The following is a 72,089-nucleotide window of genomic DNA, read 5'->3' on the forward strand; positions in this document are numbered from 1 at the left end:
AAAAACGTACAAATAATATTCTTGTTAGATCAGGATTAATATACAAGAAAAGTTTAATGATAATAGATTCTTACAAATCACTTTCAGTTCAGTTCAGTTCAGTCACTCAGTCATGTCCGACTCTTTGCGACCCCATGAATCACAGCACGCCAGGCCTCCCTGTCCATCACCAACTCCCGGAGTTCACCCAGACTCACGTCCATCAAGTCAGTGATGCCATCCAGCCATCTCATCCTCTGTTGTCCCTTTCTCCTCCTACCCCCAATCCCTCCCAGCATCAGAGTCTTTTCCAATGAGTCAACTCTTCGCATGAGGTGGCCAAAGTACTGGAGTTTCAGCTTTAGCATCATTCCTTCCAAAGAAATCCCAGGGCTGATCTCCTTCAGAATGGACTGGTTGGATCTCCTTGCAGTCCAGGGGACTCTCATGAGTCTTCTCCAACACCACAGTTCAAAAGCATCAATTCTTCGGCGCTCAGCCTTCTTCACAGTCCAACTCTCACATCCATACATGACCACAGGAAAAACCATAGCCTTGGCTAGATGAACCTTTGTTGGCAAAGTAATGTCTCTGCTTTTGAATATGCTATCTAGGTTGCTCATAACTTTCCTTCCAAGGAGTAAGCGTCTTTTAATTTCATGGCTTTAGGTTGACATAAAATGGATACAAGGAGAATTTTTCTGTAAAAGTATAGCATACAAAAATTGACAGAGAAGAAAACAGAAAATCTGACTACGTCAATAATTATTTTTTAATTGCGTCATTTTTCAAAATTCTTCTCCCCCTCAAAAATATACGAGGCCCAGACAGTTTTCTTAAATCTTTATTTGGCTTCCTTGGGTCTCAGCTGCAACATGCTGGATCTTCACTGTGGCGCACGGGCTCAGTGGTTGCAGCGGGGGCTCCGGTTTAGTTGCCCCATGGCATGTGGGATCTTAGTTCCCTGAAGGGATCGAACCTACATCCCCTGAGTGGCAAGACAGATTCTTAATCACTGGATAACCAGGGAAGTCCCCCAGACAGCTTTATAATCAAATTTTACCACACGTTCAAGGAACAGACTATTTCTGCATTATATAAATTCTTTCAGAGAAAAGAAAGGTACTGGACCATTTTATGAGACTATATTAACCTTGATTCTAAAACCAGATATGGATAATTAATTAGCTCTACTGCAGTGAAAACCCCAAAATCTCCATGGCTTACATATACAAAGATTATTCCTCATTCATATTACATGTGGACTACAGGTCAGCTGAGGTCACAGCCCAGGCTGCATCTGTGTTCCATCTGTTCTTGCATTCAGGGATCCAGGCTAAAGGAGCAATCCCTTTGTGGAACATGCTCATTTGTGGGGCAGAGAAAAAGTCACGAAGCTAGTAAAGAATTGTAACGCCTCTTAAAATCTCTTAGTTTAAGTTGGGGACTGACAGTCACTTCCACACACAGGTTCAAGGTCAAACTTGACAAAAGGGAAATGTAGCATTAAATCATTGTTAACAATGATGCAATCCTCCACAGATAGTATAAGGAAAAAGTTACAGACCAATTTCACTTATAAATATTAATATGAATACCCTAAACAAAACAATCCATTGAATCCAACTTTTTAAATATCCTAATATCTGGTCAAATACAGTTTAGGCCAGGAATTTATACAAGAATGGGTAAAAGTTAGAAAATTGGACAATGTGATGCATCACACTGGCATGCTGAGAGATAAAAACCTATATATTATCTCAACACTTGCAGAAAACTATCCAATAAAATTCAACAGGCATTCCTACAATTTTAGCAAATGAGAAATAGGTTTTTTAACCTAAATATATATGTACATATATATATAATAGTAATAAAAGCTATATTAAACATTTTTATTCATGGCTAAATGTCAAGGGAATTTCCATTAAAATTAGAAATAACACACAAATGTCTGTTATTTCCCCTCCTGTTTTTCTGCCAATCCTGGTCAATTTCATAGGCAAAAGAAGAAGAAATATTTGCTATAAGGATTGGAAAAATAAAAGGTAAAAATGTCATTATCTGCCTACAATTTGATTGCCACCAAAAAATCTCAGAGAATCTAAAAATTACTAGAACAAATGAAATATTTTAGTTCAGTTGGTTTACTGAAGCGTGAATTTTTTTAAATTCCATCGGTAATTTTTATATACCAAATATAACCCAACCAGAAAATGTATGAAGATTTTTTTTAATGGTATTCACATAGTCAAAAATCAAGGTACCTGGGAATAAATGTAACCCAAAAAAGTGAGATTTTATGAAAAAAATTACAAAGCATATTGAAACATTTTGGGGAGACTTGAATAAATGGCAAGCTATATTATGGATGAGAAGGGAGACATATCATGAGGATGCCAATTCTACATAAATTAATTTGTAAACTCCATAGGATTCTAATCCAAATCCAAATGAGGTTTTTCATGGAACTTGTGCTCATTCCAAATTTCCACATAAGAGCAAAAAATCTAAGAATAGCCAAGGCAATTCTGAAAAAATAACAAGAAAAGATGTGGTTAAAAGATAGAGAAGAGGACTTCCCTGGTGGCACAGTGGATAAGAACCTGCCTGCCACATGTAGGGGACACGCGTTCTCTCCCTGGTCCAGAAAGACTCCACAGGCCTTGGAGCAACCAAGCTCAAGCACCACAACTACTGAGCCTGAGCACCACAGCTACTGAAGACTGTGCACCAAAAGCCTGTGCTCTGCAGCAAGAGAAAGCACCACAGTGAGAAGCCCGTGTACAGCAAGAGTCACCCCAGCTCGCCATAACTAGAGGAGGACTGTGCACAGCAGTGAAGACCCAGAACGACCAACTAAATTAAGCAATTAATTAAAAATGGAACCATATAGACATGTACTTTCTTTAAAAAAAAAAAAAAAGATAGGAAAGATATGGCTAAACTGTAGTAACTGGAGCACATGGTATTGATGCAGGATTAAAAACCCGTGTTCCCCTAGGACAGAATAGAGACGATAAAAGCAGATTCATCTATGTAGATGAATGAAGTAATGACAGCATTGTGCATCTATACCACCTTTCAACTGTTTAGGAACAATTTGCCTTCTGTATGAAAAAAAAATTGTAGTTTTGTTTCAGGCCACACATAATTTTTAAAATTGTGGGGGATTAAGATCTAAATGTGAAAAATAATTTACACTTTCTTTCTGACCTCATAACCGGAAAGAATTTCTTAAGAGATAAAAAAAATCATAAAGGAAAGATTGACAAACTAAAATGAAAACCTTCTCTTTGAAAAAAAGATACTATAGGAGAAGGCAATGGCAACCCACTCCAGTACTCTTGCCTGGAAAATCCCATGGACGGAGGAACCTGGTAGGCTGCAGTCCATGCGGTCGCACAGAGTCGGACACGACTGAAGCGACTTAGCAGCAGCAGCACGCAGTTATAAGCATAATGTATGTAGATGGATCCTAAACTACATATCATGTATAATTCATAAATGAGATTGTGCTTACATAAAGAAATGATCCTCTTAAGTGTAGAATTAGTAGAGTTTTAGATATGCAGATGACATCACCCTTAAGGCAGAAAGGGAGAGGAACTAGAAAGCCTCTTGATGAAAGTGAAAGAGGAGAGTGAAAAAGTTGGCTGAAAGCTCACCATTCAGAAAACTAAGATCATGGTATCTGGTCCCATCACTTCATGGGAAATAGATGGGGAAACAGTGTCAGACTTTATTTTGGGGGGCTCCAAAATCACTGCAGATGGTGACTGCAGCCATGAAATTAAAAGGCGCTTACTCCTTGGAAGCAAAGTTATGACCAACGTAGATAGCGTATTCAAAAGCAGAGACATTACTTTGCCAACAAAGGTCCATCTAGTCAAGGCTATGGTTCTTCCAGTTGTCATGTATGGATATGAAAGTTGGACTGTGAAGAAAGCTGAGCATCAAAGAATTGATGCTTTTGAGCTGTGGTGTTGGAGAAGACTCTTGAGAGTGAGTCCCTTGGACTGCAAGGAGATGCAACCAGTCCATTCTAAAGGAGATCAGTCCTGGATGTTGATTGGAAGGACCGATGCTAAAGCTGAAACTCCAGCACTTTGGCCACCTCAAGTGAAGAGTTGACTTATTGGAAAAGACTCTGATGCTGGGAGGAATTGGGGGCAGGAGGAGAAGGGGACGACAGAGGATGAGATGGCTGGATGGCATCGCCAACTCAATGGACATGAGTTTGGGTGAACGCCAGGAGTTGGTGATGGACAGGGGGTCCTGGCATGCTGCGATTCATGGGGTCACAAAGAGTCGGACACGACTGAGCGACTGAACTGAACTGAACTGACACAATATCCTTTCTGTGTTGGTGCTTGTATTTAAGACTGTAAATCTCATCAGCTTTTGCACAGTTAATGTCTCTATTAGACTCGTTAAAAAAGTATCTTCTATGGTTAATAAAATGTAAAGACTGCAAAAAAAAAAAAAAAAGAAAAAAAGATACTATAAACAAAGTGATAAGAGTAAACCAAGTGATTTAAACTGTTTGAGATATACAGCATCAACTCACAAATTAATTCCCAGAGTATGTAAAGGACATCTACAAATCAATAAGAAAATACAGAGTCTTCAAATACTGAAATCAAAAGTTACAATAGCAGATGCCCGAAATTGCAGGTGCTAATTTTTGACCAAGCTATTTCATACTCCGGCACCTTTAGACTCCAGCACAATGAAGCTCAATTTGCTAGAAGCGATAAATGCCTGCATCAATCAGAAGCAGGCAGAAGTTTGCGATAAGATTTGAAATGGAGTAATTTGGTGTTGCTGGAGGACAGGGTGAGATAGAAAAAGCAGATATGAGAAATGAGAAAGTGGGGAGGAAAGCATGGCTCAAATAAACAAGTAAACTCGGACTCCAAGGAGAGATGAGAGTGGGCTTATTGACAGAGGCACATGAGGATCAATAAGTTCATCAGAGACATCTCTGTCCAAATCTGGGATGGAAGATTGGCTTAGCAGTAGTGCCATAAAGAGAAATTCCAGAGTTTGAGTCAATAGTGAGGTCAACAAGAACCAACCATGGGATGTGGGACTATTAATAGACTAAGGCCACCTTGAGCTACACATCAGAAACAGGTGTTCACAGGAAAGCAGGTGAGAGCTACTCTCTTCCCTTCACTAATCAGACAAACACTTGGAAATGGTGATTCATTCTAGGCCTCCCACTATGGGAAAGGCACCTAGGAAAATTGACTTTCCCATCAACAAAAGGTTGAAAGCCATTCCCATTGAGTGAGTATGTATTATAAACCTACTGTTGGTTCATCCAAGTACTAGGTACTGCTGGGTTCACAGTGATGGTCAAGACATGCATAGTCTCCACCTTTAGAGACTGGGCCGTGGCAGGAAGGGGCCAATGGAGAAAGTTCAACAATGCTTCGTTGGAATGTGTACCATTTTATGGTGCCAATATACAAGGCACAAGGGGCTTCACAGGCAATGCGGTGGTAAAGAATCCACCTGCCAATGCAGGAGACCCAGGAAACGGGTTCGATCCATTGGTCAGGAGGATCCCCTAGAGTAGGAAATGGCAACTCTCTCTAGTATTCTCGCCTGGAAAATCCCATGGACAGAGGAGCCTGGCAGGCTACAGTCCATGGGGTCACCAAGAGTTGGACACAACTAAGCAACCGAGCACACTCATATAAGGCACAAAGGGAGCCGAGGAGAGGCATTGCATCAGTCAACTTAGATTAGGTTTTGCCGTCGTAACAAGCAATGCCTAGGCTTCAACTGTTTGTAACCATAAATGTTGAATTCTCAGTCTAATGATATCACTTGTGAGTCGATTGTGGCTCTCTTCTTTCCTGCTCTTTATGCTAGGATCCATAATGGAGAACCAAGCTCTATGTCAATCTCATATCAGACAGAAAAGCACAATGGCAGTGGCACTTGTTCTTAAAGCTTCTGATCAGAAATTTTATACTTTTTTCTATCATATTCTAGTGGATAAAATGTTAGTTACAAGGACAGCCCTTGTGGCAGTTTGGTGGAAATAAAATCCTCTTGCAAGGATGGGTCCAATGGGGAAGAGTTTGAATGAAAAAGTGAGCAAATATTTTGAAAAAATAAAATCTATCAGTAGAAAAATATGGTTGATTTACAATGTTGTGTTAAGTTTCTGCTGTACAGGAAAGTAAGTCAGTTATACATATATCCACTCTTTCCTAGATTCTTTTCCCATATAGATCATTACAGAGTATTGAATAGAGTTCCCTATGTCATACAGTAGGTTCTTATTAGTTATCTATTTTACATATAGTTCAGTTCAGTTCAGTTCAGTTGCTCAGTCATGTCCAACTCTTTGCGACCCCATGAATCGCAGCACGCCAGACCTTCCTGTCCATCACCAACTCCCGGAGTTCACTCAAACTCATGTCCATTGAGTCAGTGATGCCATCCAGCCATCTCATCCTCTGTTGCCCCCTTCTCCTCCTGCCCTCAATCCCTCCCAGCATCAGAGACTTTTCCAATGAGTCAACTCTTCACATGAGGTGGCCAAAGTATTGGAGTTTCAGCTTTAGCATCATTCCTTCCAAAGAACACCCAGGACTGATCTGCTTTAGAATGGACTGGTTGGCTCTCCTTGCAGTCCAAGGGACACTTAAGAGTCTTCTCCAACACCACAATTCAAAAGCATCAATTCTTCGGCGCTCAGCCTTCTTCACAGTCCAACTCTCACATCCATACATGACCACAGGGAAAACCATAGCCTTGACTAGACGACCCTTTGTTGGCAAAGTAATGTCTCTGCTTTTGAATATGCTACCTAGGTTGGTCATAACTTTCCTTCCAAGGAGTAAGCGTCTTTTAATTTCATGGCTAAGAAAAAAATGAATGCATATGTCCAGAAAAAAACACTAATGTTCATGTCAACAATATTCATAGTAGACAAAATGGAAAATAACTGAAATGCCCACCAAGAATAGAATGGATCAAAAAATTATGGTACATTCATACAACAGGTAACACACAGGAAGGAGAGAGTGAGCTGCTGCCCTGTGCCACAACATAGATGAATGTAAAGAGGCAGATGCAAAAAGTGAACACAGTGTGATTCCATTTACATCAAGTTGAAAAGGAGGCAACATGGATATATGGGGATAGAGGTCTGAACAGCAGTTACTTTTGAAAAGTATCTGCTAAAGGAAATATGAGGGAGTCTTAGGAATGTTGAAGCTGTTTTATATCTTGATTTGAGCTTCTGTATACCGAAAATGGGTTCACTTAAGTGTACATAAGTTATCTTAATTATTAAAGAAGAGGAAAAAAAGGACTTCCCTAGCAGTCCAGTAGCTTAGACTCTGAGCTCCCAGCACAGGGGGCCCAGGTTTGATCCCTGGTCCGGGAACTAGTTCCCACATGCCAAAACTAAGAGTTCACATGCCACAACTAAAAAAGATCCCGCATGCCTCAACAAATACTGAAGATTCCACATCCAGCAATGAAGACCTGGCACCACCAAATAAATAAATTTTTTTTTTAAAGAAAAAGAAAAAAGAATCTGTACCATAGACCCCTAACCTGAAGAGATGGGACCTCTCAGGGAAGGCTTGTTAGAGGAAGTTACTTATAAACTCAAACCTGGGACTTCCCTGGTGGTCCAGTGGTTAAGACTACCACTGCAGGGGGCACAGGTTTGATCCCTGGTAAGGGAACTAAGATCTCATATGCTGCATGGCACAAGCAAAATAAATGAACAAATAAAAAAAAAACTCAGACCAAAAAGATGAGCAGAAGTTATCAGGTGGCTCAGAGGAACTTGCTGCAGGCAGAGGGATGCATCTATGTAAGACCTGGAGCATTGGAAAAGTCGTGGCACAATCAAGATGCTAAAACACTTTTGAAAAAGGCCAGCAAGTCAGCTGCCAAGGGAAGTGCTGAGAGCCTTGATTGGAAAGGGCCAGATGTTGCAAAACTTGAGGGGAATATTAAGGATTTTGGTCTTTGAGTGAAGAGCATGGGGCATCCACTGAATGGTTGGTTTTCAATAGGGAAATGGCACAGTGGTGTTTTTATTTTTGAACGAATCTCTGCCTACCATAAAAGGGAGCTGAAAAGGCAAACTGGAAGCCAGCTAGGAGACTGCTGCATTTGTTTAAGCAGAAAAGGGGGGCGTCTGAAATAGAATAACTGACAGTAATGGCCATATGGGATTTTTGTCCTATTTTTCTGTGCTGACTGACTATGGAGGTGAAAAGAAGGAGCCAGAGTCACAAGATATTTAGAAGGAAGAATGAACAGTACTACCAGATGTCTTTTGGAGAATAGCAAACAGCAAAAAAAAAAAAAAAAAAAAAACAGAGTTTGTCCTTTCTGCAAGGGAGTATGCAAAGCGCTGGCCCAGTAGGAAGGGTTGCTGTGTGGAAGCAGCAGAAATACTTGGGTAAAACCAGACTCGACGAGCAGAGTCACAAGGAATGGCCTCCTCGTGTCTGTGCTGTCCAGTCAGGCTGCAGATCATCACCAGATGAAGGGCCAGGAGCTGCCAAGTGAGGCTGGATGAATCCCTTGCAGGGATTCTGTAGAGGAGCCAATTGAAGGTTAGACTGGCTGACATCTTAAAATGCAAAAAGCCTTGTGAACAATGGGCAGTTTATTTGTCTCCTCTGAGGCTAAGTCTTTAAGTCTGGTCAAAATGGACATGAGTTTGAGAAAACTCTGGGAGACAGTGAAGGACAGGGAAGCCTGGCGTGCTGCAGTTCGTGGGGTCACAAAGAATCAGACATGACTTAGCAACTGAACAACAACGGCTGATGATATTTGCCACAATTTACAACCTGGGATATGGGGTCTCTGCCCAAAATATACCCGTCACGCCAACCTTCCTTAATTCCTATATTTCCATGAAGTTTCCAGAGTATATTTTAATTACCTTTTTCCCTCTTCATCAGCTCCCATGGGCCTCGTGGAGGTAGTCTCATAAACTGTACTGGATCAGGGGTCACGTCTGACATTTTTATTTCCAAGAACCCATCCCATGGCCAGGTGCTACTGAGTGGATGAGTAGACCTACCCATGACTTTTTAAGCTGCCTAGTATTCCACTGTCCAGGTGTATCAACATGGAACCTTCTACCCCACAGGTTCTGAAATCAAATAGGCTGGCTGGGGGGACTAGCACAGAACATCACAAGCAGCTGCTACATTTATCATGTCTATGACTTTGGGGGCAGAGGTGTCAACTGAAAAGGACCATCGTGTGTCTTTTGAACAACTCCTAGAAATCACACTGATGAAAAAAAACTCAGGACCTTAAAAAAAAAAAAAAAAAAACAACTGAAGTAGGACTCAGCTCTTGGTTGGAAATGCAGATTTTTAGTATTGAACACCTCGGAGGGCAACGCCAGTCTCAGCTCCTCTGACTGACAGCTCCTAATGGCAGCAATAAAGCAAGGTGCCCCCGCTGGCCAAGCAGATGTTCTGAGTTGACAAGGGGCCCAAACGCTGCCCCAGTTGCTATAGCATCTGTGTTTTCTAATTGCTGAATCCTGTTTAAGGGCCTGAGCTATAACATATATGTGCTTTATCACCAAAGAAATGGAGGTACATACAACAAGAATAGGTAGCCTCATAAAATCAGAAAGAGGATACTATCAACGTTCAAATGAAGGTAGGCGGGACTTCCGGCTGCTTCACTAAAATACTTCAAAGCCAGTTCAGAAGGAACTGGAGTGGAGGGAGGTGGTGAGGAAAAAAAAAAGAGAGAGAGAAAGAGATGTAGTAACTAAAATTAATTACTCTCGTTACTATGGCAACAACCCAGAAGAAGCAACATTAGACATACATTCAAGGTGAATCCTAAACAGGGCCATGTGCTTGCTTTCCTTCCCCAAGTAGCTGGAAGCAGTTATTTAACAGGATTAAATCCCACTGATAACCCACTGAACTCCAAAGACAGTCTTCTTTGATTGGTTCAGGGCTGTAATGGCACAAGTGCTGTTTAAATCCTAACATCTCTTAGGCACGTTTACGCTGACCATTCTTTTAAGATGGCCAATTAGGTGGTGTCTTGGTTGGGGTCCCCCAGAAGCGGGCCCTCCGATAAGGATTCCAGAGCAAGTAGTTTAGTTAAAGCCCAGTAAGAAATGGAACTGGAATTCCCTGGTGGTCCAGTGGTTGAGAGTCTGCCTGCCAGTGTGGGGGGGTTGATCCCCGGTCTAGGAAGATTCCACATGATGCCAGGCAACTAAGCCCGTGCACCATACCTAAGCAGCCCACATGTCTAGAGACCCTGCTCTGCAACAAGAGAAGCAACCTCTGCAGTAAGTCCACACACTGCAACTAGAGAAAGCCCACACACAGCAATGAAGACCCGGCACAGCCAAAAATACAATAAGTACGTTTTTTAAGTTAAAACTATTTAGGAAGAAAGAGAAAGAAATAGAACCATGGAAGAGGAATGACCCCATAATCAGGAGATGTGGAAGGGGGCTAAAGTCGGAGACATTGTATCTCCACAGAATGGGTACGAATCAAGACCCTCATTGCTTCTCTCCCACCTTCACCATGATGTCCTCTCACTGGCCAGACTCAAGCAGAAGCCAGAAGATGAGGGAGCCCAGGTAGCGCAATCCACAGGTTCCACAGCCTCACCTGGCACAGAGCAGAAGGGTAAGGTGCAGATTGAATTGGGGGAGGGTACACGGTGAGCAAAACAGAATAATCAGTGCACCCAGACCGACTGATGGGGCTGGGACAGTCTAGCCAAATTTTAGCTGCTGCTGCTGCTAAGTCACTTCAGTCGTGTCCAACTCTATGCGACCCCATAGATGGCAGCCCACCAGGCTCCCCCGTCCCTGGGATTCTCCAGGCAAGAACACTGGAGTGGGTTGCCATTTCCTTCTCCAATGCATGAAAGTGAAAAGTGAAAGTGAAGTCGCTCAGTCGTGTCCGACTCTTAGCGACCCCATGGACGTAGCCCACCAGGCTCCTCCATCCATGGGATTTTCCAGGCAAGAGTACTGGAGTGGGGTGCCATTGCCTCTCCAATCAAATATTACCTAGTTCCCTCAAAAGCCAATAGATCCCTCTCCCTTTTAAAAGTATTCACTTCTGTATTTGACTGTGCTGGAACTCTGTTGCTGTACATGGGCTTTCTCTAGCTGTGGAGAGCAGGGGCTACTCTCCAACTAAAACTGCACGGGCTTCTCAATGCAGTGGCTTCTCTTGCTGTGGAGCACGGGCTCTAGACACATGGGCTTCAGTAGGTGTGGCTCCCAGGTTCCAGGGCACAGGCTCAGTAATTATTGGTGCTGCATGGGCTTAGCTGCTCCAAGGCATTTGGGATCTTCCCAGAGCAGGGTTCAAACCCATGTCCCCTGCATTGGCAGGTGTATTCTTAACCACTGGACCACTGGAGAAGTCCTAGTAGATCTCCCTTTTAAAGTTTAAAGGAAGATATGCTAAGAAGGAAACATTTCTGAAACCTGGCCAAGACTGAGAGTCCTAACAAGCTAGAAGACAGAATTCTTGAAGCTGACCTCTTAGCTGCCGCAACGAAGCAGAGAGAGCTTTAATTACAGGCCATTCATTCTTCCTGAGCTGCTGCCCGGCTTTAAGTGGTGCTTTGGTCTCCAGCTGCCTCCCTGAGTCACAGAATATTTTCCACCCACAGAGAAACAAAGCATAGCTGGTGCTCCTGGTACCTGGAGGCCTCCTGTGACCCATCCTCCTGGCCCCTTTTGGAAGGAGAAAAAGAAATATCCATGAGCCACTGGAGATTGTACACATCACCCTTTAAGAGTCCCCTGATGCACTGATTGCTTTCTCATTGCCCTGACCTTCTGATTTCACCCCAAGAGGCATCATTAAAATAGGACCCTTTACACACATGCTTATAAAATCACCACCAGTTTGGCCCAGAAAAGTCTTGGTCTCTCTGGTCTACAACCCTGACAGCACACAGCCTCCCAGGGTGTAGAAAGGGGCTGGTGGAGCAGATGGCCGAGAGGCACATGAAAAGATGCTCAACATCACTGATTAACTGTTAGAGAAATGCACATCAAAACTAGAGTGAGGCATCACCTCGCACCAGTCAGAATGGCCATCATCAAAAAATCTACAAACAAATGCTGGAGAGAGTGCGGAGAAAAGGGAAACCTCCTACATTGTTTACAAAGGTAAATTGATACAGCCACGGTGGAGAACAATATGGAGTTTCCTCAACTGAAAATAGAATTATCACATGATCCAGCAATCCCACTCCTGGGCACATACCCAGAGTAAACAACAATTTGAAAGAATACATGCACCCCAATGTTCATTACAGCACTATTTACAATAGTGAGGACATGGAAGCAGCCTAAATGTCCACTGGTGGAAGAATGGATAAAGAAGATGTGGTACGTACATACAATGGGATATTACTTGGCCATAAAAATAATGAAATAATGCCATTCACAGCAACGTAGATGGACCTAGAGATCGTCATGCTGAGGGTAAAATCAGACAAAGACAAATATCATACTATATTGTTTACATGTAGAATCTAAAAAGTGGTACAAATGAACCTACCAAACAGAAGTTGAGTCATAGATGTAGAAGACAACCATGTGGTTAGAGTGGGGAGGGAGGGATAAACTGGGAGACTGGGATTAACATATACACACTGCTGCTGCTGCTGCTGCTGCTAAGTCGCTTCAGTCGTGTCCAACTCTGTGCGACCCCATAGACGGCAGCCCACCAGACTCCCCCATCCCTGGGATTCTCCAGGCAAGAACACTGGAGTGGGTTGCCATTTCCTTCTCCAATGCATGAAAGTGAAAAGTGAAAGTGAAGTCGCTCAGTCGTGTCCGACTCCTAGTGACCCCATGGACTGCAGCTTACCAGGCTCCTCCGTCCATGGGATTTTCCAGGCAAGAGTACTGGAGTGGGGTGCCATTGCCTTCTCCGACACACACTACTATATATAAAATAGATAATAGGACCTACTGAATAGTGCAGAAAACTGTTTTCGATATTCTGTAATGTGGGAAATTCTATATGGGAAAAGAATCTGAAAAAGAGTGGATGTATGTGTATGTATAACCGACTCACTTTGCTGCACAGGAGAAACTAACACAACATTGTCAGTCAGTGATACTCCAGTAAAAAAAAAAAAAAAATTAATTTAAAAAAGGAAAGGTGCTGGTGGAAGTGATATTGAGCTGCTGTGACTGCCACTGCTGTGGGCGTTTAAAAGCACCCTCCCCGGGTGCCTCCCATAATTAACCGTTCTGCTCTGCTGAGGGCCCTATCAAAAGGAACTGCAGGAGGTGGTTACCAGGATCATTGTTTCTCATTGGTTCTGAGTTACCAGGAAAACACAGAAAAATCACATTAATCAAGGGAAGGGAACTTTGGACTGCAACGTGGCAGGAGTCACAGCAAAGCAGGCCCCGGGGTAAAGGCCCCCCCCAGCCCCCAGCAAATGAAGTGGAATGGTATATAACCCAATACTCTACTACTGTCTCTTTAGATGGGTTTTCAATCCCAGGTTTAAAAGATGTGATTTATTAAAGTTTTAAAACTAACCTCATAGATGAATTTCTCAGCCAACACTGATAAATTTCTCTCATCCATTATCATGCTATAACACGACGTAGCTCTTGCAAAGCACTTATGCCTCCAAGTTTGTCCAAAAATAGGTGGAAAGAAAGGGGAAATCCTCAGAATTTTGTTTATCTTGAAAAAGACTACAGGGTTTCCCAGGTGGTGCCGGTGGTAAAGAACCTGCCGCCCAATGTAAGAAAAAGACTAGAAACACACATACACACACATTTACTATCCTCTAAGGCCAGGCTCCTCTTATGAGGGGTGAGTAGAGAGAAATTCTAACAAAATTATAGAAATATGCTATCTTTCTCTGCTTGTTTCCCTTGGAAGAGCTCATTTATCCTTCAAAACCCTATTTCAGTTCAGGTCAGTTGCTCAATCATATCCAATTCTTTGCGACCCCATGAACTGCAGCCCACCAGGATTTCTGTCCATCACCAACTCCCAGAGCTTGCTCAAACTCATGTCCATCCAGTTGCTGATGCCATCCAACCATCTCATCCTCTGTCATCCCCTTCTCCTCCTGCCTTCAGTCTTTCCCAGCATCAGGGTCTTTTCCAATGAATCTGCTCTTCGCATCATGTGGCCAAAGTATTGTATCTTCAGCTTCAGCATCAGTCCTTCCAATGAACATTCAGGACTGATTTCCTTTAGGATTGACTGGTTTGATTTCCTTGCTGTCCAAGGGACTCTCAAGAGTCTTCTCCAACACCACGGTTCAAAAGCATCAATTCTTCAGTGATCAGCCTTCTTTATGGTTCAACTCTCACATCTATACATGATTACTGGAAAAACCATAGCTTTGACCATACAGGCCTTTGTTTGCAAAGTGATGTCTCTGCTTTTTAATATGCTATCTAGGTTTGTCATAGCTTTTCTTCCAAGGAGCAAGAATCTTTTAATTTCATGGCTGCAGTCACCATCTGCAGTGATTTTGGAGCCCAAGAAAATAAAGTCTGTCACTGTTTCCATTGTTTTCCCATCTGTTGGCCATGAAGTGATGGGACTGGATGCCATGATCTTGGTTTTTTGAGCGTTGAGTTTTAAGCCAGCTTTTTCACTCTCCTCTTCCACCTTCATCAAGAGGCTCTTCAGTTCCTCTTCACTTTCTGCTATAAGGGTGGTGTCACCTGCGTATCTGAGGTTATTGACATGTCAATGAGTTGTATAGCTCAACTTCTCAGGAACAAGACAAGCCATTTTCAGAGCTCGAACGTAAGGTCAAGACCAGCTCAGCCATGAGAGGATGTGGAGCTAAGACCTACAAGGGAGACTGAAGCCGCCTCTGTCTTCTTCCATCCTTGTTGGTCTCAGGGAGACCTTGTTGAAGGACTGCACTGAAGCTGAGCCCCCTGCTGGAGTCAAGTGAACAGTAGCGGGTGCATGAAGTGTCAGAAACCAAGGGGAAACTGAAAGCTGACTCACGCCTTTATGGTCTACAGTACATACCCTTAACTGGCTTTAAAATGTGGCAGTCTCTCCCCAGCAGTAATCTCCCCTTACTCTGTTGTACTTAGATGGACTTCATTCTCTGTGCATTATAGCTGTGAGAACTTGGGATCAAGTTTATGCATAAATTGGTGATAGTTAATTTTGAGTCAGGACCTAGATATGATGACTTTGACAGTCCAGATCAGAAAATTCGAAAGGCATTAAGCATTGGGATGGAGCTTTAGACACTAAAAGAAAATGCCTCTGAATATGCTTATCATTTTCAATAGAGCGAAACATATCTACGTGCAGTCCATCAAAACCATTGGGAAAGATAGTATAGAAAATTTCAAGAGAGCTACAGTCAGTGGGAGTTAAATGATACAGTACCTATTTTTGCTGTTTTACTAATTAAAGATGTAGGGAAAAAAAGTCATTGATGTCATCTTTATTCAGGACTCTGTTATTGCCTTAATTTTGTAGGGGTAAATTGTACAGGAGACAGGGATCAAGACCATCTCCATAGAAAAGAAATGCAAAAAAGCAAAATGGCTGTCTGGGGAGGCCTTACAAATAGCTGTGAAAAGAAGAGAAGGGAAAAGCAAAGGAGAAAAGGAAAGATATAAACATCTGAATGCAGAGTTCCAAAGAATAGCAAGAAGAGATAAGAAAGCCTTCTTCAACAATCAATGCAAAGAAATAGAGGAAAACAACAGAATGGGAAAGACTAGGGATCTCTTCAAGAAAATCAGAGATACCAAAGGAACATTTCAAGCAAAGATGAGCTTGATAAAGGACAGAAATGGTATGGATCTAACAGAAGAAGATATTAAGAAGAGATGGCAAGAATACACAGAAGAACTGTACAAAAAAGATCTTCACGACCCAGATAATTATGATGGTGTGATCACTGACCTAGAGCCAGACATCCTGGAATGTGAAGTCAAGTGGGCCTTAGAAAGCATCACTACGAACAAAGCTAGTGGAGGTGATGGAATTCCAGTTGAGCTATTTCAAATCCTGAAAGATGATGCTGTGAAAGTGCTGCACTCAATATGCCAGCCAATTTGGAAAACTCAGCAGTTGCCACAGGACTGGAGAAGGTCAGTTTCATTCCAATCCCAAAGAAAGGCAATGCCAAAGAATGCTCAAACTACCGCACAATTGCACTCATCTCACACGCTAGTAAAGTAATGCTCAAAATTCTCCAAGCCAGGCTTCAGCAATACGTGAACCGTGAACTTCCTGATGTTCAAGCTGGTTTTAGAAAAGGCAGAGGAACCAGAGATCAAATTGCCAACATCCGCTGGATCATGGAAAGAGCAAAAGAGTTCCAGAAAAACATCTATTTCTGCTTTATTGACTATGCCAAAGCTTTTGACTTTGTGGATCACAATAAACTGTGGAAAATTCTGAAAGAGATGGGAATACCAGACCACCCCTTGATCTGCCTCTTGAGAAATTTGTATGCAGGTCAGGAAGCAACAGTTAGAACTGGACATGGAACAACAGACTGGTTCCAAATAGGAAAAGGAGTTCGTCAAGGCTGTATATTGTCACCCTGCCTATTTAACTTCTATGCAGAGTACATCATGAGAAACGCTGGACTGAAAGAAACACAAGCTGGAATCAAAATTGCCAGGAGAAATATCAATAACCTCAGATATGCAGATGACACCACCCTTATGGCAAAAAGTGAAGAGGAACTCAAAAGCCTCTTGATGAAAGTGAAAGTGGAGAGTGAAAAAGTTGGCTTAAAGCTCAACATTCAGAAAACGAAGATCATGGCATCTGGTCCCACCACTTCATGGGAAATAGATGGGGAAACAATGGAAACAGTATCAGACTTTATTTTGGGGGGCTCCAAAATCACTACAGATGGTGACTGCAGCCATGAAATTAAAAGACGCTTACTCCTTGGAAGGAAAGTTATGAGCAACCTAGATAGCATATTCAAAAGCAGAGACATTACTTTGCCAACAAAGGTTCGTCTAGTCAAGGCTATGGTTTTTCCTGTGGTCATGTATGGATGTGAGAGTTGGACTGTGAAGAAGGCTGAGCGCCAAATAATTGATGCTTTTGAACTGTGGTGTTGGAGAAGACTCTTGGGAGTCCCTTGGACTGCAAGGAGATCCAACCAGTCCATTCTGAAGGAGATCAGCCCTGGGATTTCTTTGGAAGGAATGATGCTAAAGCTGAAACTCCAGTACTTTGGCCACCTCATGCAAAGAGTTGAGTCATTGGAAAAGACTCTGATGCTGGGAGGGATTGGGGGCAGGAGGAGAAGGGGACGACAGAGGATGAGATGGCTGGATGGCATCACTGACTCGATGGACGTGAGTCTGGGTGAACTCCAGGAGTTGGTGATGGACAGGGAGGCCTGGCATGCTGCGATTCATGGGGTCACAAAGAGTCGGACACAACTGAGCGACTGATCTGATCTGATCTGATCTGAAAATTGTGTTAATAGGGACTTTCATAAGTTTGTAACTACCCTGGTCATCGGATTCTATTTTTCCCACATATTTATCTCTTTTTTTTAATATCTATTTGGCTGCACTGAGTCTTAGTTGGAGCACGAGGAATCTTCGGTCTTCGTTGCAGAATCTTTAGCTGTGGCACATGGGATCTTCTCAGTTGCAGCAGGTGAGAACTTTAGTTATGGCTTGTGAACTCTTAGTTGCAGCACGTGGGATCTAGCTCCCTGATCAGGAACCAAACCCAGGGCCCCTGTGTTGGGAGCACAGAGGCTCAGCCACTAGACCACCAGGGAAGCTCCTCCCACATATTTCTCAGTTGTATAGTCTCCTATGATGAAGATGTTTGGAACCATGATTTTTTGCAGTTGGAGACAAACTAGTTAAACCTTTCTTCACGAATGGAACCATCATCAAACCAATCATCCACACCATAAACCGGGGTCCTTCTAGGAATTGTCCTGTAATTCTGTCCCTCTCTCATCCCCACATTCAATCAGAACTAAAGGTTTACCTCCTTGACACCTGTTGACTCTGTCCCCAGGCTGCCATTTGCATCACAAAGGTGTTAGTTTATCACCCCCTTAGATCTTTTCTCCAGGTCCCAGCTGATCTCCTGCCCCCAGAGCAGATTTCTCAAAAGGCAAACCTGACCGTGACACTCTCATGCTTAAACCCATCAGGGCTCCCCTTACCCTGCAAAAGCCTATTTTTGTGTCCCACATAACTGGCCCCTGCTTGTTCCTTCCACTGCATCTCCCACCGCTCCCACACACACTCTACATCTCCACTTGATGGAAGTTCTTATAGCTGCATTTCCTTTAAGTACCTGCTGCCCCCTCTTTCTAAGCCCCATTACCCTCCCCACATGTCCTAGGTGCGATCTCCTTAAAAATCTAACTCATTAGCATCTAGGAGAAGGCAATGGCAACCCACTCCAGTACTCTTGCCTGGAAAATCCCATGGACGGAGGAGCCTGGTAAGCTGCAGTCCATGGGGTCGCTAGGAGTCGGACACGACTGAGCAACTTCACTTTCACTTTTCACTTTCATGCATTGGAGAAGGAAATGGCAACCCACTCCAGTGTTCTTGCCTGGAGAATCCCAGGGACGGGGAAGCCTGGTGGGCTGCCGTCTCTGGGGTCGCACAGAGTCGGACACGACTGAAGCAACTTAGCAGCAGCAGCAGCACCTCTTCTAGAACTCAGTCAGCTGTGTGGCTTTGAGACAGTCACTTAGCCTCTCTGATCCACTAGTCTCCCATTAGTAAATGAATATAAGACCTATTTCAAGGGATTGGCATGAATAACTGAAGCTTCATTAGGCACTCAACACCTCACTAAGTTCTCCCTGAACCTGAATTTCTGTCTGACCCCAAGACAATCAGGATTCTGGAGAAAGGAAGGAGTTAGTTGGGCCTGCTTCCTTATTACATGGTTGAGAGGTAAAACTAGACAACTCCAAGGAGAAAACTCATTTTCCTTCATAATATCCATGATTTCAAGCCCTTTGGTCTCCCTTTATCAGAAACTGTTAGTTAAGCCCCCAATATCCATTTTTCTCCTTTTTCTGTAGTAATGGAAACCCTGGACTCAGTTGGGCATTTTACTAATCAAAATAAACATTACATTTCCTAACCTCCCTTGTAGCTAGATGTTGTCCTATGGTTAGGATGGTTAAGTTCTGGCTAATAGGATGTGAGCTGAAGTGATGCATGCAACTCCCAGTTCCTGCCCGTAGAAGGAAGAGGCGGTCTCTGCTTTCCTCACCCCTACCCCTACCCCAACCCCAGCAGATACACTGCTGAAGGTCATGGTGGGCCACATCTGACAACAAGGAGAAAGGAAATAGCCTAGGAATGGAAGAGCATCAAGTATCGAGCAAGCTCGATCCTCGAGCACTAGTGAAGGGCAGAGTGGCTGCATCATCCTGAGACAGAAGCCAGCTTCTCATGTATTAATGAGACAGAAGCCAGCTTCTCATTTATTAAGCCACACGCATTTTGAGCTTCTCCAAGAGCAGCTACCTTCTATCTCAACTCACACAATTTCTAATACATTCCCATTTGGCTTTTGTGTACATAGCCCCACCTGTGCAGGGAACAAAGAGGGAGGGCCCTTCCTGCCCTGTTTACCTCTCCCAAACCACTGCAGGTCAGTACCAGTAAGGTCAGCCCTGGCTTTCCATCAGTAAAGCTAAAAATGCTTACAATGTCTGCAAAATGATATGCCAAAGACTTCTATTATTACTGTCTCACTATGTCAAAGTTGAAAGGCATGTAAGATTTCTCCAGAGAGGCGATTCATAATGCACTGCAGAACTGTGTAGGTGTTTTATGAAATGTGTTTTATTCAAGCCAGGATATATAACACTAACATTATTGGAAAAAATTGAGGGTCTGGTTGTTTCCTTCTAATATAGTCTTTTAACAAAAGAGTAACATTGTATACATATTCAATTAAATTTAAATTTTTATTTTGCCTGCTATTCATCTTGGGTGTTCAATGAAGAAGAAATATTCCCTTATTATTCTTATATTAGTTTCTGACAGTTCAATTTCTCTGACTGCTATGCCATAAACAACCTCCACTGAAAAAGCATAGAGATAATTGCTTTGATCAAAATTTCATGCCAGATCTTTTAGATTCCATGTAGATCACAGCCTCTGAACAAAGACGCATGGTACCAGAGCCCATGCAGCCAGGCTCGAGAAAAGTTTCTCTGTACAGATCATGGTGCACATTGGGAATTACCTGGGAGCTTTAGAATCTACTGTTTCCCAGACCCCACTCCAGACCTTCTAACATAACTGATTGGGAATGCTGGGCAGCGGGATGTCGGGGAACAGCCTGGGGTGGGAGCCATGACTGAACAGGGTGCAGTGAGTAGAATGGATACAGGACTGGACAGAGAACCCCTTGCTTCCACTGTTGACTCTGCTGCATAGTTGTTTTGATTTCAGTTTGGATTTTTCGGGGGTTTTTTTTTTTACAGTTTTATTAAGATATCCACTTGCCATAAACTCACTCATTCAAAGTATAGGAAGTGAGAGGGAGGTTCAAGAGGGAGGGAACATATGTATATCTATGGCTGACTCATGTTGATACATGGCGTAACCAAGACAATAATGCAAAGCAATTATCCTCCAATTAAAAATATATAAAATATAATAATTTTTAAATATATATAATTCAATAGCTTTTAATATATTCATGGAATCCTGCAACCATCACCACAATCAATTTCAGAACATTGCAGTGTCCAAAAAAACCCTTCATTCCATTAGCTTTCACCCTCTTCACTCTCCCCATCACTCCTCAAGCTCTAAACATCTACTAATCTACTTTCTGTGTCAATGCACTCGCCTGTTCTGGGAACTTCCCATAAATGGAATCATATAATACATGGTCCTTGGTGGTTGGCTTCTTTCACTTCTCTCACATAATGCTTGCAAGTTTCATCTAGGTTGTAGCATGAATCTGTAGCTTATTCCTTTTATGGCTGAGTAACATTCCTTTATATGGATATACCACTATTTACCTAGTCTTCTGTTGATAGATATTTCAATTGTTTCCCTCTTTTTGGCTATCATGAATAATCCTACTGTGAGCACTTGTATACAAGTGTTTGTGTGGATGTATGTTTTAATTTCCTGGGGTATATACCTAGGATTGGAATTGCTGGCAATGGATGTGAACTTGGGCAAATTCCAGGAGGTTGTGGGGGAGACAGGGAGGCCTGGCATGCTGCAGTCTATGGGGCCATGAAGAGTCGGACACGACTTGGCAACTGAACAACAACATGGTAACTCGACGTGTAACCATTTTAGGAAATTATACTGTTTTCCATTTCTGACACTCACTACTCCCCATCTGTAAAATGGAGTTATAAAAGCAGTGGTGCAGGGTTCCCGTGAAGATTAAATGAAATGTAGAAAGTATTTCTATTTTTAAGATTGTTTTATGTGAACCATTTTTTTAAAGTCTTTATTTAAGTTGATACGATATTGCTCCTGTTTTTATGCTTTGGCTTTTTGTGCATGAAGCTTGTGAGATCTTAGCTTCCTGATCAAACCTCCAACCCAGCAGTAGAAGGCCAAGTCTTAACCTCCGGACTGCCAGGGGAGTCTCAAACTGTAAACAGTATTTAGAAATATGCCCAAGCATTGTGGGCATGGACCAGATCACTCATGAAATTCCAGTAGCTATAATCAGGTGGGAAGTCTAAAAAAAATGAAAATAAAAAAAGCCAAGACCAGAGGAAGGAAATGCTATTTGAGTCATTTATTTCTATCTAGTGGAGGAGAATTTTTCAAGGTCTACCATTCAAACAATTCCTATCTTCTCATTTAAGAACGATCTTTGGCCACTTAATTTTTTAATATTTATTTGTTTATTTAGCTGCATTGGATCTTAGTTGAAGCATGCAGGAGCTTTCCTGTGGACTTCTCTAGTGGTAGCTGAGGGTTTCTATCTATTTGCAGCACATGGGCTCAGTAGTCATAGCATATAAGCTTAGTTGCCCCCCAACTTGTGGGATTTTAGTTCCTCAACCAAGGATCAACCCCACATTTTCTACATTGGAAGGACGATTCTTAACCACTGGACCACCAGGGAAGTCCCTAGTTACTTAATTTTTGAGCCTTGGGTTTTTTTTCAAGTATGCAAAAGGAGTGTGATGAGGTGTACTTTACATAGTGGGAGGTAAAGCTTAAATGAGATCACATAAACTAAGCATCTGGTACTTAACACAAAACAGGTAACCATCAAAGGTCTATCCTTTTCTTAAGAAAAGGCTTAAGCCTTAGAAAAGGGAAGGTTCAAACATGACAACTTGATCAAGTCATGAATGACAAGGCAAATTGAGGACAGTTTCTCCAGACTCTAAAGTCATATGAAAGGGAAAACTGTCCCAGGCTATTGGGATCCATGCCTTCAATTATCCATTCAAAGACTAACTCTGGGGTTAGTGGCACAAGGATGGGTCCCAAAGGGGGAATCCTTTAGAGGGAAGAGAGAGCTCAGACGGTAATCTATGTCTACTGACCCTATGCCTTACTTCCTAAGACTGGTCACAGCTCCTTGCAGCAAGGAGGTGTTTAGTGTAGGTATAGACATCAGGCTTATTTATTTTTGGCTGCACTATGTGGCATGCAGGACCTTAGCTCCCCGATCAGGGATGCAACCTGTGCCCCTTGCATTGGAAGCATGGAGTCTTAACCACTGGACTGCCAGGGAAGTCCATGGAAATGCTTAGAATTACAGGTAGATCTCCTTAGTGAGGCCCAGGGGACAGCCGTATCTGGCCTAGAGACTGTCCAGTAACCTTTTGCACCAGAACTTCTCAAGCTTTAGAGGGCATACAGATCACCCAGGAAGCTTGTTACAATGCACATTCTGACTCAGTAGGTCTGGGCAGAACTCAAGATTCTGCTTTTTAGACAAGCTTTCTGGGGATGCCCATGTCACTGGTTCAAAACCACATTTTTGAGGAACAAGATATTAAACACTCCTTGCTTTTTTCATTCTGCTCAAACAAGACTTAGCTGTGGAAGTGCTAGGAAGGGAAAAGTAAAAGTGAAAGTGAAGTCACAGATTGCAACAAGTCTTAAAGAGAAGCAGGAAGCTGGCCAGAGTTCTGGTATCTGCTCTGGGCCCAATAATAGTGGAAGGCATACCCCTTCCCTTCATATCCCAAACCATGCCATGGAATCTTAAATATTTGATTGAAAATTTTTTAACATACTCAGTTCAGTTCAGTCACTCAGTCATGTCCGACTCTTTGCGACCCCATGAATCACAGCACACCAGGCCTCCCTGTCCATCACCAACTCCCAGAGTTCACTCAAACTCACGTCCATCGAGTCAGTGATGCCATCCAGCCATCTCATCCTCTGTCATCCCCTTTTCCTCCTGCCCCCAATCCCTCCCAGCATCAGAGTCTTTTCCAACGAGTCAACTCTTCACATGAGGTGGCCAAAGTATTGGAGTTTCAGCCTCAGTATCAGTCCCTTCAATGAACACCCAGGACTGATCTCCTTTAGGATAGACTGGCTGGATCTCCTTGCAGTCCAAGGGATCAAGAGTCTTCTCCAACACCACAGTTCAAAAGCATCAATTCTTCGGCACTCAGCCTTCTTCACAGTCCAACTCTCACATCCATACATGACCACTGGAAAAACCATAGCCTTGACTAGATGGACCTTTGTTGGCAAAGTAATGTCTCTGCTTTTCAATATGCTATCTAGGTTAGTCATAACTTTCCTTCCAAGGAATAAGCGTCTTTAATTTCATGGCTGCAGTCACCATCTGCAGTGATTTTGGAGCCCAAAAAAACAAAGTCTGACAATGTTTGCACTGTTTCCCCATCTATTTCCCATGAAGTGATGGGACCAGATGCCATAATCTTCATTTTCTGAATGTTGAGCTTTAAGCCAACTTTTTCACTCTCCTCTTTCACTTTCATCAAGAGGCTTTTTAGTTCCTCTTCACTTTCTGACATAAAGGTGGTGTCATCTGCATATCTGAAGTTATTGATATTTCTCCTGACAATCTTGATTCCAGCTTGTGTTTCTTCCAGTCCAGCGCTTCTCATGATGTACTCTGCATGGAAGTTAAATAAGCAGGATGACAATATACAGCCTTGATGTACTCCTTTTCCTATTTGGAACCAGTCTGTTGTTCCATGTCCAGTTCTAACTGTTGCTTCCTGACCTACATACAGGTTTCTCAAGAGGCAGGTCAGGTGGTCTGGTATTCCCATCTCTTTCAGAATTTTCCACAGTTTATTGTGATCCACAAAGTCAAAAGCTTTGGCATAGTCAATAAAGCAGAAATAGATGTTTTTCTGGAACTCTCTTGCTTTTTCCATGATCCAGTGGATGTTGGCAATTTGATCTCTGGTTCCTCTGCCTTTTCTAAAACCAGCTTGAACATCTGGAAGTTCACGGTTCACGTAGTGCTGAAGCCTGGCTTGGAGGATTTTGAGCATTACTTTACTAGCATGTGAGATGAGTGCAACTGTGCAGTAGTTTGAGCATTCTTTGGCACTGCCTTTCTTTGGGATTGGAATGAAACTGACCTTTTCCAGTCCTGTGGCCACTGCTGAGTTTTCCAAATTGGCTTGCATATTGAGTGCAGCACTTTCACAGCATCATCTTTCAGGATTTGAAATAGCTCAACTGGAATTCCATCACCTCCACTAGCTTTGTTCGTAGTGATGCTTTCTAAGGCCCACTTGACTTCACATTCCAGGATGTCTGGCTCTAGGTCAGTGATCACACCATCGTGATTATCTGGGTCGTGAAGATCTTTTTTGTACAGTTCTGTGTATTCTTGCCACCTCTTCTTAATATCTTCTGCTTCTGTTAGGTCCATATCATTTCTGTCCTTTATCGAGCCCATTTTTGCATGAGATGTTCCTTTGGTATCTCTAATTTTCTGGAAGAGATCTCTAGTCTTTCCCATTCTGTTGTTTTCCTCTATTTCTTTGCATTGATTGCTGAGGGAGGCTTTCTTATCTCTTCTTGCTAGTCTTTGGAACTCCGCATTCAGATGCTTATATCTTTCCTTTTCTCCTTTGCTTTTTGTTTCTCTTCTTTTCACAGCTATTTGTAAGGCCTCCTCAGACAGCCATTTTGCTTTTTTGCATTTCTTTTCCATGGGAATGGTCTTGATCCCTGTCTCCTGTACAATGTCACGAACCTCAGTCCATAGTTCATCAGGCACTCTATCTATCAGATCTAGGCCCTTAAATCTATTTCTCACTTCCACTGTATAATCATAAGGGATTTGATTTAGATCATACCAGAATGGTCTAGTGGTTTTCCCTACTTTCTTCAATTTAAGTCTGAATTTGGTAATAAGGAGTTCATGATCTGAGCCACAGTCAGCTCCTGGTCTTGTTTTTGTTGACTGTATAGAGCTTCTCCATCTTTAGCTGCAAAGAATATAATCAGTCTGACCATCCGGTGATGTCCATGTGTACAGTCTTCTCTTGTGTTGTTGGAAGAAGGTGTTTGCTATGACCAATGCATTTTCTTGGCAAAACTCTATTAGTCTTTGCCCTGCTTCATTCCGTAGTCCAAGGCCAAATTTGTCTGTTACTCCAGGTGTTTCTTGACTTCCTACTTTTGCATTCCAGTCCCCTATAATGAAAAGGACATCTTTTTTGGGTGTTAGTTCTAAAAGGTCTTGTAGGTCTTCATAGAACCATTCAACTTCAGCTTCTTCAGTGTTACTTTTGGGGGCATAGACTTGGATTACTGTGATATTGAATGGTTTGCCTTGGAAACGAACAGAGATTATTCTGTCGTTTTTGAGATTGCATCCAAGTACTGCATTTCGGACTCTTTTGTTGACCATGATGGCCACTCCATTTCTTCTGAGGGATTCCTGCCCGCAGTAGTAGATATAATGGTCATCTGAGTTAAATTCACCCATTCCGGTCCATTTTAGGTCGCTGATTCCTAGAATGTCGACATTCACTCTTGCCATCTCTTGTTTGACCACTTCCGATTTGCCTTGATTCATGGACCTGACATTGCAGGTTCCTATGCAATATCGCTCTTTACAGCATCGGACCTTGCTTCTATCACCAGCATTGGCCAATTTCCATAGTGTAAATATCACCATCACCCCCAGGGCCAAATTCAGACCACAACATCAGTGATTACAGATTGAGAAGACACACTCCACTCTCATAAGTCAGTATGAACCAGCCCCGGACACTGATGCCCTCAGGCATCATTTTATCCAACCTCTTCACTTCAGAGATGATGCAACTAAAGCCAAAAAGGAAATATGCCTGTCCGCATTTGCAGAGTCTACAAGTAGTACAGCTGAAATTATAATCCTGGAAATTAAAAGTTCTAGTCTTCAGGCTAATGCTTTTCCAACACATTCTCCTCCTTCATTTTTATTAATAACCTTGATTTGAAAAAGACACATATTCACACTTTCAGTCTCCCTTGCAGCAAGGGGGTGGCCATGTAGACTCTGAAGCGATAAACTAGAAACAAATCTGTATTTTTCTAATAAAAAGAACATAACTAGCTTGTGTACAGCTTTAGCCCTTCCCCATCTTCTGGGCCGGAGAAGGCAATGGCACCCCACTCCAGTACTCTTGCCTGGAGAGTCCCATGGATGGAGGAGCCTGGTGGGCTGCAGTCCATGGGGTCGCTAGGAGTCAGACACAACTGAGCAACCTTGCTTTCACTTTTCATTTTCATGCATTGGAGAAGGAAATGGCAACCCACTCCAGTGTTCTTGCCTGGAGAACCTCAGGGACGGGGGAGCCTGGTGGCTGCCATCTATGGGGTCACACAGAGTCGAACACAACTGAAGTGACTTAGCATAGCATAGCATCTTCTGGGCATCCTGCCACCCAGAGGATAAAAATCTTGTCACAAAGATGGTAGACCAAGAAGTTAGATGGTATTTAGATTCCTGGCAACCTCTGTACCAGCTCTGGACTTCTTGTTATGTGAAAGAAATGAACCCTAGCTTGGTTAAAGCTCTGTAGTCAGGTTTCTGTTAGTTGTAACCAACTGCAATCCCAGCTGCTCTACAACCTCCCTGTGGTCAGATGGACAACAGATTAGAAACATCTTCTGAGTTTTATGGCTAAAATAAAGATTTGCTTCTGTGTGGAATTCTGTAGTTTTGTATATGTATAAGAAAGTGATTTATATCTTAACAATTTAGAATCTTAGAAGCATCAGTTCCTTTGATAGTCAGCAGCTGTGTGATTGCCTTATATTCATCCGTTCCTAGAGAGACTGGACCTACTATATTTACTTGGTATCCGTGTATTCCGTATCTTTTGAAAAAAACAATAAAATAATCAGATTCCAGTTTGAAGGATCCATTTAACTATGCCACATCTCAAAAATCCAGAAACTAATTCTACTACAGTTTCGAAATTTCTGCAATCCAAACTGATTCCACTACAATACAACCAGAAATTAGGGCATGTTTTGAGTAAGACTGACTGGATAGTTCAGTCAGGGTTTTAGACAAGGTGAATCTTCCAGGTTACTTCCTCAAAGCCCCTGAGATCTGGGGGATCTGAAGTCTGAAACATTCATCATTACCAACTATTATCCCATGGTCTGAATGAGAAATGATACCAAGTTCAGTTTCCGAAGGTCCCACAATCTTTTTTTTATTTTATTTTATTTTAAAGAAATAAACTTTCTTAACAGGGAAGCCTAAAATAATAAGGGTATTCTATAACAAAGTTTTTAAAAAAAAGAAACACATATTTAAAGCAAGGATTTTAAATTGGGCATCTAGTTCTGCTCCTACTTTTTGGGATATAAAACTGTATGTTTAAAATCTCACAATCTTTCTGAAGTGCAACAAATATCCAAAGTTTTGTCTACCCACTGCCCTCAGCAAATGTGTTTCTAGGAATTTATCATGGATGAGTGTAAGAACCTAGCAGCACAGTTCACAAGACAGAAAAATTAGAAACCCAGATGCCCAGCAATAGGGGATTAATTAAATTATATATAGTATGCCCATATAATGGGAAGCATTAAAAATGGTCTTGTAGAAGATTACTTAACATGGAAAATGTTCATAGTAAGTAAAACAGCAAAAACATATGAACCCCTCGGATAAATGTTTATGAACAGACACGCACAAAAATGGTTTAGATCATTGTTATCTCCTTTGTGTTTATGTTTTAAATAAATATATATATGACTTTTAGAAGATGGGTTTTGTTTTTTTTTAAACTGCTGCTGTTGTTGCCACCTCTTGTTACCAAGTAAATTATCCTTAATGGCCTTTCTTATCTCATCAGAAAGACTGGCAGGAAGACAGCTCATCAAATGTGAGGATGGCAAGTGGCTAAAAGGAGTAGCAAACGCATGGGATGGCAGAGAATGATGACCAGAACAGACCAAACCAAATGTAACAGGTCGAAGGACACACTCCTGCCTGGGAGACTGTCAAAGCCTATCCACACAGCTCCAGGATGGGCAGGCTCAGCTTCAAAGCTTCGTGAATGAGTGATAATCTCCCTCCAAAACCAGACTACATTTAGAAAACTTACATTAACTGCATTTTAAGAAGGACATGGGGTCTGCCCTGGTAGTCCAGTGGTTGAAGCTCTGCACTTCACTTCCAGTCCAGGGAGGCATGTATTTGAGCCCTGGTCAAAGAACTAAGATCCCACATGCCATACAATGCACCCAAAAAAAAACAAAAAAAAAAAGGAAAGATGTGAATAAACTGGAACATGTCCAAAGAAAAAAATGGCAGGACCCAGAGACAGCTGGAAGACTCATACTGAGAGACAACAGAAGGAATGATGGCTGTTTAACCCAGAAAACAGATGACAAATGAGGGATGAAATAGGGGACTTGGGAGTCACCCTCAAACATCTGAAGGACTGTCATTCAAAAGACACTTGATCTAGAATGCAGAGCTATATCTCACGGGTGAAAGTTTCAGGAAGACCAATTTTAGTGGAAAATAAGATGGAATTGTTTTAAATTAAAACTACTCAACAATGGGATGGGCTGCCTTATAATGTGGTGAGTTTTCCATCACTGATAACATTCAAGCCAAGCATGGGCAACTATTAAAGTATTTTGTAATGGAATTTCTTCATTCTGTGAAAATGCAGACTAGACTAGAAAAATCTCTATGTTTCTTCCCAGCTCAAAAAATGTTAAAATTCTTAAGTAGGCAGTCTCCTGGGGAATGGCAGCAAGTCTCTACTCACCAGTTCATGCTTCAAATTCCCTAATTAGAGATGCGTTCCTTTGGCTTTATCTTCTTTTGACATTAAAATGTCATATGAGATTAAAAACTATAAATTGTTATCCCATTATGATCACCTCCATGTGAAAAAGTCTGTGTGGTCCTTTCATAACATGGTCCTGAACTATGAAAGCATTCATATTTGGGAACCACTGGGAAGAAAAGAAAAAAAGATGCTCCAAGAACCAAGTTCACAGTCTTGTATATCAACAAACTGACTTGAGTCTTGAAACTCTGTTTTAATTTTCACCCCATGGTCCAGTGCATGTTCCGCTTACTCTCACTGTTTCTTAATCCAAGGGTGGTTAATGAGCGCCAGGCCAGGCCCTCTCCAACGACAGGCAAGTTGGATAGCGCCTACTCCACAATCGCCAACCAGCTGTGCCGCTGAAATTAACTTGCTCAGCTGGCCCTCCAAATAAAGCCATTTAAAGAGTGCAATGTACCATAGAAAGCAATTTGTTTCCTTAAGATTTAGTACCCCACGTGAAGATTGATTCTGATTTGAAAGACAGAAGCTTCTGCAAGGTGAATAATTTTAAGTTTAACATATTCCTTTTCTCAAGGAGCCAAATGCATTAAAATTAGGTGCAAAGTGCTTCTAATTTGTCAATCACTCCTTGGATAATTCTGTTCCTACATTACCAGGGAAATTGCCCAAGAGACCTGGCTTTTGGCTCCTTTCATCTCCACTATGCTTTCAGCTTGATCATGGCTGCAGTATGCAAATGTGACTCTACAGCTGAGGGACTGAGAAGTGGGGAGTGCAGGATAAAGAGAGCCCCAAACCTACATTAAATTTGTCAGGAGGTCAGAGGTGCGACAGGCCACCCAAGTTCTTTGACACATCAGGTTGTAGGACAGGGCGCTCAATGAAACAGCTGACCTGGAAGGCACCCTGCCTCTTTCCAGGATCTGGCACACGCTTACTTGTTCATTTTGTCCATTGGTGAGCACCCACCACTGAGGGCTTGCTCTACTGTGCTCACCCCTTGGCACACAGATGACCATGGACAGACTGGATCTTGAGGGGCTCAAACATCAGAGAAACAAGAAAACCACAACTGCCCCAGAGACAATTGTTTTATGCTATGTTGGAGGTAAGCACAGGATACTCTAAGATAACTAAGGAGGGTACATCTTCCAGCTTGAGGGGGTCACAAAAGGCCTCTAGAGGAAGGGAATAATGTTCCTGAAGAATGAGAAGTGAGCCAGATTGTCCAGCTGGCATAGAATCCTTCCAGAAGGAAGAACAGGTATAAAGAGCATGTAGACTACTATATATATAATTGATAACCAATAAGGACCTACTTTATAGCACAGGGAACCATACTCAATATTTTGTAATAACCTATAAAAGAGAATCTGAAGAAAGATAGATAGATTTTGTTCATTGTTCAGTCACTAAGGCGTATCTGACTCTTCAACCCCATGGACTGCAGTGGACCAGGCTTCCCTGTCCTTCACTATCTCCTGCAGTTTGCTCAAACTCATGTCCATTGAGTCAGTGATGTTATCCAACCATCTGTTCCCCCCTTCTCCTCCGACCCTCAATCTTTCCCAGCATCAGAGTAGAAATATCTGTATCACTGAATAGCTATATTGTACACCTGAAACTAACATGATATTGTAAATCAACTACGCATGCCATGCCATGCTAAGTCGCTTCAGTTGTGTGTCTGACTCTTGGTTACCCTACAGTCACCCTTGGTGACTGTAGCCCACCAGGCTCCTCTGTCCATGGGATTCTCCAGGCAAGAATACTGGAGTGGGTTGCTGTGCCCTCCTCCAGGGGATCTTCCTGACCCAGGGATTGAACCCACTTCTCTAAAGTCTCCTGCATTGGCAGATGGGTTCTTTACCACTGGCACCACCTGGGGAGCCCAAATCAACTATACTTCAATTTAAAAACAGTATGTGGAGTTACACCCAGCATTCTGGGGGCAATTCTGGCATTCTAGACATTGTGCTAAGCACATTACTGGTAGTATGTATTGGGTTCTATTACAAGGTAGGGGCTATCACTATTCATATAGATGAGGAAACTGAGGCATTGAAAGGCTACATAATATGCACAAGGTAACCCAGCTTCTAAGTGAAAAAGTCAGGATTCAAATCCAGTAAGTCCAATACACAGTTTGTGTAAATGTATTCTTTTCCAAAAGACATGGATTGTAGGGGGAAACTCATAGCTGGAGAGGAGGGAAATAGCTCCAGGCAGAAGTCAGAGAACAGGCAGACATATAGATCAGATGGTTCTTGGAGTCAGTGAAATCACACATGAATGTCTCCCAGCACAGGACCCAACACACAGCAAGTACTCAGTACATTTCAGTGGTGCTGTGTAGGGGAAGTGCTTATGGGTAACTGCAGAGAGACAGAACCAGACACTTCTGCAACTCAGGAGGGTCTCATGCAAGGTCTGGACATCACCCAGAAGGCAGCAAGGATTCATTCTGGAGGAGGAAGAGACATGCTTAAGGTTTGGGCACAGAAAGGTGACCACGTGAAAAGTAGATCTCCAAGAGAGAAAGCCGAGCCAGAAGGACCTTGTGCCCCAGGGGAGACACACTAGAACTGGCAGCCATAGAGCAGAGAGGGAGGGAGATGGTTTTCAAAGAATATTGAGGAGGGAACATAGACTTAGCAAGAGATGGCAAACGGCAAGGAGGTGACAAATTCCTACCTGGGAGAGCAGGTGAATGGTAGAGCCACTCCCAGGAAAGCAAGTGTGAAGAAAGGAATACGGATTCTTTAGGGATGTAAGACTGAAGTGGTTGTGAGATGTGCACGTGGGTGCCCAACGGATCTTTGGAAACAGAATCAAACCCAACCATTTGCAGGGAATACAATGAAAATGCCCATCATTATGTGGCTCTGATGCCATTCAAAGAGACCCAGACTCCTGCCCACAGAGCATGAAAGGAAGCCTCCAACACATCCTTGTCGCCTTCATTGCTTTAGTCTGGATGGCTCTCCCTGACCCACTCTGCATGCAGTGTTGAATTCTGCTTTTAATTTTGACAAATTCTGGTCACTTGATCTGGGTCCCCACGTCTCAGCCACGGGCTTTGCTTCCTTTCTTTCTAACCTTCAGATTCTCTCTCTGGTCTCCTCACCTCAGGACCCACCTGAGAAAGCCCCACAACCTTCCCACCCAGGACCAACCTCCAACGATCAGTGCATCCAAGAGTCTTAACCTGGTATTTCCACAGAAGCATGAAGAGGAATGGAGTAACATGAAGTATAGTGGGGCATGAGGCCATCAGAGTTTTACCTGGAGGTAGTAAACCCCCAGATAGCCCACCCATGCCCATAGTGTGTCTAGCGTACATCTTCCATGAAGCCAATCTCTTCAGTCTCTTGGGATAATCTTGGCCCAAGCTTGAGCATCATTCTTGCTGGACCTAGATTTCAGAATTGTAATGGTTTCTAGAGGAAAGAGGGGCAGAGGGAGAAAGTGAACTGATCTTTGCTGATGGCCCCATCTGCTGCCTGTGCTGGGAATCAGGTGAGCCTCCCCATCCTCCTCGCTATTCCAATGCCCACCTTCCATCCTGCCCACATCCCAGGATCCACATTGTCTCACACCGGACCTGGCATGTGGCACTAAGGCCACTGTACTGGCTATAACTGTACTGAGGATTCACTGTGCCAAGCACCATCTAGGTGCTCTATTTAGCACCACAGTGTCACGGCCAAGCCAGTGCTGGCAATTGATTGCTTCCTATGAGTGGGACTTAGACGAAATTCCTTCCCCTCTAAGAGTTGCCCATGCCTCTTGCATACCCGCTTTGTTAGCACAGAAGGGGAAAATTTTGTTCAGTTGGAGAGAAGAGATAGGGAAACGTGGGTTAGGTACAAGTCAGAGGCCCTGTGGAGAGAAGGATCACACAGAAGATAAATGAGATGCTCCCACTGAGGAGGTAAAGTATTAGTAAAGTAATGCTCAAATTCTCCAAGCCAGGCTTCAGCAATACATGAATCGTGAACTTCCAGATGTTCAAGCTGGTTTTAGAAAAGGCAGAGGAACCAGAGATCAAATTGCCAACATCCGCTAGATCATCGAAAAAGCAAGAGGGTGCCAGAAAAAGATCTATTTCTGCTTTATTGACTATGCCAAAGCCTTTGACTGTGTGGATCACAATAAACTGTGGAAAATTCTGAAAGAGATGGGACTACCAGACCACCTGACCGGCCTCTTGAGAAATCTGTATGCAGGTCAGGAAGCAACAGTTAGAACTGAACATGGAACAACAGACTGGTCCCAAATAGGAAAAGGAGAACGTCAAGGCTGTATATTGTCACCCTGCTTATTTAACTTATATGCAGAGTACATCATGAGAAACGCTGGGCTGGATGAAGCACAAGCTGGAATCAAGATTGCTGGGAGAAATATCAATAACCTCAGATATGCAGGTGACACCACCCTTATGGCAGAAAGTGAAGAGGAACTCAAAAGCCTCTTGATGAAAGTGAAAGAGGAGAGTGAAAAAGTTGGCTTAAAGCTCAACATTCAGAAAACTAAGATTATGAGATCCGGTCCCATTACTTCATGGCAAATAGATGGGGAAACAGTATCAGACTTTATTTTTCTGGGCTCCAAAATCACTGCAGATGTTGATTGCAGCCATGAAATTAAAAGACACTTACTCCTTGGAAGGAAAGTTATGACCAACCTAGACAGCATATTCAAAAGCAAAGACATTCTTTGTCAACAGAGGTCCATATAGTCAAGGCTATGGTTTTTCCAGTAGTCATGTATGGATGTGAGAGTTGGACTATAAAGAAAGCTGAGTGCCAAAGAATTGATCTTTTGAACTGTGGTCTTAGAGAAGATTCTTGACAGTCGCTTGGACTGCAAGGAGATCCAACCAGTCCCTCCTAAAGGAAATCAGTCCTGGGTATTCACTGGAAGGACTGATTTTGAAGCTGCAACTCCAATATTTTGGCCACCTGATGTGAAGAGCTGACTCATTTGAAAAGACCCTGATGTTGGGAAAGATTGAAGGCAGGAGGAGAAGGGGACAACAGAAGATGAGATGGTTGGATGGTATCACCAACTCGATGGACATGAGTTTGGGTAAACTCCAGGAGCGGTGATGGACAGGGAGGCCTGGCGTGCTGTGGTTCATGGGGTCACAAAGAGTCAGACACGACTGAGCAACTGAACTGAACTGAACACTGAGGAGGTTGTACAATTGCGCACGGTCAGTGTATCTTTGTGACCCAAACAACCAAGTGCAGCACAGAGATGGGAAGAGGTCACTCCCCCCATTTCCTAAATACAACCCTGTACTTGGATGTTTCACGGAGGGGAGGGGTGGGGAAGGAAGGGGAAGGGAGGGGAGAGGTCATGCTGTACTTGCTCCAACAGACCAGGACAAGGTTCCAGCCTGGCTGGCCCTGACACCTACACTGGCCAGGTCTAATCTGGTGACATGTCACAGTCCTAGGAGGTTTCCACATGGACCTCCTTCCTGTAATAGACAAGATGTGACTATTTATGTACCCATAGGTTGAAGAACCTAGAGATGTGGTTACAGATACAGCCAACATCCAATGAATAAAGGAATGCATGAGCTCCATTTTATGTTTGATATTCAGACTTTGGGGCTATTGAAGCAGGTTCCTCTCAAGAGGTAGTGAGTACTCCAGTCTTGGAAGCAACCAAGCAGAGAGAGGCTGAGCACGCAGAGCTGATGCAGAGAGGTCAAGCCATAGAGGAGCTGTTCCAACTCTAGAAATATGTCCTCCTGCGATTTGTCCAAGGCAGAGAGGCTAGAAAATGGCAGACCTGGGACTGGAAGCCAGGTCTACTTCAGCCAGGCCCAGATCCCTGGTGTCTTGGTGACAGGGAACAGATTACTGCTAGAAGATAGGCATTCAGTGATGGCCCTCACCCACCCACCCAGCCACCCAAGGAAGGAGCAGCTATGCACAGCAGCACCCTACAGCCCCTAAGGCTTACTTCTCACCCTACAAAACCGATGACCACTCTGTCTTGAACGTTTGACTCAACAGTACTAACTTTAGAGAAGCCCTCTGCTGCTTTTGTTCCAGAAATACTTCAAATTATTGCAAGTTGGTTAAGGAATGGAAACTGGTCAAAGTGAACTGGTTAATAAGCTGCTCCTTACTCTCGTTCCATATGAAAATAAAAAGCAATTAAAATAAGGAACCTGGACCCACCAGCCCAGAGACTGTGGAGCTAGCCCATAGATGAGTCCAGCTAGTGCTCTGGTAGACACAATTGCACGTGGACACCTTTGTTTCGGGAATAAAGCACCTGCCATCACCCACCAACAGCCCAGCTCCCATCCTACCCCATAAGCAAGCCTGAGAAGTCTGTGCGCCCACACGGAGCTCTTGTCCCCTAACTGCTGAGTCATTTTTTAATTTCTCTAGTAATGGGCTGTCACTGGGGTCATCTTTCCAGCTATCAGTTCCGGTGGTGTTTTTGCAAGAAGAGATTTGATCATTCCTGGCAATAAAGTCAGTGCTCCAAGCAAGGCAAGAAATGACAAACAGGCACATTTGTAGCAAAGATGCCCGGGGGGGATTCACTGGCAAAGATGATGCTCAGGCACATCCCCTGATAAACATCTCATCTCCCTTTAACCACCCAGGAAATAGCACCTTTAAAATCAGGGAGGCCCATTAGAGGGGAAGTTAGAGGGGACTGGAGAGGGGATGCCTCAGTGCTCAGCTGTGTTCCAGCTGATGCCTGTGACAGAGACAGCCCTGCCGTGTCATCGAGGGATGTTTACCATCATCTAGACAGGCAACTGCAATGGTGTTGGAGGGGGACTAGGCTGGGGACGTGCAGAAGCAGAGAAGATGAAAAGTGGAGATGGTGGGAAACTTTAGGTGGGTTAGGGAGTCCTTAGCAAAGAGACCAAAGGTGGTCTGTGCAAGTTGCTGAGGAGCCCACCTCTGGGACTGGAACTGGCAGTCAACCTCTCAAACAGGAAAAATCTTCATGGTCAAAAAAGGAGCAAATAGTGGGACTTCCCTGGTGGTCCAGTGGTTAAGAATCCTCCTTGCAATGCAGGAAACATGGGTTCAATCCCTCGATGGGGAACTAAGATCCCACATGCCACAGGGGAAGGGAACTAAGCTACATGCCACAGCTACTGAGCCCTGGGCTCCAGAACTCTCGAGCCACAACTAGAGAGTCCACGCACCGCAAGGAAAGATCTCACATGATGCAACTAACCGAGACACAACTAAGATGCAGACAAATAAATTTTTTAAAAAAGAAAGGAATGAACAGGGCCAGGACCTCAGAATATGCTACGAAGCTACTTTCCCACATTTACTGTTGAATTTCTCTTTCAGGGCTTTAGATAATTACAATAAATGTCAGTTACAGGAGGGGAAAAAAAGGAGCAAACGGGATATCCATGAACGGAGCCCAGCCAGTGGCTGGAGGCACAAAATCCAAGGCCCTCCCCCAGGAAGGGGCACTAGCAGGGCTGCACTCAGATCCAGCAAGGAACCAGGATGCATCAGGGAAACTGAGGCAGGTAACCCGTGACAAGAGATGAGGGAAGACTGCAGCTCAGGAGATGACAGCAGAGTCTGGCACCAAAGTAAGTAGTTAACAGTGTTGCTCAATCGGAATCGATCATGTATACTTTGTTACAAAGATATAGAATAGGGGCACAAGTCTTGAGGGCCAGTGAATTTTTATCTATGTGTACATCCATGTAACCACCACTCGGATCAAGACATATACATTTCTTGGAAGTTCCCTGGTGGTCCAGTGGTTAGGACTCTGGGCTTTCACTGCCATGGCCTGGGTTCAGTCCCTTGACTGGGGAAATAAGATCCCGCAAGCCACGCTGCACAGCCGGAAAAAAAAAAAAAAGATACATACATTTCCAGATATAGTAGGCTGCCCCAGAAAGTTTCTCATGCCCATTCCCAATCACAAAGGAACCACCATACTGACTTCTACACCACAGATTAATTTTCCCTACTTGTGTTTGAACTTCTTTTAAATGACATCACACATTATCTGCTTGTTGGTACTTGCTTTTTTCATTCAACATAATATCTGATGTTCATCCAACTCACTGCATGTAATGGTACTCATTCTTTGTCTTTACTGTGTGATATTCCAACCCATGAATACTTTACAGTCTATATATCCATTCTATGTTGCTAGATGTTTGGGTTGTTTTCTAGTTTCTGGCTATTATGAATCATGCTGCTTTGAACGTCTGCACATTTGTCTTTGCCACTGATGGTGGACATATATACTCCTTTCTCTTGGGTGTGTAGCCAGGGCTGGAATTGTTGGCTTGAGGGGTAGCATGTTTCGATTTAGCAGACACAGTTTTGCTATTGTACTTTGCCTCTTTATAACCATGTCTACCCAACAGGATCATGTCCTCTGTTCTATGTTCCCAGTGAATTGACCCTTTAATCATTCTATAATGTCCCTCTCTATCTCAGGTAATTTTCTTTATTCTAAAGTCTACTTTTTCCTATATTAACAAAGCATTTCTCAATCTGGCCCCCCAAAATGTAATTTTCATGGGTGACAGTTATTAGGAAAAGGCACTCTCACACATCATGGTGGAATTGTATGATGACAAGGCTTTTTAGATGACAATTTTGTGTGCTATCTACTGAAAAATGTACATACGTGCCCATTGACCCAGTGATTTTAATTACAGGAATCTATCCCTCAAAAAAACAAAATAATTACACACGTGCAAAAAAACAAGCTGAATGTGCAAGGACGCTGATTGCAGCATTGTTCACAATGTGAAAAACAGAAACAACCTAAACCGCCATCAATAAGGAAACTGCTCAATTGACTATGTTATGTCATATTGCAGAAAAGCAAAGCCGCGAGTACAAGAATGGAGCCGATCTCTGTACGTGACCATGAGTAGACACCCAGGGCCACTGGAGAGGAAAGCGCGAGTTGAAGAATGATAAGCATGGTACATTTTTAAACTATAAAACTGTATTATACTTTCAATATCGTGTGTGTGTGTGTGTGTGTGTGTGTGTGTGATAGTGGCTAATATAGAAAAGTCTTGAAAAATAAACAGCAAAAGTGAGGCAGGAACCCCAGGGGTAAGGGTCCTGAGATTAGGATGGAAAATCAAAGAGAACTTTAGCCTAATCTATACTGTTCTGGAAGGTTGGATGGCATCACTGATGCAATGAACATGAACTTGGGCAAATTCTGGGAGATGGCGAGGGACACAGAGGCCTGGCGAGCTGCAGCCCACTGGGCCACAACACATAGGACTTGACTTGGTGACTGAACAACAGCAACACTCTTTTATCTTTACAAGGAGTGAGTTGATAAGAATTACTGCTATAATTAAAAATTAACAAATAGTATTACTGTCGATTTCTCAGTAGACAAATACCCCACAGTCACATAAGCTGTTAATATTAGGAGAAATTGGATGACCCTCTACAGGAATTCTCTGTATTATCTTTGCAACTTTTCTGTAAATTGAAAATTATGCCAAAATGAAAAGTTTATTTAGAAAAACTCATGAAGATAATTGGCTGAAATACAAAAAAGAGAGACAGAGAAAGCATAAATAAATTACAAGGTATTTGTATTATAGATTACTACGTAGTCATAAAATATAAATCAATAAAATAATATTCTGCCATGGAATGATCCTCAAGACATATAATCAAGAGGAAAAAAAGGTCAGACCTCAGAACAAGGCATATGGTACAATCTCAGTTATGTGCAAAATTCAATAGAATCTGTGAACCCACCTGGCATACAAATGAGTAGAAAAAGGCATGAGAGTCCATATTCTAAGCCATGGGTCGGCAAACTGCAGTAAGGGCCAGAGAGCAAATATCTTCGGCTTTGCAGGCCACCCTGTCTTTGTCACAGCTATTTAGCTCCGTCGCTGTAGCATGAAAGCAGCCTTAGACAATATGTGGCTGAGAGAATTTGGCCTCAGTTCCCTCAATTTCCAATAAAATTTTATTCACATAAACAATCTGTAGAATAGATTTGGCCTGTGGGCCAAAGTTTTACCAACCCTTGTCCTAAAACTGTTAGCAGAGTAAGGAGTGATTGTGTTAGTACTGGGGCTTCCCTGGTAGCTCACCTGGTAAAGAATTCTCCTGCAATGCAGGAGACCCCGGTTCAATTTCTGGGTCAGGAAGATCCCCTGGATTTTTAGGCTACCCACTCCAGTATTCTTGCCTGGAGAATCCCCATGGACAGAGGAGCCTGGCAGGCTACATCCATGGGGTCAAAAAGAGTCAGACACAACTGAGCAACTAAGCACAGCACAGCACAAAATAGTTTACAAGAAAAGCATTAATGTCTTATTTGTAGAAAAAATAATATTAATAAACAGAGTGTCCTGGTCCAGTGCCCAGCATAAACACGTCTTCAATCAATTTTGCATCCTATCCCCTTCTGTGCTCATCACCATCCTGCAGCCGAAATCCCAGGATGCCTGCGTGGTTAAGCTGCCAAGTTGTCGTGATTACTTGATCCATGCAACCCACGGTGCCTTTCAGTTTTGAGATTATGAACTAGATCTCCAGGGAGGAAACAAGAAAATGGCAGGTGCCACAGCTTGACGCTAAAATGACCTCTGGCTTCCTCACCTGCTCCCCTGCACAGAAGGCACAGCCAGGTACAGGAATCTTCCAGAAATCTCTGGGCCCTCTCAGGGAGAACAGCTGAGGAGTGAGCTAATTGGCAACCAGGCTGAGTGACAGTTATGTTCGGGAGTGATTTGCAAATCGCATCCTCCTGGAGCTTATTAAGGGACTCATTAACGGTACAACAGTACATTACTTTCTGAAATTCTGATCTAAGCAGAAAATTAAAATTATTTGCTAAATGACCTAATAAAATTCAATAAAATGTGCTGAGAAAATGAAAACTGCAATAGATCATCCTGCAGAATTTGGCTAAAAAATAATCTCTCTTTCCTGTCATGGAGAGGCAGTGCCATGCCCGTTGTGCAGCCCTGGATGGACCGGGTGGGCAAGTCAGAGCCCCAGTGATCCCACCTGCAGAATGACTCACAGGCCAAGGCCCACTAAACTGAGGGCCAGCGAGGGGCTGAGGACACAGGAACCGTATTCTAGGCTGAAAGCCCAGCACCACTCGTCCACCCGCTTAAGCCCAGCAGATTCAGGCCTTGCCCATCATCTGTTGCTTCAACTACTTCAGCCACCATCTAACTTATCTTGACTGACCACTCCAACAAGGTTTCCACAATCCTTCAAAGATCCAGCGTTAAAATGTCCGTTTATTCCATTGTATATATGTACCACATCTTCTGCGGCAGAAACCAACACAACATTGTAAAGCAATTCCCCCTCAATTAAAAAAAAATTTAGAAAAGTGTCCATTTAGTTCCCCCATGTGAAGGGCCGACCTTCTACTTTGCTTGCATCATTCTCCAAGTCAGCTGTTCAGCTGGTCGGAAAAGCAGCCTCTCCTGAGAAACCGAGGGGGTCATTTTCATCAGTCCCCACTGAGCCTTCTCTTTCCTGAACACCTGTCTGGAGACTTGGCTGCCCTGCTCAACTGTGAGGAACTGGTTGGGGGTGGCGGGGGGCGGCGGACAGGATCTCATAACTTGCATGGAACCTGGAGGAAGTTTAGTGCTTAGAAAACACTTGCATGCAAAAGAATCTTATCAACTTGAGCCTGCAGAGGAAGCCTCTCAAAATCACTCCAGTTCACAGACAGCCTTGGTTCCACCGGCTCCCAGAGAGACAAAGATATTCAAAACAGCAAGCCCCCTCTCCCCTCCAACGGAAGGGCAGCAGTTCAGCTCCAAGCATTGCATATAAATGATCCAGCTAACAAGGTGTTTTTAGCACAAGCTAACAGTTCACTTAGCTCAAAAAGATGTGGGTACAAAGGTGTTACCAAGCAGTTCAGGCAGGATTTTCAGCAGCTGGCAGAGGCTCCAATGTTCAGCAGCCACCTCTTCTAGGTGTGTGAAGTGCGGGCAATATACTCATCAATGAAAGACGCATCTGCACTGATTCAGCCTAATGAGAACCAAAATCATCTCTAAGTGGAAACATCTAGAGACGTTTATCCTTTCATCTCTTTTAAAAACTAATGGCTCTCCTGAAGAACATATCTGGGTCATGAGCCCCAAAATCTTTGAATCAGTACCAGCCCCAAACTCTCAAAACATGGTACCCTAAGAAATGACACCAGGGAAGCCATGGGGACTTAACACCTGTCTGAGAACTGAGGAAGAAGCTTTCAAAGCCACCCACCTGAACTTCCCGTTGATGCCAAGGGCTCCCTGACTACATCCTTAATAAGCTATGAGAGCTGAGGCTCACCAGCCTCCAAAAAGTAACTCAAGGTTTGGCATTGGATCTTGAATATCCTAGAAGTTCACATCTTTAAGATATTTAAGGTGATATCTTAAATATCACTTGACTCAGTGGTTATAGATCCAGAGATCCCTGAGCAACTGTCCAACAAAGAAGAAAAAGGAAAATCAGATATTTGCCAACAATAAGGCTAAGCAATGAAAATGTCAGTCTCAGTTGTGTCCAACTCTTTGCAACCCCCTGGACTATAGCCCATGAGGCTCCTCTGTCCATGGAGTTCTCCAGGAAAGAATACTGGAGTGAGTAGCCATTCCCTTCTCCAGGGGGTCTTCCCAAACCAGGGATCGAACCCAAGCCTCCTAAATTGTGGGCAGATTCTTTACTGTTTGAGCCACCAGGTAAGCCAAGGCTAAACCGGCTGTTATTTAATGACACATTATATATCTAGTGGAAATGTCTCTCTAAATAGGATGTCCACCAAAGAGAAAGGAAAGTTGAAGGAGACCCATTGCATTGAAATGATGATCAGCAATGATCTAGTTTGACTTGTCTCCTTTTAGCAATGAGGATAGTGAGTCTCAGATAGAGTTCACACCTGATGTTCATAGCTACACAGAGTAGCAAGTAGCAAGAACTCAGGTCTCTACCTCCTAGCCTGGTAAGCCCACAGGAGAGCAGTTTTCAAAATACTGTCCTCGGGCCAACAGCATCAGCATTCCCTAGGAACCTGTTAGAAACAGATTTGGGGACTCATCCCAGACTTGCTGAATCAGAAATTCTGGGGTGAGGAGAGAGAGGCTCAGGAAGGAGGGGATTTATATATACAATTATGACTGATCCTTGATTTTTAACAATAGAAAGCAATACAACATTGTAAAGCAATTATCTTCCAATCAAAAAAAATTTTTTAAGAAATTCTGGGGATGTGACCCAACAATGTGTATTTTTATCAAGTCCTTCAGGCAATTCTGATGCGCTGAAGAGTTTGAGAACCACCGTCATAAGGAAATGATACTTTTATCCCCTGTTGTTTTTCCTCAGTTTAGCTTGAAGGGAATGCCTTATCTCAGTGTTAGATGGAGAGATCATAGACCATAGCCTGAAGCCATCTTGGAAGCTTACTTTCAAGCAAACTTCCCCCTGCACACAAGTCCCCTCTATTGCCTTGCTGATAGATGGCTATCCATCTTTGGCCAGATGCCCCCCAGGACTAGAAACTCGTCAACCCTTTAAAAATGCCCTTGGGGGACTTCCCTGATGGTCCAGTGGCTCACACTTCCAGGGAACTAGATCCCACATGCCACAACTAAAGATCCATCCTGCTGAAACTAAGACCCAGCATAGCCAAATAAATATTTTAAACTTTAAAAAAATAAATAAATAAATGGATAAAAAAGATGTGGTACATATATACAATGGAATGTTACTCAACTATGAAAAAGAGCAAAATTGAGTCAGTTGTAGTGATATAGATGAATTTAGAGCCTGTTCTACAGAGTGAAGTCAGAAAGAGAAAAATAAGAATCAGATATTGACACATATATATGGAATCTAGAAAAACAGTACTTATGAACCTACGTGCAGGGCAGAGATAGAGGCACAGACATAAAGAACAGACTTGTGGACACAGCTGGGGAAGGAGAGGGTGGGATGAGTTGGGAGGGCAGCATTCACACTGCCATGTATAAACTCGTTAGCTAGTGGGAGCTGCAGTATAGCACAGGAAGCTCAGCTTGGCGCTCTGTGATGACCCGGGGGGGTGGGGTGAGGGTGGGGACGGAAGGGAGGCTCAAGAAGGAGGGGATATATGTATACATATACGACTGACTCATGTTACTGTACAGCAGGAATTAACACATTGCAAATAAATTATATTCCAATTTTTTTTTTTTAAGTAATAAATAATGCCCTTGGAATTCCCTGGTGATCCAGTGGTCAGGACCCCATGCTTCAACAGTAGAGCCTCAATCCCTGATCAGGGAATTCAGATTCCACATGCCACATGGTGTGGCCATTAAAAAATAAAAACACCCTTATCTTAGCGTAAAGCTCTTGGGTAGAAGTTTCTTCCATATGGAAAAGATCTTTCAAAGATCTGCTCCCATAACCTCTGCCTACCACCTATGTCAGAACTGCACCTTCTGGGTGGCCACGCCAGCCCCGCTTTCCCTGAAGCCTCCAAGATGATTGTTCCATGGCTTCCCAGCCCCATAGGAGAGTGAGCAGTCACTGGTAAAGGTTGTTGAGTCCATGCCCAAATAATTTTCATCTCTTTTGGGATGGGGGAGGGTCTTAAAGGAAAGAGAGCAAGTAGAAGGAAAAAGAGAGGGAGGAAAGGAAGAAAGAAAAAGGGAAGGAAGGGGATTTCCGGGCTGGCCCAGTGGTTAAGAATCTGCCTGCCAATGCAGGGGACATGAGTTACATCCCTGGTCCAGGAAGATCCCACGTGCTGGTGGTCCACAAGAGAAGCCACCACAATGAGAAGCTCACACACTCCAAGGAAGAGTAGCCCACACTCTTGGCAGCTAGAGAAAGTCTACACGTGTCTGTAAGTAAATAGGGCTTCCCTGGTGGTTCAGTAGTTAAGAATCTGCCTTGCTCTGCAAAGGACACTGGTTGGACCCCTGGTCCAGGAAGATCCCACAGGCCAAGGAGCAACTAAGCCCCATGCACAACTATACTGAGCCTGCATGCTAGAGCCCAAGCTCTGCAACAAGAGAAGCCACTGCAATGAAAAGCCCACACACCTCAACCAAGGATAGGCCCTCCTTGCTTGTGCAGAGCAGCCAAGATCCAGCACAGCCAACATATTAAATAAATAAATCTTTTGAAAATAAATAATGAAGAAGCTATATTTTTTAAAAAAAAAAAAAAAAGGAAGGAAGGCAGGAGGTAAAGGAAGATGGAAATGCTTTTCAAATACTTTGTATTTGGCATTTAATCCACAAAACAATACTGTGAGATAGGTATTAATATTATTCTCCATCACTTTACAGACTAAGGGCATGAATGTTTCCCAAGGTAAAGTAAATTGACAGAAGTCATCCTCCATGTTGCCTACCCTCTCAGGAGTTCCTCCTCAGCAAGACCACCAGCAGCTATTTCCCATTTAGCAGCCTCCTCATTTAACCGCCCACTGAAGGAGAACACCAGGTAATGGGTCTGTTCACCAAACACCTGGGAAGGGTCCCCATTGGTCACATGCCTAGGTCATACGCTCAGCTTAGGTCACATGCTCAGCTTAGGTCACATGCTCATGCCTGAACCTGTCACTATGGCCAGGTGAGTCTAACGCATTGATAGACGAGGCCAGGATCACGCACCCTTGCTGGTCCAGGGGGATGGGAGCTGCCTCAGTTAAATGAGGGAAGAGGGGTGCTGCTAGCAGTGGGGGAGGGAAGGAACACTGGAGAAACAGAAAAAGATAAAAGATTTCCACTACCCTTGGGAACAGAAGGGAGTCCTGTAAACACAGTGAGTGTCTCCTTCGTCTACCTGGTGAAGCTCATTCTGTTCAAGAAGTCATACGTATGTATAAGCATTCTACCCTGCATTATTAAAGTGTAATGATAATGGTTAAAAAGGCACCAGAGGGACTTACGTGGTGGTCCAGTGGCTAAGACTCTGTGCTCCCAATGCAGGGGGCCCGAGTTGGAACTTCGATCCCTGGTCAGGGAACGAGATCCCACATGCCACAAACAAGGGTTCTCATGCCACAACCAAGACCCAATGCAACCAAATAAATACATGTTAAAAAAAAAAGAAGAAGAAGAAGAAGCCAGAAAAGGAAGGCCTTGAGCAGTGGGACATTCCAACCAGCACAAATGTAGGCAGCACCACAGCCCTGGCTGCTTGCTCCCTTCACGTAGGTGAGTTGGGGCATACCTCTGCCAGGAGGAAGGTCAGTCTTTATGGCTCTTTCCCATTTATTCTTCCCATGCACATAATCACTCTTTGAAAGTCACTTTTTTTTTTTTAATATCTCAAATATTTCCAAGATGCTTCCTTAGTCAAAGTTCATTCACTTGTTTCCAGGATGCTCAACACTGGCTCAGCTATGGCCTCCAGCCCAGTCAGTATTTCATGGGGGCAGGAGCTGTCTGTCATGCATGTTTCCAGCTTGAATGCACAGCCTAGAATACATATTACAGAAACTGCCAGTCCCGACCCAACACCAATTACTCCTATCTAGTTACCATATATTTCAAAAGTAATTCATGACTTAGAACATTTAAAACCACACAGTTCTTAGTATTATGAACACATTTTTACTCACTTCCAATGATGATCATGTTTAATCTAATCTTAAAACTCCCTCTGCACTTAAATAGGAAACAGCATTATAATTCTGGATTCATTCTGAGATTTAAAAAAAAAAACATTCTTGGCATGTTTTTGCTCTGGGTCTCATTTCAGAGCATCATAACAGATTAACAACTAAAGCTCTATAGCAGGCTCTTATTGAATATTTCCTTTCACTAAAATCAGAAACTTTTTAACTCCTGCTTAAAATGTAGACAAGAGAAGGCACTGAATTCCTTATGACTCCCTTTCATCTCCTTTACCAAAAATTTTCTTGCACAAATGCAGACAAGAAGAAACTAAGGAGAATGTATCATATTCATTCATTCAACAGATTTTCTTTTTCTTTTTGGAGTGGCCACTCTGTACCAAGCACATTGCTGGGTTCTGAGTGAACGATAATGTTCAGTTCAGTTCAGTTGCTCAGTTGTGTCCAATTCTTTGAGACTCCATGAACCACAGCACGCCAGGCCTCCCTGTCCATCACCAACTCTTGGAGTTCACCCAAACACATGTCCATCGAGTCAGTGATGTCATCCAACCATCTCATCCTCTGTCATCACCTTCTCCTCCTTCCCTCAATCTTCCCCAGCATCAGGGTCTTTTCATATGAGTCAGCTCTTCGCATCGGGTGGCCAAAATATTGGAGTGGCAGCTTCAATATCAGTCCTTCCAATGAATATTCAGGACTGATTTTCTTTAGGATTTACTGGTTGGATGTCTGGCAGTCCAAGGGACTCTCAAGAGTCTTCTCCAACACCACAGTTCAAAAACATCAATTCTTCGGCGCTCAGCTTTCTTTATAGTCCAACTCTAACATCCATACATGACCACTGGAAAAACCATAGCCTTGACTAGACGGACCTTTGTTGGCAAAGGAATGTCTCTGCTTCTTAATATGCTCTCTAGGTTGGTCATAACCTTCCTTCCAAGTAGTAAGCGTCTTTTAATTTCATGGCTGCAATCATCATCTGCAGTGATTTTGGAGCCCAGAAAAATAAAGTCTGACACTGTTTCCACTGTTTCCCCATCTATTTCCCATGAAGTGATGGGACCAGATGCCATGATCTTCGTTTTCTGAATGTTGAGCTTTAAGCCAACTTTTTCACTCTCCTCTTTCACCTTCATCAAGAGGCTCTTTAGTTCTTCACTTTCTGCCATAAGGGTGGTGTCATCTGCATACCTGAGGTTATTGATATTTCTCCTGGAAATCTTGATTCCAGCTGTGCTTCTCCCAGCCCAGCATTTCTTGTGATGTACTCTGCATATGAGTTAAATAATCAGGGTGACAATATACAGCCTTGACCTACTCCTTTTCCTATTGGAACCAGTCTGTTGTTCCATGTTCAGTTCTAACTGTTGCTTCCTGACCTGCATACAGGTTTCTCAAGAGGCAGGTCAGGTGGTCTGGTAGTCCCATCTCTTGAAGAATTTTCCACAGTTTATTGTGATCCACACAGTCAAAGGCTTTGGCATAGTCAATAAAGCAGAAATAGATGTTTTTCTGGCACTCTCTTGCTTTTTCAATGATCTAGCAGATGTTGGCAATTTGATCTCTGGTTCCTCTGCCTTTTCTAAAACCAGCTTGAACACAGTTCAAGTATGGTTCACAGTTCACGTATGGCTGAAGCCTGGCTTGGAGAATTTTAAGCATTACTTTACTAGCATGTGAGATGAGTGCAATTGTGCGGTAGTTTGAGCATTCTTTGGCACTGCCTTTCTTTGGGATTGAAATGAAAACTGACCTTTTCCAGTCCTGTGGCCACTGCTGAGTTTTCCAAATTGGCTGGCATATTGAATACAGCACTATCACAGCATCATCTTTTAGGATTTGAAATAGCTCAACTGCAATTCCATCACCTCCATTAGCTTTGCTTGTAGTGATGCTTCCTAAGGCCCACTTGACCTCACATTCCAGGATGTTTGGCTCTAGGTGAGTGATCACACCATCGGGATTATCTGGGTCGTTAAGATCTTTTTGTACAGTTCTTCTGTGTATTCTTGCCACCTTTTCTTAATATCTTATGCTTCTGTTAGGTCCATACCATTTCTGTCCTTTATTGAGCCCATCTTTGCATGAAATGTTCCCTTTGTATCTCTAATTTTCTTGAAGAGATCTCTAGTCTTTCCCATTCTGTTGTTTTCCTCTATTTCTTTGCATTGATCACTGAGGAAGGCTTTCTTATCTCTCCTTGCTATTCTTTGGAACTCTGCATTCAAATGGGTATATCTTTCCTTTTCTCCTTTGCTTTTCGATTCCCTTTTTTCACAGCTATTTGTAAGGCCTCCCCAGACAGCCATTTTGCATTTCTTTTTCTTAGGGATGGTCTTGATCCCTGTCTCCTGTACAATATCACAAACCTCTGTCCATAGTTCATCAGGCACTCTGTCTATCAGATCCAGTCCCTTAAATCTATTTCTCACTTCCACTGTATAGTCATAAGGGGATTTGATTTAGGTCATACCTGAATGGTCTAGTGGCTTTCTCCACTTTCTTCAATTTAAGTCTGAATTTGGCAATAAGGAGTTCATGATTGGAGCCACAGTCAGCTCCCGGTCTTGTTTTTGCTGACTGTATAGAGCTTCTCCATCTTTGGCTGCAAAGAATATAATCAATCTGATTTCAATACTGACCATCTGGTGATGTCCATGTGTAGAGTCTTCTCTTGTGTTGTTGGAAGAGGGTGTTTTCTATGACCAGTACGTTCTCTTGGCAGAACTCTATTAGCCTTTGCCCTGCTTCATTCCATACTCCAAGGCCAAATTTGCCTGTTACTCCAGGTGTTTCTTGACTTCCTACTTTTGCATTCCAGTCCCCTATAATGAAAAGGACATCTTTTTTGGGTGTTAGTTCTAGAAGGTCTTGTAGGTCTTCATAGAACTGTTCAGCTTTTTCAGCATTACTGGTCAAGGCATAAACTTGGATTGCTGTGATATTGAATGGTTTGCCTTGGAAACGAACAGAGATCATTCTGTCGTTTTTGAGATTGCATCCAAGTACTGCATCTCAGACTCTTTTGTAATGATAATGAGCGAAACAAATTTCCTCTGCCCTCATGACATCTATGATATAGTACAGGGGTCAGCAAACAATAGCCTATAGCCCAAGTCTGACCCACCACCTGATTCTGTACAGCCTGCAAGCTAAGAGTGCTATTCAAACTTTTAAATCATTGAAAACATTAAAAGAAGAATATTTCATAACACATCAAAATTATATGAAATTCAAATTTCAGGGTCTATAAATAAAGTTTTATTGGAACACAGCCATACCTGTTCATTTACATATTGCCTTGGCTGATTTCACACAGTGGCAGAGTTGAAGAATTACAACAGAGTTTATATGGATGGCAGAGACTAAAATATCTACTGCCTGGCCCTTTGTGGAAAACATTTGCTGACCCCTGGTCTAGTGGCAAGTGAGAGAAGACATGAGAGAACCATGGCTACCTCCTCACTGTGGAATGAAATCAGTTTCCCAGCTAACAAGTGGAGATGCCATCCACTCTACTTATTTTTGCAGTGAGAGATGCAATAACATTCACTTTTCAGTCAAGGATTTATGGACTGCTACCTTTCAGCTTTTACCTGACTTTACCATTTGATTTTTTTTTTTTTTGGTATTGATTTGTATGAGTTATTTATATAACTTGGGTATTATTCATTCCCTTATCAGATATATATTTTTGCAACTATTTTCTCCCATTTTGCAACGTCACCTTTTCCTTTTGTTGATCATTCCTTTGGCTGTGCAGAAGCTTTCCGTTTGATGTAGCACCACTTATTAATTTTTGCTTGTTTCTTGTACTTTTGGTGTCATCCAAAAAAAAAAAATCATTACCAAGACCAATGTCAGGGAGCTTTTCTCCTGTGTTTTCTTCCAGGAATTTTACAGTTTTAAGTCTTATGTTTAAGTCTTTAATTTATTTTGAGTTAATTTTTGCCTGACTTTATGATTTGAAACCCACTCCCTTCTTGCCTATTTGTTAATCAATCTTTGAATGCCTCCCTTTCCTCCTCCACTCACACATATGCCCTTTGTCCTTCCAGACCTAACTAAGGGCCACCTATTTCGGGAAACATTTGATCAGGATTTTAGGAACCTGGGCACAGTTTGAGAACCACCAGGATAGTGCAACTATGCCAGGCCAGTACTGCAGGTTGAGCTCTGTGACACGGCACCTTGATAAGGCCACTATGGTGTCAGCTCAATCCACAGCCCTGCAGGATGAGAAATGCAAAAGAGACTGGATTCTGGAGGATTCAACCATGTGTGTGTAATTCACAGAGGCCAGATGCTCTTTTATTAATTTTCACTGGGAAATGCAGCTTCCAAAGAAAAGAACACCTTTGGGTTAGTTGGCCCATATTTCTCTTCTCTGTTGGAAAGATTTTACATGAAAACTGAGCCCCACTGTGCATACAATATACAAAGTGGCTTTAATGTATTTTCTCACTTCTTCATGATAACTGTACCACGTGTTGGCTATAGGGTCCATGTTGAAGAAAGAGAATAATACAACCTACTTGGGAAGGCTGATGACAGATTAGATGAAAGAATGCATGTCAGGTGCTTCACTCAGCAGCGCACACAGCAAAGTTCTTGATAAATGCTCATTGTAGTTCTAATGGATTCCACAATTTTGAGAAGGACTTTTTATATTTGTATAAACAAGAGCAACTTGGGACTTCCCTGATGATCCAGTGGCTAAGACTCCATGCTGTCAATGCAGAGGGCCCATGTTCTATCCCTGGTCAGGAAACTAGATCCAACGTGCTGCAAATAAGAAAGAGTTCACATGCCTCAACTAAAGATCCTGCATGATATAACAAAGATCAAAGATTCCGCGTGCTGCAACTAAGACCTGGTACAGCCAAATAAAATTTTTTTTAATTTTTTTAAAGAGCAGTTTCCAATTTTGCCCCATAATACTACATATCAGACAGCTCCTATGTGCCCCTCATGGCTAGTCTCCACCTTCTGCCACCTCCTTCTGTGATTTCTATGGTGCTATTAAGAGGTGCCCTTGTCCTCTGGCTACTGGTTGCATGTGGCCAGTGGGGAGCACCTGCGGGAATTGGGAGGGAGGGGTATCAGTGAGGAAAGGACATTTCTTTTCCCAGGTCCCTCCATGCAGAGAGCTGAAACTGATCATGTCATTTGCAGGCGTGCCTCTCCCAACAACGCTCTCTGTCTACAGCTGTGGTAACCAGTCCCTCCCTCCTTCCTCTCAATTTCCCCATCCTCCTCTCCCTTTCTTTCTTTTTTTTTTTTTAGTTTTGGCCACACTGCACAGCGTGTGAGATATTCGTTCCCAGACTAGGGATTGACCCATGCCCACAGCAGTGGAAGCACAGAGTCCTAACAACTGGACCGCCAGGGAATGACCCTCCTCTCCCTTTGTAACCTCAGGATACTGCCTATTCCTTCTGATTTCTCTACACTTTGCCCACACCTCTGGAATGAACTCTTTTCTTACATTCTCTTCAAATTACCAAGTTAGAATGTGCCATTGGCTTCCCGCTAAGACTTGATTGATAACACAGAATTTCCCAAAATTTTTGTTGACAATTTTGAATCCTTAATTCTGTCATTTTTTCATGGGAGCACTAGGCTAATAGAAATGCCTAACAATTATTTATTTAATTGTTAGGGCCAAACTTAATAAGATTTTTATGTCCTAAGTTAGTAACTAATTTTTTATTGTACATAAATTGATAGAAAAAATACATTTTTTTGTACTTCATTCTCAAGTAACTTCACTTAGTAACGGAACACATGTAGCTGTTGAGCACTGCACAACTTCTCACATTTTTGAATCTGACTGGAGACCACAATCCTCAATTCTCGCTACACACCATATTTGATTTTTAATCACAGCAGCTGAAAACCCAGCTTTGCAAAGATATGATGTCATGAAAAGGAATGTAGCAAGGACTAACATTGAAACTGTGGATCTCCTTGAGCTGGTCGCTAGCATGATGTCCAGAGAATGTCAAGTTTCCCTCAAAACATTTAAAACATCCCAAGGCACGCCCTCTCCCAAGTTTGTTGTTCCTTAGACCCTAGCACACAGTTTGGGCACCATGGACACTGCATCATTCTCACTCTTCTGGATTATGGCTTGCCTTTTGAGTAGGAAAGAAAGAGGAATAGTTGTGGCCAGTTTTTCAGGAACTGAATCTGGGAATCTATCTCAGCAAGAGGAAAAAAAAAAAAAAAGGAAGAGGTTGCAAATAGCTGGATTAGAACCATGAGTATAAAGGAGCAACTCTATGATCCCCTCCATTGAATCTGGCTTTGCATAATCCTCCTGCATCTGACCTTGGCTCTGATCCAGGGAGTAACCCTCCCTTACATCTGAGACCAGTAAGGTCCTCTCCTCCATCTGCAGAGAAACCTGAAATGGCTGCACCTTCCTCTGCATCTTGTCTCCCACTAAGAAAAACCAAGCAACGATTTGGCTCTCATATTCACTGTTCTGAACTTTATTTTTCTCTTGGTCTCTTATCTCCTCTGCTCAAAGCCAATGTCTATTACCTCTTTACAGCCAACATGGTCAGAGATGAAAGATTCTGTCACTGTTTTCCCTACGTAACAAATCACAGAGCTGCTTCATCCCATTCTCTGACTGCCTCTGTTTCAAGACTCATTGTTTCTAACTAGCAGAGGCACACACATGAATTTCCTCTTTATGTCTTTTCTCTTCCATTCCCTGCAAACGCTCAGCCATTTATTCATTTTTATCAACACAAACATCGGTAACACTTTGGAATAATCGGCTCCGCTATGATAGCTCATTTATTATTCATTGCAATAACCTTCAATTCACTCCGCATCAGTAAAGAGGAAACGGAACCAGCTCAGCCCTCCCGCAAGTGGGCAGGGTGTTCCTGCTCAGGGAAGCCTTCTATCCACGCCATGGGGATGATGCCTGGACCCTGCCTTGGTGCACCCCCAGGTGCTTCTGGAAAGCCAAATGCAATCAGTCAGGTGATTTGAGGCTCACAACAAACATCTCCATAGATTCCCTGCTGTTTCCTCTAACATGAGGCTGGAAAGAGAGAGGGGTTTTATGCCAAACAGCCTGAATATGAACCCCAGCTGTACATTAGTGGGCTGCTATGACCAAATGACCTGAACTTTCTGAGTGTTCGTTTTTTTATCTGCAAAAGGCAGCTATTGCTAACGACCTCGAGCCTTGTTAATGATTAAATGAACTATGTGAACTGCACAATGCTGGCACATAGTAGGTGTATTACCACCATTCAAACCATGAGTCTACGCACACACTGCTTCCAGCTGTCAGTCTTCCTGGGGATGGACAGATGGCGGCCAAGCCGTTGTGCACACGGACTTTCAAGCCAGACATTGGGTTTATTGCTACATGTTCTCACTTCCTGGGTCAGTGACCTTGTACAAGTTACTTTAACTCTCTAAACCTGTATAAAAGGAGATTAAGAATAGCCCTCCTGTGCAGTTTGTTATGAGGATTAAATGTCTTAGTGCCAAGTAGTAACACATCGCCGGATCGCACTGCATTCATAGCAAAGGCTCAGTGAGCTGTGAGCTGTCTTTACAAACGCTTAATACTTGCCAAAACTCTAGGCCACACCAGTCTGGTTGTAATAGTGGGTCACAGTCTCACCACCTGGGGTATTTCTCTTGCTTTGACTGTATACACTACCAAAGGACATTTAAGCCCTCAAGGTCTCCTCTGTGTTGAGGGTGTCCCTGAGAAATATATACCGTCATCGCAGCTACCTCCTGGCTTAGCTCTGTCTCTAGCTGCCAAGCAGGGTCTGCTATAGAGATGTTCACGCCTGGCAGAGCCACTGACACTGACCTCTGCCCTTGGCTTAGAAGCCACAGAGCAGCAGAGCCGGGGGTATGGAAGCTACTCTACAAGGCGGAAGTCACCAGTATAGCGCTTTCCTCACGTGGCACAGGGGCCACCTGTGCCGTGACCACCAGGCCACATGCAAATACACAGGCTCCTGAGAGACCCAGCGGAGGCCCCCAGCATCTCCCAGGGTTTCAATGAGGCTGCCCCTTTAGGGGAGCTCACCCGTGCTGTTTACTCCTTCACCGCTACCTCTATTGGGTTTTGCTAACTCCCTGCTAATGTACCTCACCCCCAACAACAACAACAAAGTGGGTATCCGTATGAGCAGGACAGACTGCCAGGGTGAGGCAGTGGAGAATGCGGAGGGCAAGGACTTGAGACCAGGACTAGGTGGATCACCACAGAAAGACAGGCGTTGAGTCCCTTTGCCATACCCCTCAGCCACCCTGGCCAGCCTTGGTGGGCTAGGCAGCAGACACCCTGCACAGCTCCAGGCCACCCCCATGATAAGAAAGCCCAAACTTAGCGGGTGTTTAAAACACACACACACACACACACACACACACACACAGAAGGACTTCCCTGACAGTCCAGTAGTTAAGACTTCACCTTCCAATGCAGGGAGTGCAGGTTCGATCCCTGGTCAGGGAGCTAAGAGTCTACATGTCTCATGGCCAGAGAACCAAAACATAAAACAAAAGCAATACAGTAACAAATGCAATAAAGACAAAAACAAAAAACCTCTTAAAAGAAAGAAAAAAACAAAGAAGTGCACCTTCTTGAGTCCCATTAGGAGAGCTGAAGGAAGGGGTATATATTTCTTAACTATTGCTGCGACAGGCAGCAGCTCAAAATAACAAAAACCTACTATGTTACAATCACTGTGGGGCAGGAGTCGGGATGTGGCATCAGAGCAGATCAGATCAGTCGCTCAGTCGTGTCCGACTCTTTGCGACCCCATGAATCGCAGCACGCCAGGCCTCCCTGTCCATCACCATCTCCCAGAGTTCACTCAAACTCATATCCATCGAGTCAGTGATGCCATCCAGCCATCTCATCCTCTGTCATCCCCTTCTCCTCCTGTCCCCAATCCCTCCCAGCATCAGAGTCTTTTCCAATGAGTCAACACTTCGCATGAGGTGGCCAAAGTACTGGAGTTTCAGCTTTAGCATCATTTCTTCCAAAGAAATCCCAGGGCTGATCTCCTTCAGAATGGACTGGTTGGATCTCCTTGCAGTCAAATGTGGCATAGCTGGGTCTTTTCAGGTCCTCTCACAAGGCTGCGATCAAAATGCCTCCCCCGGTCGTCGCCTCACCTGAGGGCTCCAGTGCAGGAGGAACCATTTCCACGCTCCCTCGCCTGCCCGCTGGCTGCAGGCCTCCCTCAACTCCTTGAACGTGGGTCTCTCCTTGGGACAGGATGTGGTAGCTGGCTTCCCTCAGAGCAAGCAAGAGAAAGCAAGCACCCAAAAGTCACAGCCTTTTAAAAAAAAAAAAAAGAAGCACGTATCACTGCGATTTCTCCCTTTATCCTTCACACCTGTAATAGGTGGTAATACCGCACAGAGTTGTGCATGAGAAATAAACAAGGTAACCTAAGTGAAAAGTTTAGTACATCATAGGTGCTCAGCAACAGTTACCTCACTCTTTTTCTTTTATTTTTATTTTTTGACCACTCCATACTGCATGTGGGATCTTAGTTCCCTGGCCAGGGATCAAACCCATTCTCCTGTGAATTGGAACTTGGAGTCCTACAGGGAAGTCCCTGCACAGTCATTTTATATCGTGATCTCAGAAGTGACAGGCCATCTCTTTTGCTACATGCTGTTTGTTACATGACTTGAGTCAGTAGGGTATCAGTCTGGCCCACACTCAGCAGGCGGGCGTGAACACCTGGAGGCAGAGATCCTCGGGCAGCATCTTAAAGGATGCCTTCCGTAAGGATGGGTCTTCCCTGGCGGCTCAGTCGGTAAAGAGACTGCCTGCAATGCAGGAGACCTGGCTTCAGTCCCTGAATCGGGAAGATCCCCCGGAGAAAGAAATGGCAACCCACGTCAGTATTCTTGCCTGGAGAACCCCATGGACAGAGGGGTAGGCAGCTACAATCCGTGTGGTCGGTCTCAAAAAGTCGGACACAGCTCAGTGACTCTCACTTTCACTTCCCATAAGGATGGTCTACAAAGAGACCAGAGCATCAGAGCCAATAAGTGGCCCTTTCTCTTGGTGGTCCCAGGAAATAAAAGCGAAATTAACACAGACAGGACACCTGAAGGGAGTTTTGTGTGTGGAGAGCAGGAGTGAGTCTAAGACTTCTCAAAGTCCCAGTAACATAGTCCCTGATAAGCCAGGACTCTGGCCTCAGACAAACCTGGGTTCAAATCCCAGCCCTGTACTCTCTAGTTATGAGCTCTCCAGCATCTTAACCTCTTTTCCTCGTTTAAGGCACTTTAATTTCCTCCTCAAAAAAAAACAAGACTCGAGGGACTTCCCTGGTGGTCCGGTGGTTAAGAATTCATTCCCCTTCCAATGCAGGGGACTCAGGTTCGATCCCTGGGCGGGGAACTAAGATCCTATGTGTCACAGGGCAACTAAGCGAGAGCACTGCAATGAAGATTCCACGTGCCGCAACTACAGCCTGACACAGACAAAAATAAAATAAATAAATATCTTTGAAATGCTCAAGAAATGGGACTCGGAATAAAATCTGCCTCACTGGATTGCTGTTAAGACAAAACAGACAATGATCATGAAAAAATGGACACAGTGCCCTGCACAGAAAAAAATAAGTTGCTCATGTTGTTCGGTCACTAAGTTGTGTCCAGCTGTTTACGACCCTATGGACTGCAATAAGCCAGGGTCCCGTGTCCTTCACTATCTCCCAGAAATTGTTCAGATTCATGTCCAAGAAAATACGTAGTATGTAATAATCACTAACCAGCAGCACAAGCAAGAAATGGCTCATTTTGCCTCCCAGATACCCTCCATCACAAGAGGGCACCTAGTAGGGCTGGGGTATTGCAGCCACTGGAAAACTCTCTCCTCAAGCAAAACTTAAATCTCGCGGCCCCTTGGCTCCGAAATGAGCATCTTGAGGGGCTGACTCATATGGGTTCTGAAGGAGTCTTTTGGGCCTAGAAAAGAACACAACAGTTTCAAAGGCCCTTGCTGAATCATATAACTTCAGAGAAAACAAAACAGAACTTTAGGTCCCGCCCTGATGCTCCAGGCCGGTTGCATCTATCTGGGACTTATCACCCTCTGTCCAGAAACCTCCCACCCCCTACACCTGCCCAGAAGACTTATCACCCCCTGCCCAACTACAAATGCCATCTCAACTAAAGAATACCCAAAACATCCTGCCTGATTAACGTTTCCCTTATCACTTCCACAAACCTCCCTATAAATATGGAGCCTCCCTGATCCCGCTCCACGCTCAGCCTGGTCGTTAGGCCGACTGTCGCCCCTCCTTACCTGAATAAAGGTAACCTACTTCTGTTGAGGTCGTCTTTCCTCTTTCTGCCTCGGCCCAAACTATACCTCACAGGTTCCCCACCTGCCCTCAGGGAAATAACGGATCGGGATCTGGGCTGCCATAACAAAGTACCACAGACTGGGTTGCTTCAACTGTAGAAATTTATTTTCGACTATTTCTGGACATTAGAACTCTGAGGTCAAGGTGCTGGCGCGTTTGATCCCTTCTGAGGTCTCACTGCTTGCCTTGCAGCTGTGTCTTCACCTGTGCTTCCCTTATATCTGTGTCATGATCTCCTCTTATAAAGGCAACAGTCTTTGCATTAGGACCCGCCCTCGTGAACCACACTTTAACACCCTCACCTCTTAAAAGGCCCTCATCTCCAAACATAACCACATTCAGAGGTACTAGCAATCAAGACGTCAACATATGAATTTGGAATGGTGGGGACATGGTTCAACAGGCAAAGCATTTCAAGGTGTGAAGCCCCTGGAGATCAGAGCCCGGCTGCAGAATCCTGTGCAGGGTTGGCCTGCCCAACTCTGTGGCATGAAGGCAGAACTTGTTCACCTGCCATGAGAATCTCACCTCCACCCTGCCACCAGGGACCCCCTGGCTGTCAGTGGCCCCGTGTGGAGTTCCCTCCCTTACTCCATCCGAACTCTCGGCAGGACAGCGGGAGACGGGCCTCACAGGAGGACGCGAGAACTGTCATCCCTGCCTGGTGTGACACTGGTCGACATTCCTCTGCCAGGCCCACCCAGGGGCAGAGAGCACCCTAGGGACAGTGGGCTTCGGACAGACGTGGTTTGAATAAAAAGGGTGTTTCAGGGGGTGCAGGGCCAGGTCCCTGACCACCACCATCTGTGTGTGTGTGTGGAGTGGGGGGTGGTCAGGGAGTGGCCTTGCTGTGCCCAGAGTGGAGAGCAAGGACAGGCAGGCCCCGAAGAACCAGACCTCTTAGGCCGTGACGGTACTCTCGTCGGTGGGGGGTGAGAAATTGGACCTGATTGCTGCAGTGATTATAATTATGCTGACCTTTGGACAAAGAACTGGGAGAGGATTTTATAATGAAGCACTGATGAGGCTGAACAAGGAGTGAAGGGCTTGGAGAGAGCCTTGAAGAGGGTGGGCAGGCCTGTGTGTGTGTGTGTGTGTGTGTGTGTGTGTGTGTGTCTGGGGGATGGAGTTAACAGGCCTGCTTCTTGCCCAAGGACATTTCTCCTGCAGAGCAAGCCCTTCAAAGAACAGAGACAGGAGCTCACTGAGACTAGCCTAGAACTGCATGGCACTCCCCAACAAGGAGCAAGACACCCAGCCTGGTTAGATGTTCTGAGACTGCCAGCCTCGCACCAGGGCTCCAGGCCAGCCACACTCCAGAGGAAGAAGAAAAACACATGTCATACTTACCGAGTTGTTGTTGTTCAAGTTGCTAAGTTGCGTCTGACTCTTTGCAACCCTATGGACTGTAGCACACCAGGCTTCCCTGTCCTTCACTATCTCCTGGAGCTTGCTCAAACTCATGTCCATCGAGTCAGTGATGCCATCCAACCATTTCATCCTCTGTCATCCCCTTCTCCTCCCACTTTCAGTCTTTCCCAGCATCAGGGACTTTTCTAATGAGTCAGTTCTTCGCTTCAGGGGGCCAAAGTATTGGAGCTTCAGCTTCATCATCAGTCCCTCCAATGGATATTCAGGACTGATTTCCTTTAGGATTGACTGGTTTGATCTCCTTGCAGTCCAAGGGACTCTCAAGAGTCTTCTCCAGCACCAGGGTTCAAAAGTATCAATTCTTCAGCACTCAGCCTTCTTTATAGTCCAACTCTCACATCTGCACATGACTACTGGAAAAACCATACTTATCAAGTAGCACTGCTCTTATACTTGAACACACTCCAGCTTGGTTGGATCCTCATAACAACCTGTGATGTAGGACAAGCCCATTTTACAGGCAGGAAAATGAAGCACAGAAAGGTTTAATTACTTGCTCAAAGGTATATTACTAAGAATAGGCAGTGCTGGGACTTGAACCCAGGTGGCATGGCTTGGAGGTTTGAAGTTTTCATCATCTTAGCCAGTGACCCAGGGTCTCATGTGCCAGACAGATCAGCTCAAATTCTGCCCTGTGTGACTGGGCAGGGAGAAGATATCATCACTGGACTCAACTTACTTAACAAACAGTCATGCAGTCAGCACTGTGTGTCGGGTGGTGTCCTGAGCACCTCATAGATGTTAACTCATTTAATCACAGCAATGACCCTATGAGGTGGGTGCATCTAGCAGATGAGCAAATGGAGGCACAGAGTGGGTAAGTCGCTTGTTCAAGTTGTCACCGTTAATAAGCAAGATACAGGATTTTTCTAGTAGTCATGTATTAATGTGCAAGTTGGACCATAAAGAAGGCTGAGCACCGAACAACTGATGCCTCTGAACTGTGGTGCCAGAGAAGACTCTTGAGAGTCCCTTGGACTGCCAGGAGATCAACCAGTCAATCCTAAAGGAAATCAATCCCCTGAATATTCATTGAAAGGACTGATGCTGAAGCTCCGATACTTTGGCCACCTGATTTGAAGAGCCAACTCATTGGAAAAGACCCTGATGCTGGGAAAGATTGAGAGCAGGAGGAGAAGGGGTGACACAGTTGGATGGCATCATCAACACATTGGACATAAGTATGAGCAAACTCTGGGAGATAGTGAAGGACACAGAAGCCTGGCATGCTGCAGTTCATGGGGTTGCAAAGAATCAGACATGACTTAGCAATTAAACAACAGTAACAACAACAACAGGATTTCAACCCAGACAGCCTGTCTCTGGAGTCCCCATTCTTTACCACTACACTTCACTATTTCTCTACCCACTCCTATTTTAGAGATGGTGCTTTGGCCAAGGTATGGATGAACAGGAAGACAGAAATTGAGGGGGTTGACGGAAGAAATGCAGGAGGAGACTGGTGAAGAAGCTGCTTCTGTTGTCCTGGAGGAAGATATAAGGGACCTGAACAAGGCAGAAACATCAGTGCAAGAACTCTGGGTGCATCAACCTCACAGACAAGAAGAGGCCCCAGGGTGATGCTCAGAGTGGAGGGCAGACTGGGAGCCAGCCTTCAGAGGATGGAGTTTGGGTGAGGATGGTGAATGGTGCATGAAATAGTGTCATCTCAGCAAAGGGGGTGCCAGATGGCCACGGCAAGGGCTTCAAAGCAAAGGGGCATTTTGTGTCGAAAGGAAGAGCCTGGTTTGCAAGCGACAGTGTGAAACCAGGATACTACTGATGCTGCCTCCTGCGGCCAAGGAAAGCATGGTCTATGGGGAAAAGAGATCCTCCCTCCATGCCGCCCACTCAAGCAGGCAACAGGAGTTGCTGTGCCCTGGGGAAGAGCCGGGGTTATGAAGGTCAGGAGACAACAGACCAGCCTGCACAACAAAGAGGGTTTGCTGTGGAAAGCGAAAGAGGAGGAGCTAGTAATGGGTCATCAGGCTCCACAGCAGAAAGTGAAAGTGAAAGTGAAGTCGCTCAGTCATGTCCGACTCTTTGTGACCCCATGGACTGTAGCCTACCAGGCTCCTCCGTCCATGAGATTTTTCCAGGCAAGAGTACTGGAGTGGATTGCCATTTCCTTCTCCAGGGGATCTTCCTGATCCAGGACTCGAACCTGGGTCTCCCACATTGCGGGCAGACGCTTTACCGTCTGAGCCACCAGAGAAGCCTCATCAGGCTCCACAGTGGGGTGCAGGGGAAATGCAAATGCCCTTTAGCCACCCCCCAGAGCTATTTCAAATCCTGAAAGATGATGCTGTGAAAGTGCTGCACTCAGTATGCCAGCCAATTTGGAAAACTCAGCAGTGGCCACAGGACTGGAAAAGGTCAGTTTTCATTCCAATCCCAAAGAAAGGCAATGCCAAAGAATGCTCAAACTACCGCACAATTGCACTCATCTCACACGTTAGTAAAGTAATGCTCAAAATTCTCCAAGCCAGGCTTCAGCAATACATGAACCATGAACTTCCAGATGTTCAAGCTGGTTTTAGAAAAGGCAGAGGAACCAGAGATCAAATTGCCAACATCTGCTGGATCATCGAAAAAGCAAGAGAGTTCCAGAAAAACATCTATTTCTGCTTTATTGACTATGCCAAAGCCTTTGACTGTGTGGATCACAAGAAACTGTGGAAAATTCTGAAAGAGATGGGACTACCAGACCACCTGACCTGCCTCTTGAGAAACCTGTATGCAGGTCAGGAAGCAACGGTTAGAACTGGACATGGAACAACAGACTGGTTCCAAATAGGAAAAGGAGTACATCAAGGCTGTATATTGTAACCCTGCTTATTTAACTTATATGCAGAGTACATCATGAGAAACGCTGGACTGGAAGAAACACAAGCTGGAATCAAGATTGCCGGGAGAAATATCAATAACCTCAGATATGCAGATGACACCACCCTTATGGCAGAAAGTGAAGAGGAACTCAAAAGCCTCTTGATGAAAGTGAAAGGGGAGAGTGAAAAAGTTGGCTTAAGGCTCAACATTCAGAAAACGAAGATCATGGCATCTGGTCCCATCACTTCATGGGAAATAGATGGGGAAACAGTGGAAACAGTGTCAGACTTTATTTTTCTGGGCTCCAAAATGACTGCAGATGGTGAATGCAGCCATGAAATTAAAAGGCCCTTACTCCTTGGAAGGAAAGTTATGACCAACCTAGATAGCATATTCAAAAGCAGAGACATTACTTTGCCAACAAAGGTCCGTCTAGTCAAGGGTATGGTTTTTCTAGTGGTCATGTATGGATGTGAGAGCTGAACTGTGAAGAAGGCTGAGCACCAAAGAATTGATGCTTTTGAACTGTGGTGTTGGAGAAGACTCTTGAGAGTCCCTTGGATTGCAAGGAGATCCAACCAGTCCATTCTGAAGGAGATCAGCCCTGGGATTTCTTTGGAAGGAATGATACTAAGGCTGAAGCTCCAGTACTTTGGCCACCTCATGCGAAGAGTTGACTCATTGGAAAAGAACCTGATGCTGGGAGGGACTGGGGGCAGGAGGAGAAGGGGACAACAGAGGATGAGATGGCTGGTTGGCATCACTGACTCGATGGACGTGAGTCTGAGTGAACTCCGGGAGTTGGTGATGGACAGGGAAGCCTGGTGTGGTGCAATTCATGGGGTCGCAAAGAGTCAGACATGACTAAGTGACTGAATTGATCTGAACAGACTCAACGAGACAACAAACATGCAGGCCCAGTGCCAGGCAGGACTGTAGGCACGGGTGACAAAAAGTAGAAGGGCCTTAAATCTTCTCTAGTCAACACTGCTCACCGTAGAGAGGGGGTCTTTAGCTCACCTCTGCTGGCCAAGGGATGCCTATCACAAACACAAAACTCTGCCCAAAGGCTTTTTTCTGGCTGCAGAAAAGTCAGTGCCCCCAGAAAGAGCCCTCCACCAATGAAGGCCTGGAAGTTGGGAATAAATATCCCAGCTGCCTCATCCCCTCGAGGGAGATAAACAGATGTGTCTCCCCCCGTGTTTTTCAGCAATGTTGTTCCCCAGTTGCTCTGAGGATAACCCACTTGATATTACACACTTTACTAAATTCCTACATTTTCCCAGTTTACTTTCCCAATCCTTATTAGGGCTTCCGGGGATCACCTCCCAAATAAATTATCCGCACTCAGATCTTTGTCTCTGGGTCTGCTTCAAGGTATACCTAATTAAGATGGAGATGCTAGGGCCCAGAGAGGGGAAGAGATTTGCCCTGGGTCACACAGCTTCTCAGTGTAGAGCCACGACCCAAACCTAGGGGTGGAGGGGTGGGGGTGGGGGCGCTGCACTGGGCCTTCATTGCTTCTCTCCAGTTGCGGCGAGCGGGAGCCACTCTTTAGTTGTGTGCACAGCCTTTTCGTTGCAGCGGCTTCTCTTGTTGCAGAGCACGGGCTCTAGGCACTGGGCTTCAGAAGCTGTGGCACACGGGCTTAGTTGCTCTGTGGCATATGGGATCTCCCCAGACCAGGGATTAAACCCATGCCCCCTGCATTGGCAGGTGGATTGTTAGCACCTGGACCACCAGGGAAGCCCAAAGGCAGAGGTTACAAGCACGAAGTATAGACTCACAAAGGTCTGGGTTCAATCACCTGTGTAGATTATATTACTGTCCTTTCTCTACCTTGCCTGTAAGAGAATTAAATCTCTCTCCCCATTGTCACCAACTGCAGTACTTCTCTGTAGGAGAAGTAAAATTCCCTGTCTCACTGAAAGAAGGCTTGACCATGGACCTCCCTGGCCAATAAAATCTGAGCAGAAGTGACATATCCCAATGCTGAACAGAAACCTTAACAGACATGGCAGGCTACACCAGCCTTCTTGCTTTTTTCTTCTTCTCCCGTGATAATAGCATGTCTCAGGACTACTCCTGGATCCTGGAATAAAGCTAGAGTAGGGCAGCTGGTCCATAAGTGAATAAGAAAACAGGGATGAGACAGGAGTGAATAAGAAAACCTTAGGAGAAGGCAATGGCACCCCACTCCAGTACTCTTGCCTGGAAAATCCCATGGATGGAGGAGCCTGGTGGGCTGCAGTCCATGGGGTCGCTAGGAGTCGGACACGACTGAGTGACTTCACTTTCACTTTCCACTTTCATGCATTGGAGAAGGAAATGGCAACCTGCTCCAGTGTTCTTACCTGGAGAATCCCAGGGACGGGGGAGCCTGGTGGGCTGCCGTCTATGGAGTCGCAGAGAGTTGGACACGACTGAAGCGACTTAGCAGCAGCAGCAGCAATTATTTTAAACCAGAGATTTCAGGCTCATTTGTTACTGCAATGTAACAAAAGCTGACAAATACACTCACCACATATTGGCTACGTTAACCCAAAGCAAGTAACAAAATCTCTTTGAGCCTTAGTTTCTTCCTCTATTAAAAATAAGACTAATAATGACTTCCCTGGTGGTCCAGTGGTTAAGATTCTATACTCCCAATGCAGAGGGCCCAGGTATGATCCCTGGTCAGGGAACTAGATCCTATATATGCTGCAACTAAAACCCAGAGCAGCCCAATAAATAAATAAATAAGACTAATAATAACAGTATCTACTTAATGGGATTTTTGTGGGAATTACACAAGATAATGCATGAAAAGACTAAAAGTATGGTGTCTGGCACAGAGCAAGCACCCACCAAATGTTAGCTATTATTATTATCATTATCATTATTATTATTATATTTTTTTCTCTACCCCAAAGAGAGACTTCCTCAAAAAGCAAGTTCTCCAGAGGAAATATATTGTTCCTGCAGGGCTCATCCCGGCTTGTTTGTAAGAGGTATTTACTTTCCCCTCCAAGGCCCTGCTCAGAGTGGTGCTCCCACCACAATGCAGAAAGAAGTGCCAAGTGAAGTGCCCACATCCCAGCAGGCCTGCACGCAGGAAACTCATAGCACTTAATGAATCCCCACAGAGAGGTCCAGATTAGCCATGGTTTATTACTCCAAAATGGCAGGGAGTCATTTATCCATGAGCTATGGCCTCTCCCTGTTGCCTGTGCATTACAACTTATTTACAAGGCAATCTGCACAGTGTCACACCGGCTGGCCATTATGCTGCTGTCTGCTACCCACTAGGAGGGCCGCTGAACCCAGAGACAAAAGGGTCCTCCCCCTGCCTCCGCTTTGCTAGTGACGGTGAGCCAGTGGTTCTCCCCCCGTGTGGCACGTTTGCTCTTCAGGGAAGAGAACTCCTCCTCCATCGCCAGCCCAGCAACTCAGAACACACCTGGGGGGTGGATGATGAAAGGCCAGCCTAGAAAAGGCTGCTGGGAAAGCAGCAGAGAAGTTGGGTTGCAGAGAAGCTATTTTAATAAGCACGATGGAAAGAGGGTTTGCAGGTGCCATGGCACAGACACCTCTTTGACTACTGTCATAGGAAAATGACATCATCTTGTGATGGGTTTTGCATGTGGCTTGACACATAGAAAACTCTCCACAAGTGTTACCTGTTGTTGTCATGGTTACAACCTGCATCCCAGCTGGTTCCCATCACCTTGGGCATCAGGCTCTATGGTACACTGGTCATTTGCTGCTACTGCAACTTCAGCTTGTGGATGCAGAAGCTTTTGATTCTAGGTACATGGGCATCATCAACTGTACAGAAGATCCTCCTAACAGACAGGTTAGGATCTGAGAGACAGCTTCAGAGTCCCCGTGTTTATACCAAAGGGACACTATATCCACAATGCTGTCTGTGGCTGACAAACTGTAGCTTTGAAGTTTAGCCTCGTTATCTTTGAAGTTCTTGAGTAGAATGGTTTCTGTGTTCCAATGGCTACTACAAATTCTGTCCCTAATTTCTCCATGGCTCCATGCAGTGGGACTCCACACTCCCTGTCACCAGAAGGGACTTTATAGAGCTCCACATTTTAATCAGGAAAAAGAACCTATTTGAATTGAATATGGCCTGACTCCAGTGTCTTTTCTTCCATGGCTACTTCTTGTCTGCCATTCTCAAAACATCCCACCGCCACAAGGACTGGCCCCCTAGGGCTTTATTTATGAATTATTTCATTCCACGTCACGCAGCTATTGGTCATAACCTTGGGTCACTACTTCGTGTCCCTTTTCCCCCATAATGTCTTCTATGTCTGAATGTTCCCCATTCAATTTCAGTAGAATAAATATATACTAGTTATTAACAAGAATAGCTAAAATCGATTGAATGTTTGCCTAGTGCCAGGCACCCTAGAGGTGTCTTGCATGCCTCTCTTTTTACTATATATTGATTTATTTATTGGCTGCACTGGGTCTTCATTGCTGTGCACGAGCATTCTCTGGTCGTGGTGAGCGGGGGGTTACTCTCTAGTTCCGGTGCTCTGGCTTCTCATGGCGGTGGTTTCTCTTGTTGTGGAGCACAGGCTCTAGAGCTTGGGCTCAGCAGTTGTGGCACACAGGCTCAGTTGCTCCACGGCATGTAGGATCTTCTCAGACTAGGGACAGAACTGGTGTCCCCTGCATTGGCAGGCGAATTCTTAACCACTGGCCCACAAGGAAAGTCCCGCCTCTCTCTTTTCATCTTCATGATCCCCTAGTAGGGTCTGTACCATCATATTTCTTATCCAACTGATAAGACTAGAGCAGTTATGTAATTTGCCCAAGGTCACACAGCAAATAGAAGAATCTCAAATCTGAGGCCTGAATCCTGGTAGTCTCATTTCAGAGTGGGAGCTTGTAGCAGATTTTATAGGTGCCCCACCCATATTTTCTTGAACCTCACCATTTCAGGACACATCAGTCAACTTCTGTCTCTGGCTAACACAGGCAAAGCAAACTAAAGAGTGCTGGATACCCCTAGTGACAAGTGGGTGCTGTGATGCAGGGTGTATGATAAGTCATGTCCAAGTCTTTGCCACCCCATGGACTGTAGCAAAGCCCAACAGCTTCCTCAGTTTGTAGGATTTTTCAGGCAAGAATACTGGAGCGGGTTGCCATTTCCTATTCCAGGGGATCTTCCTGATCCAGGGATGGAACCCACATCTCTTACATCACCTGCATTGGCAGGTGGAATCTTTACCACTAGCGCCACCTGGTGGGGTCTGGTGTTTAAATATTTAGCTCCCTCTTCCTATTGAGGGGCAGGACTCTGCAAGTCTTTGTGTTCCGGTTCCCAGGGTTCCCCAGTGGAATTAATCTTCATTTGCCCACAGTGATTATCGGCTTGAAAATGCATCCTGTATAGTTTTCCTTCCCTTTCCTGACTCAACAATTCCCAGTGTTTCCTCCCAGTGTCTCCTGGAATCCCATCCCAAACAGAGCACTTGCTTTCCAATCTGTGTCTCAGAGTAAGCTTCCAGGGAAACCCAAACTAAGCCAGTGATTTTCCCCCAAATCAACTCCATTCATTCATCTCCCTTTTCATAAAAGTGAAATTCTTTCCTCATGGAAACTATAAAATTCCTATGCAGTTTTCAGGAATTCTGCCATTCCATCCCTACTTGTCCACGTAGTGAAGGGGCAGCTGGTGGTTACAGGTAGTTTCATCTGCCCCGTGCAGGCAAAGTGACCACGCCACATCTTCTTGCATCACTAAAATCACCTGTGCCACAGTTAGAAATGTTTTCAAACATGCTGTCTGGCTCCTGTATGGCCGAATCTCATTTAAATGAACCCAAGCTACAAGTGATTCCCATAATGATGACTCCCAAGTGTTCGCTTTTCTGAAGCAGCTCATCTTCATTTTACGGACGCACATCAACAAGAAGATGACAGGTTTGCTGACAATCCCAGTCACTAGACCACGCAGGGGAGACTGAAGGGGATAGAACAGAGCCTGATTCACCTGCGGGATTTCCAAGGAGAAGAAGCCGAGAGGAAGCAATCTTTGCTACCTCCAGAAGAAACCAGTCCCAAACACTGCAGGTCTTCCCAGAAGGAGAAAAGCTCTGTTCTCAGCAGGAAGACACGACCTGTCATAATCCTTCCTGCCTTCTGCCTGTCCCAAACCCAACAGCTTCTACTGTGACAGGCAGCCGAGCCCTGAGTAATTTGTTTTCCTTTTCTGAGCCTCAGTTTCCTCATGCAAGAAGTGAGAGTAACACTACCTACCTCATTCATTCAACAGCTTACTGAATGTCTACCATGAGCCAGACATTTGTAGGTTATGTACGTAAAAAGAGGTTATGTACGTACACACAAACTTAGCACATAGGAAGCGCTTGGGCTCAGTAGGCGTGGCTCATAGTCTTAGCTGCCCCACAGCATGAGGGATCTAAGTTCGCTGACCAGGGACCGAACCCGCGTCCCTTGAATTGGAAGGCAAATTCTTAACCACTGGACCACTGGGGAAGTCCTTATGTAGATGAATAAACCAAGACAAAGGGAGGGTCCATGAACTTGTTTAGAGTCACTTGGCCAGAATTTGTACCCAGCTCTTCTGATGTTAAGGCCAGGTATTTTTCCACCCCTCAATGTCTTGGGGTCCCTGAACTATAAAGAGAACACTCCTTAGTGGCGTAGAGTGTATACCAGAAGTCAGAAAACGTCTTCGGCAATGGTCCAGGTAGCAAATACTTCAGGCTGTGGAGCCATTCGGTCTCTACTGTACCTACTCAGCTCTGTCACTGTACCACATGACCAGTCAGAGCACAACCTAAGCAGATGAGCATAACTGTGTTCTAATAAAACTTTATTTACAAAAACTGGCTGTGGGCAGGAAATCATCTGCAGCTTGTCAACCTCTGGTGTGGATGAAAAAGAGTGAGCTTTGAAGCCAGACAATCCAAGGTTCAAATGCCAGCTCAGAAAACACTAATGCATCCTTGGGCTATCTAAACATCCTAAGCTTTGCTTAGTCGGGCTTTCTAGTCATTAGTCAAAGGGCAATCATGATATTTAGTTTGCAGGGCTTGGTGCTTAACCTCTCCCACTCATTCCTCTTCCCCTCTGGGTTTGTCCTGAGGAACCAGTCACTTAAGGATCCAAGGACAGAAAAGGAACAGAGACTCGGCTTTGTTAGGACTTGCATGGTGGCTCAGTGGTAAAGAATCTGCTTGCCAAGCAGGAAACACAGGTTTGATCCCCAGGTTGGAAAGATCCCCTGGAGAAGGAAATGGCAACCCACTCCAGTATTCTTGCCTGGGAAATCTCATGGAGAGAGGAGTCTGGTGGGCTATAGTCCATGGGGTTGAAAAAGATTCAGACATGACTTAGTGACTAAACAACAACAACCCAACTTTATTAATGGCCAGGCATGTGCACAATGAACAAAATCAAGGGTCTCTAGCAAAGCACAGGCAAGCCCCAAGGTCTGAGTGAGGCCTCCTACTGCTCACCCCTAAATCTAAATCTTGGGATGGGCATGCTCTCCTACAGGAAGAAAGCCATGTGGCAAGGTCATCAGAGCAGACCCAGAGCCCAGGGATTGCACCCGCCCTGTGAACCGAGATGGCCTTCTCAGTGGCAGGAGGAGCAGAGATCTGGCTCACAAAAAGGCCGTGACATCACTCATTGGCAAGATGTGGACCAAGGTACATTAAGCTCTGGCCAACCAGGTTGCCAACCATAGACAGGGTGCACAGGAGTCTGAAAGTGCCCTCACGGGCCAGGGGAGCAGTGCAGGGCAGTCCCTCCTCAGGGCATGGCTATGGGGCATCTGGCACAGAGATGGCACCTTTGTTTTCTTGTTTCTTTCCTTTCCTCCCCCCTGGTTGCAAAACACATCTTTTCTAGCTCCTGGTGAACTTGACAACCCTTCCTCAGGTTGATGAAATGGCTCACTAAATGCTCTATAAGGAGGGGCGTGAGGTTTGGGATAAGGGTCAGATGAGACCAGTTTCTACCTGTGAAAGCCTAGACATGCTCATAGCTTTCAAGATCTCAGTTCCCCAACCAGGGACTGAACCATAGCGCCTCGAAAATGGAGCCTGAGACAGGGATGCAGATGTACGATGCCTTGAAGGAAAGCTCTCAGGAGAAACCAGCAAGTGAGGGAGGGAAGGTGTGGGGCCCAGGAAGGATGCGATAAAGTCTAGCCTTAGCCTTGACCTGAATCACGGGGGCCTCTGGAGCATAAATTACATGCAGTGTTGACGCTGCCTGGGACATGGGGCGGACATTTTGGAAACCTGGGACCTTTTACAGACAGAAGTTCTCACTAAATAAGCACCCTCTTCTCTTCCTCCCCACCTTCCTGTAGCAGATTCCCCAGGGAATGATGACAGAATGACCTTTCTCATAAACTGAAGATTTCTCAAATATGGTTTTATCTTCGCCCATGCATCACTGGTTGCCAGTCCAATGAGGGTCTGAAGAAGGGGGATCAAAGTCTAGGCTTTCGGGAGTCCCCTGATGGTCTAGTAGTTAGGATTTCAGGCTTTCACTGACGTAACCTGGGTTCAGTCCCTGGTTGGGGAACTGAGATCTTGAAAGCTATGAGCATGTCTAGGCTTTCACAGGTAGAAACTGGTCTCATCTGACCCTTATCCCAAACCTCACGCCCCTCCTTATAGAGCATTTAGTGAGCCATTTCGTCAACCTGAGGAAGGGTTGTCAAGTTCACCAGGAGCTAGAAAAGATGTGTTTTGCAACCAGGGGGGAGGAAAGGAAAGAAACAAGAAAACAAAGATTCTGCCTTGTGCTTGAGAAATATGAGTATTTGTGTACATTTTAATTGAAATTGGCTCAGTCGCCATATGCACACAGTTAAGAGAGTCTGGTCTAGACACCAAGACTAAACAAAAGCCTCCTGCAAAACACGATGCATTATGCAGGCTCCCAACACAGTAATTTAAATATGATGATTAAATAATTATTTCTGGGTGGTTTTATATTCCAGTCAATTCCACAAATATTCATCAAGCCCCCACCGTGTGCTCAGCACCGTGCAAGAATCTAGAATACAAAGATGAGTAAGAGGTCACAGGCTGCTGGGGGAAACTGACATGTAAAAAAGCACACAGAACACAACACGGCTGCTGTCGCAGAGGCAGGCCCATGCAGGCGGAGCTGTTGTCTCTGCCAGAGAAGTTCATCTCCTGGGGCTGCTGACGGGGCACTGGGTCTACAAGGAGAAGCGGCTCACAGGAGAGAAATGTGCTTCAACAGCAGGAGGCCAGAAGGTGCCCGGTCTAGAAGGGTGAGTAACCTGACATGGCTGAAGCCTCACCCAAGTGGTAAGTGGGGAAGGAAATTATTACCGGCCAGACCCCAGCTTGAACGCCACCTCCAAGAGGTCTTGCCTGACCATTCCGACTAAAACTACTGTCATTTCCTATGGCCTCACCCTGTTTTGCTTTTTTTTCTGAGACATTTGACATTCTCTAAAGTTAAACCTCAATTACTGGGTTTTTTGTTTGCATTCTCCCCAGCCAGAACGTAAATCCCTTATAAGAGCCAGGCCTTTGTCTGTCTTCTTCATCATCGTGTCTCCAACATTTAGAGCCGAGTAGGTGCTCAAGAAATAAAAGTTTTAAAATGACCAGATGGGGACTTCCCTGGTGGTCCACTGGATAAGGCTTCACCTTCCAATGCAGGGGGTATGGGTTCAATCCCTGGTTGGGGAGCTAAGTAGATTCCACATGCCTCATGGCCAAAAAACCAGAGTGCAAAATGGAAGTAATATTGTAACAGATTCAATAACAACTTTAAAACAATCCTTATCCACGAAAAATCTTAAATAAATAAAGAGATGACTAAATCAACAGATACGGGATTTGCAACCTGAGTTTGTGGAACACTTCAAACCAGTGGACTCACTTTATCAATGTTAGTTACAGTGACAATAACAATAAACTCAGCATTTGTCACTATCTTTACCCAACAGAAAAGTGTTTCCGGCCGCAGGTGGCCTTCTTCCACCTGCTTAGCAGGGACCCAGGTGCCTTCCATTTCGTGGCCTTGCCATCTCCCAGGGACTCGAAGTCCTTTGTTTCAGGCCAGTGGAAGCAGACAGAGCACCTCTGCTCAGAAGCGACACACATCGCTATCAGGTACATCCCTTGAGGAAGAATGAGTCCTCGGGCCCCACTTGGGCGCCAGGGCAGCTGGGCTGAGGACGCTCTGGCTGCACAGACCTCTCTCAGTGACCGTGCCACACTGGGGTAGGGGGCGGGGCGGAGAATGAGCCGGGGGTGGACACACAGTGGTGTTGGCCCCAACAGCCTTGGGCTCAGAAAGGCAGTCATTTATCCAAGAGCAAGCCACTCACAAATAATGTGAGTGTCCCTCAGTTTAAGTAGTCAAATCCCTCCCCTCCCCTCCCCTCCTCTGCTCTCACTTATGCTAATATTCCAAACACTGAGATCAAAAGGGAACATTTCTTGACCTCGTCCTAAGATGCTAAAGAAACTTCCTATCAGAATCCTGTAGCCCCTGTAAGCAAGCGTTCATGTCCCGTTCCTGGGGCAAATA

General features: G+C 44.4%; 1 long non-coding RNA gene across 2 annotated transcripts; it reads right to left on the bottom strand.

Moving 5' to 3' along the window:
- Positions 1-10,385: 10,385 nt before the first annotated feature.
- Positions 10,386-41,281, bottom strand: LOC123329162. 2 transcript variants are annotated; one of them, XR_006544371.1, is made up of 3 exons: positions 41,161-41,281; positions 11,525-11,722; positions 10,386-10,637 (listed from the first exon to the last, which is right to left on the bottom strand). It is a non-coding gene; the product is annotated as an uncharacterized LOC123329162 (long non-coding RNA). The 2 variants fall into 2 exon arrangements; XR_006544370.1 differs by lacking the exons at positions 10,386-10,637; positions 11,525-11,722 and adding an exon at positions 40,514-40,875.
- Positions 41,282-72,089: the final 30,808 nt, after the last annotated feature.

The sequence above is a fragment of the Bubalus bubalis genome, chromosome 14, assembly GCF_019923935.1.
Source record: "Bubalus bubalis isolate 160015118507 breed Murrah chromosome 14, NDDB_SH_1, whole genome shotgun sequence".
In the NCBI taxonomy this organism is placed as follows: Eukaryota; Metazoa; Chordata; class Mammalia; order Artiodactyla; family Bovidae; genus Bubalus; species Bubalus bubalis.